The sequence below is a fragment of the Phyllobates terribilis genome, unplaced genomic scaffold (genome assembly GCF_046119375.1).
Source record: "Phyllobates terribilis strain yellow unplaced genomic scaffold, ASM4611937v1 Scaffold_1__5_contigs__length_1240528914, whole genome shotgun sequence".
NCBI lineage: Eukaryota > Metazoa > Chordata > Amphibia > Anura > Dendrobatidae > Phyllobates > Phyllobates terribilis.
This window is the reverse complement of record NW_027362761.1, coordinates 1,117,395,895-1,117,467,983: the sequence shown is the minus strand read 5'-3', so window position 1 is coordinate 1,117,467,983 and position 72,089 is coordinate 1,117,395,895.

The following is a 72,089-nucleotide window of genomic DNA, read 5'->3' as shown; positions in this document are numbered from 1 at the left end:
ATTGATCAAGACCATGCACAACTAGTCGGAATCTGGCCGGAAGTATGCCTATTGCATACTGGTAGGTACATGACCGACCACTCTCGCCATTGGCACATGCAAATCCTGACAGCGAGCAAGGCACACAATGTGAGGATTCAGAAGTCTTAAGTAACATAGAGTCACTGAAGACTGACACGACAAACCAAGCCAACCTCTTTAAGGGCTACTGTACAAATTGCATATGAGGTCGAATTATGTTATGAAGATTGCAGCCTGAAGCTTAGCGCAATTTTATTAACTAAAGGTAACTAAATATGTAAATATAATTTTTTTCTACATCAAAGTTGTCCATCCATAACCTTAAATGTACAGATGTAGCATTTCTCAAAATGACAAAAATATCACGATGCAGCAAAGTATCCCAATGCAGAAAAGTAGAACAACTGACTATATAAAATCAATGGCTTTTAATGTGTTAAGTGTTTACTTTCCGCATTGTGATAACTTTCTTGTGTATTGGCTTAAATGGGTTAACCAGAACAATTTTTTTTTACTCTGGGCTGTGGTCCTAACTACTAACAGGCAGGTAGTTACTACTTACCTGCCTGTTGTGCCCGGCACCGATCTCCACTGACATAGAGCGGTCACAGACTGCTCCTGCCAGAGGTTTAGCGGCTTCCACTGACCTCAGGTTGACAAATCAGTGGCTTCTTTTCCGCTCTGCTCTGTTGACATACTGTGACTGCCAACGTCGTGCTGATCGACAGCCGGCTCCCTGCTGCATAACTGCAGGGAGCCAGCTGTCTATCGGTATGACGTCATCAGTCACGCCCCATTGACAGAGCAGCCAGAAAGGAGAGCTGTGCTGTTAACTTGGAGCAGCCGAATCACCGGCAGGAGTGGTTAATGATCGCTCTGAGCCAACGTCAGGTAGTTTTTAGGACCATATTTAAAAAAAATAGTCCTGGTTAACACCTTTGAGAAATGCTACATCTGTAGCTGTAGTGTACACTATGGAGTCTCTTAGGCCACGTTCACATGTTCAGTATTTGGTCAGTATTTTACCTCAGTATTTGTATGCCAAAATCAGAAGTGGAACAATAGAAACACGTGCACCACTTCTGAATTTTCACCCACTCTTGGTTTTTGCTTACAAATACTGAACATGTGAACATGGCCTTAAGGTAAATATTGTAAATAAATCATCCAAAAGGTCCAATTGTTTAGGCTGCTGGAAGCTCTAATGCCGGCCACCCAGCATTTACATAAGGATAAGATTTGTTTGTTATAATTTAACACTCGCTCCTATCTTCAGAAATATAAATCATCATCCTTCATTTGCATTCATCAGCAGTTTTATTAATATATTGTGCCGTTAATATGTTATTGCAGTATTTTTCAAAAGCGAATGGTACATAATCATTAACTTTCTGTGTGAATTAATTGCTGATTGGACAAACATTCATTATAATGTCTGATCATTAATAGCGTTCAACAATTAAATAAATGTAAAATATGGCTACCAATTCTGCATACTAGTAGAGACAGAAAAAGAACTAACAGCATATAAAACATACCTGAAAGTATATATAGGTAACACTGAATACACAATCTATACATTACATACATATTAAACAAAAATATAAATAATATTTATATAAAAATCTACTCTTAGTTTAGATGATCAGCTACACTACTTATATATTTCTGTAGAAATAGTCTGTCACTGATTGTTTCTGCTGGATGTTCCTTCCTAGCTATCATTTGAAAAAGAAAAAACCTAACATAAAAATAAAATGAGCATATACCCTGTAGTAAGTTAATAGTAACAGTATAGGTAACTAACATAGAGTACATAGTTAACACTATTTTGATCAAAAAAGCATAAAAGGCATCCAACCACGACAAGGTGTACCAAATCAGGATCGTCCCAAGAATGAAATGAAATCTCCAAAAAGCTTGTCGGCAGAGGGAAGCATGAAGTGCTCCAAAATTTCCTGGTAGACGGCTGCGCTGACTTTGGTCTTGATAAAACACAGTGGACCTACACCAGCAGATGACATAGCTCCCTAAACCATCACTGATTGTGGAAACTTCACACTAGATCTCAAGCAGTTTGGATTGTGGCCTCTCCACTCTTCCTCCAGACTCTGGGACCTTGATTTCCAAATGAAAATTGGAGCTCTGGGACCTTGTGGAGTGTGTCAATGACTGCCTTCTGGACATCTGTCAAGTCAGCAGTCTTCCCCATGATTGTGCAGCCTACTGAAACAGACTAAGGGACCTTTTTAAATGCTTAGGAAGCCTTTGCAGGTGTTTTTTGTTAAGTATTTTAATTTACTGAGATAATGACTTTTGTGTCTTCATTGGCTGTAAGCCATAATCATCAACATTAACAGAAATAAACACTTGAAATAGATCATTATGTTTGTAATGACTTTATATAATATATGAGTTTCACTTTTTTGTATTGAAAAACTGAAATAAATTAACTTTTTGATGATATTCTAATTTTGTGAGATGCACCTGTACCTCAGCAAATGGGCAGGGGAGGAGGCAAAAAAGTATACAGACATTACAGCATGGGATCGTGGAGTACCAGCAGGGGTATGGCGGCCGTGCACAGGGATTGGGGCACTAGGGGAAAGCGGGAGCCTGTTACCACCTATGGCTCCCACATCCGTGCATACCTCAGCGAGTACAAAGAGGCTGGGAAAAAGCTGAGGAGTCTCCAGGAAGAGTTGCGGGTGGTGAGGGTCAGTGCCAACAGAGCCTCCACCAACAAGAGGCCAGCATTGTCTGCTTTGATCATCAGGCTGAGAAGAGACAACAGCATGTTGGAGGGGAGAAGGCTGGACATCATGGCCAACAGTGGGCTGTTCAGGGAGAAACTGGAGAAGGGTAATCTGTTCCAGCAAATGGCAGCTGCCCAGGAGCCGTTGGGGTTTCGGCATCCAACTCAGGTGGAGTAACAGGAGGAGGAGGAAGATGTGGAAGATGATCAGGAGCTGAATCCACCTGGGAACATGATTGTTAGAACCCTCCTGTTTGTTTTTTCCATCTTGTGTTTTGCGGTCACGTGACCATCTGCCTTTATATTTCAGCTCCGCCTTTTTGGCTGTGCTGGACTTCAGTGTTGTTTGACTGTTTTGCTAGCCAGGTGCTTCTGTGCCTATCTCTGTCAGTTCGCTTGGTCCATTTGGACCTCTAGTACCTTTTTGTCAGTTTTTCTTTTGAGTTCTGCAACAACTTTCTCGGTTCAGGAGGTGTCCCATTTTTGTTCCAGTCCTTAGTTCTTTTAGGGATCCCTTCCCTTTATTCTATAGGGCTTCGTTCACACTAGCCGAGGACTAAGGCAGGTCCGTTCGCTAGGAACAGGCAGCCCGCTACATCGTAGGGATTCAGCTTAGTCTTATTATAGGGAAAGCTTTCCCCTTCTTTCCTTAGTACTTGTTGCAGATCATAACAATGTTAAGTGATCTCCAAGCAATGCACAGCGGGATAGTTCCTAAACAGCTTGCACTCCCATCAGACTCCAGTTCATCAGAGAATGATGGGAGCTATGACAGTGAGTCAGACAGCAGTAGCTGTGAGGGGGGTTGACTCATCATGCAGCAGATACATCAGCTGGAGTCCCCAATAAGCTTTAACAAATTTGCTTTTGGGGATAAGACCTGCGGTATCCCAGAGTGGGAAGAAAATAGCGAGGAAAAAGCAAAGAAAAACATCAGAGAAGTTTGTATATGTCCCCCTCCAATCCCACTAGGTGGAACCCGCAGCCAACTCTGGCTCAGACCCTGCTGTTGGTTTGCAGTGAGTGGAGAGCACAGCCTGTGTAACCAAAAGTGCCGTCTCTGCTTGTGGTAGCAGAGACAGCAGTGAAAGGTATACAGCTGGAAAGCCGCACAGTGGCGGAGCGACAGGTGGCCCGGCGGTGGGCAGGAGCAGCACTGAGGGTGAAGGAGCTCAGGCACGGTCCCCAGTGAGAGGGAAGGCTGTCCTGAAATTGGCTGGTACTGTCACTCAGGCAGCGGCAGGCGGGATTGTGTCATGGAGGTCCCGAAAAAGATCCGGGACGATTTTGGTATCTGGTCTGGAGCCTGAACTTTCATGATGAAGACAAAGTGTCTGGGCGGCACTATCATCCACATACCTTCGACGGCCTTTCTGGGAAGGGATATGATCCAGATCTTCTACCAGGGGCAACTGAAGATCTGCTACAGGTGCGGTGACCCCAACCAGGCTGCAAGGTGCAGAATTGTGCATTGTGTGGTGGGGTGGGCCATCTAGCTACATCCTGTAGAGACATTGAGTGCCACCTGTGTGATGACCTCGGTCACCCCTACAGTCGATACCCTCGTTCTTTTGCTAATGCCATCACTGGCTTGGCAGGGGGGAGTCGTGGGGCTACTTCTACCGATGTAACCCCTGTCGGGGGATGGTGTAGAATTTGGAGAAAGCCAAATATTTGCTGTACTTAGACTAGGCAAAGGCTTTTGATAGAGTCAACCATGAGTACCTCTGGTCTGTCCTTTTGAGGTATGGTCTGCCTGGGGAGTTTGTCAATTGATTACGGGTTTTCAGAGACTTTCCCGCTAGTGGAAGGTTGGATTGGTCACTCTTTTGAGGTCGAGCCTGGAGTCTGCCAGGGTTGTCCGCTGAGCCCACTTTTATATGTGTTCATGAACAATCACCTTTTAAGGGGGATGGAGAGCAGACCATCGGTGGAAGTCAGGATGGACTCCGGATGCCACCTTGTGGACGGTAGTGTACGCCGATGACGTTTCTCTTTTTGTGTCCTTAGGAGTAGAGATGAGCGAACATCTCAATGTTTGGTTCGGAATTGTTTGCCGAATATTTAGAAATTTGCCAAATTTATTTGTCGATTAATTCGTTGGACATTACCGAATGCCATAGGCTTCAATGGGGGGGGACAAAAAAAAAGCATATACAACACATTCAAAAGGGTCCAAAAGCTGCCAAAACACATCAAATTAGGGGTAGACACCAGGAAAGTGCCATCAATTGACCCAGAGTACAAGTACTATAATTATTATTACTATTGCAGAGACATTTATTCTGTGGCACATTACATGTGAAAAGGGGTCACCGACAGATACAAGAGGAGAGAGGGCCCTGTCCGCGAGGACGCACAAGCAATGTACAAGGGATGGGTCAGGGTACAGCTAGTCGTGCAGCGGTATGCTGGAGAGGGTTACCGCAGATTGTACGCTTGTCACAAGAAGTGGGTCTTTAGCTTCATTTTCTAGGTTTCCACGGTAGGCGACAGTCTGATGTGTTGGGGTATAGTGTTACACAGTAGGTGAGATACACGGGACAAATCTTGCATGCGATTGTGACAAGAAGAGATAAGAGGGAAGTAAAGAAGGAGATCTTGGAAGTATGGGAGGTTGCGTGCAGGTAACTAGTACAGGGAGACTAGGTCACACATGTATGGAGGAGACAGGTTTCCGATGGCTTGGTATGCTAAAGTTAGGCTTTTCAACTGGAGTCTCTGGGCAACAGGGAGCCAGCGCAGAGATTGACATAGGGGAGAAGCCTGGGAATAGTGGGGTGACAGGTGGATTAATCAGCCAGCACAGTTTAGGATAGATTGGAGAGAGTGGTAGAAGGGAGGCCACAGAGAAGGTGCTTGTAGTAGTCGAGGCGGGAGATGATGAGGGTGTGCCCTGGTGTTTTTCTAGATTCATGGTTGAGGAATGCGCGGATCCCCGAGATACTTTGGAGTTGGAGTCAGCAGCCAGTGGAAAGGGCTTGGATATGAAGTTTGAAGGATAGATCAGAGTCAAGCTTGCGGTACTAGGTAGAGTGGGCAGCCATTCATTTTGATGGATAGGTCAGTTGGGGGGGATGAATGAGATGGTGGAAAGATGATGCATCCTGTTTTATCCATGTTCATTTTTACAAATCTAGCAGAGAAGAAAGATGAAATACAGGACACACATTGTGGGATTCTGCTTAGTAAGGAGTTGATATCAGGTCCAGAGAGGTAGATCTGGGTTTCATCAGCATAGAGGTGATAATGAAAGCTGTGAGACTATGAGCTGTCCCATGCCGAAGGTGTAGATGGAGAAGAGCCTTGGTCCTAGAACTGAACCTTGGGGGACACAGACACATAGGGGGTGAGATGAGAAGGTGGTGTATGAGTGGGAGACACTGAATGTCCTGTCGGTTAGGTATGAAGAGATCCAAGACAGGGCCAAGTCTGTGATTCCGAGAGATGAGAGTCTGTAGTAAGAGGGTATGGTCTACTGTGTTGAAGGCATATGGCAGGTCTAGGAGGAGGAGGACAGAGTAGTCTTGCTTGGACTTGGTAGTTATTAGGACGTTGGCGACTTTTGTCAGGGCAGTTTCAGTGGAATGGTGAGGTCAGATGTCAGATTGTAAGCGGTCAAAGAGGGAGCAGGAGGAGAGGTGAGAGGACAGTTCAAAATAGAAGTGTTGATCCAGTAGAGGCATAGGGGAGAAGTGAGGTGGGGCGATAGCTAAACATAAGATGGGTCAAGGGAGGGCTTTTGGAGGATGGGTGTGATCGAGGTATGTTTGAATCATGAGAGGAAGACACCAGTTGTTTGTGACAGGTTGAAGAGGAGGGTTAGGGTTGAGATGAAGACTGTGGTACGGTTTGAAACGAGGTGGGGTGGTACTGAGTCAAGTTCACAGGTGGTGAGATGTGATTTGGAGAGTAAATATGATCTTCCGTGATGGCGGAGAAGCTGGTTTTGGAGGAGGAGAGTTGAGTTGTTATGAGAAGGGGCTGTTGGGACTTTAAGCAAAAGCTTTGCCCTATGTTGTCAATATTCTGTATGAAGAATGAGCCTAAGTCTTCAGCTGCGATGAGAGTAGAGGAGAGGGAGGGGGAGCTGGTTGCCAGAGGAGGGACTTGAGAGTACTGAATAGCTGTTTAGGGTTGTGAGACACGTATGATATGAGAGATGAGAAGTAGGTTTATTTTGCTACAGTGAGCAATTGTGCAGCATTTTTAAAACTTCTGTTACTGGACTCCACTCCCTTTCTTTGGCAGTCAAACAGCAGTACACCGTGTAGATGAGGGGCAGGAAGAACATGTGCTCCAGTAGATGACAAGTGCTGCACCAAGTGGCCTCTGCTCCTCTTCCTCCATCTTAACATCACACACACACAGTACAGTACTCAGAGGTGGCATCCCAATTACCCTTATTTTCACCCACGTCACAAATCTCCAACTGGCCAACTGACTGTGGGGAAGCACAGATGGGTGAGTCTACAGAGCTGTTCACACATTCCATTCCTTGGCATCAGAGATCTGATCCAAAGCTTCACAGACTCGAGCGGGAAAGCATGTGTAGCAATGCACAATTTTTTTTTCAGTTGATCCAGGCCCGTACGAAGTAGGGTCCGAGAAGAATCCAAATCCTCGTCACCAGACGTTAACCCCTGGGGATGGGTTGGAGAAAGAAATAAATACACACCAGAACATGGAGAACTAAACTAATATACAACAGGGGTTGGAAAACTAAACTACTAAACAGCTAAGGTTGGAAAATGAAACAAATACACACCAGAACATGGAGAACTAAACTAATAGAAAACAGTAGTTGGAGAACTGAACTAATAAAACAACAGAGGTTGGAAAACTAACCTACTAAACAGCTAGGGTTGGAGAACTAAACCACTACACACCAGGGGATGGAGAACTAAACCACAAGACACCAAGATGTCACTAGACAGCAAGTGTTGGAATCCCCAAGGCTTGTGGGACAAACCTCTGTATCTAACACTTCCTCCAGTGTGTCTGCATCCTCCACCTCCTCTAGGGCCTCCACCTGCACCCTCAACCTCTGCCTTAATGAGACACATGTTGCAACAGTACAGAGAGAATCCCCCCCCACCTTCATACTGCTCAGCCAGGGCTCACTGCAATCAGGCAATGTTAAAATTAAGATGCCTCTACTGAACCTGGAGCAGGGGAAGGACGTGTGCGATAACTTTGCAAACCCGGTGGTGGCCCTACGCCAGGGTAACATCACACACGTGCCTTGCATGGCTCGTATCCTCAACCTCATGGTACAGCAATTTCTCTGGCACTATCCCAGCCTGGATGCGCTGCTGCAGAATCCATGGTCTTTGCGTGCTCACTTAAAACTATAAAAATGAGCAGGATCTTTAGTATAAAAACCAGACTACTAGACAACGAGCAAACTCCTTCATGATGATAGAGGCCGCCATCTCCTTATCTTGCTGGTACTTTTCTGTGGGAAAGAGCTTGTCTCCAATCAGCCAGAAATAACCAGTGAATGGCACACTACGGTTTGGTATTAGCACCCAGTACCAGAAGTGAAGCCATCCACAATTTCCGTACCTCAGGATTTGTGATGAGTGAGCACTAAAATGCTCGGGTGCTCGATGCTCGGGTCGAGCACATTGGAATACTCAGGTGCTCGACCCGAGCAACGAGTCCAATATAAGTCTATGGGAAACTCGAGCATTTTTCATGCGACTTCCCTCGGCGGTCTGCATGGGAACAGTGCTCAAATGACATGGGAACAGCATGGGGAAGACCCCTGGAAGCATTTCTGACTCTCAGGTCACTGCTGTCAGCAACATTGTCAGAGTATTACGCCACTTTTACGGACTCACAATAAAACATACCAAAACAAAACCAAAATGGATTTTCCTGGGAAATATGTTAAGAAACATCCTTTCCATGGTAATAACTTGTACATAAGGCAAAATAAATAACAAAAAACAAAAATACTCCTCCACACCTTGGGCTATGTTCACACGTAGCGTTTTTGATGCGTTTTTGCACTTTTGCATTGCTTTCAACCAAGACAAATGCATTCACTGGGAAAAGTCATTTTAACATTTTACAACCTTATCTGGCCATGTGGTGTGTGACACATCATCAGACACATGTATATGTGGCACCCCTGCGGATCCAGTCGCCACAGAGGTACTGCATCTCACCCAGAGGTGTGGTACCCCACTCTCAGGTAAGGAGGGAGTACTACCCAGGACCCACCAACCTACATCCAACACTACACCACTCCAGACCAGCAGGCGGGGCAAGATGCACTTGTCCACTGCTGAGCCCTGTCTCTGGCTGGAAGGGGGGAACCAAAGGAGGGGAAACCATGTAGTGGGTGTGGGTGGAGGAAGAAGTTCAGTGGAGCACAGAGGGTAGGAGTATAAAAGAGAGGGTGGAAGGTTCTGGAAGAGTCAAGTTGGGAGCAGGAGCTCAGGAGGAGCTCTGCTCAGTGGAGTGGAGAGAAAACTCGGGCCTAATGAGAGAGGCCCAGGAGGAGAGTGAAGAGAGGAGAGAGGAGCAGTGAGGAGGGCTCCAGGAAGACAGAGGGGATCCCAGTGGCACAGCGAGTGCAGAGGCCAACCATGCGCCCGAATTCACGCTGAGGTGAGATCGGGCCGCAAAAGGGGACCGGACCCAGACTAGTAGAGAACAACCAGGCTCAGCTAGCCAACCGGAGTCTTGCAGCATTTTCAAGGTGTTGCAGCCAAAATCCACAATTATATCGCTGAAAAGGTGGCCGCATAGGGTCCAGGGGACTGAGAGCATGTCGCCCGACAAGGCCTGAGGCCACTGGCTTGGGACACTGATTGTGAGGCGTAGGTCAGGGGGCGAGAGCCAGCGAAGTGAGACCACCGGGAAAGGTACATAGAACAGGGTCCAGTCTAAGTGCTTCTGAGGTACCTGGGAAATTGCTGGATCCCTACCCCGATGGACACAGGACGACGTGGGCAGTCATTACCGGCTGCAGCGGTGACCTGGAACTGCCTTGAACTGTGAGTAAAGCCTGAAGACTGCACCCCACTGTGTCCTTGACACATTACTGCGCCACCAGCCCTGCACTACACCACACTGACAACAGCTACCTCATAGCATCACTATATCCTGCCCTGGAGCTAAGCTCTACCTGTGAGAGCTTAACCAACTCTGCTGCATCACCATCAGCTCCAGTGGGGCTGCACCGCATTGGCGGCCTCATACAGCCGCATACCACAGGTGGCATCACGAACATTATCTCTAAAAACTTTATTCCCCTTTTACTTTTCCTTTAAATGACCGCCCTGTGTCACGGACCGGGTCACTGCCACCGTGACATCCCCCAGCATCGACCGGATCGGCTACCGAGTACCCCACGGCACAGGGGGCCCGTCACATACAGTACTGAAAAGACATGGGAACAGCATGGAGAAGACCTCTGGAAGCATCTCTAACTCCCAGGTCACTGCCTAAAAGTGTGCCCATCATAAGTGATTCTTGGCGCATGCGAAGATGCCTCCCGCCATGCACCTGTCATTGCAGACTTGTAACAATCACTGTGCATGTATTTGTCCCAGTGCAGCATTCAGTCGTCCCTACCCTATTCCTTGGAATGCAAGCGCAAGTATGCAGCCCGCCACCCACCCACCCACAGGCTACAGTACTATAATGCCAAATTTTTGACAGCTGCTTGCACTTGAAATGTGGCCTTTTAGGCTCGTGGAGGCCGAAGCTATCCACAATCTTATGGCGGCAGCGACCCGGTATCCATACTCGGTCCCCAGCCGCCACTATATTTCCCGGTGTCGTCTCCGCCTTCCACAAGCACGGGTCCCACAACATTACCCGTGCCTTCCCCAGTGCACTTACTGGGAAGGAGCACCTATCCACAAACACGTGGTCAAGTGACTGTGGCCAGGGACGGTACGGAGCCAGTCCACAGCTTTTTTTGCTGAGTTGTATTTCACCACAGCCATATTCTTTAGCTTGGTGAAAGGACTTGGGAAACAATATCTACCCAGCTGTAATTTCTCCCAGGAAGTCGTCTAAAGCTGCTTTCACTTGAAATGTGGCCTTTTAGGCTTGTGGAGGCGATAGTTTTTCGTAACCTCATGCCGGCGGTGGCCGGGTGTCCATACTCGATCCCCAGCCGCCACTATTTCTCCTGATATCGTCTCCGCCTTCCACAAGCACGGGTCCCACAACATTACCCGTACCCTCCCCAGTTTACTTATTGGGAAGGACCGCCTAACCACAAACACGTGGTCAACTGAATGTGGCCAGGGACGGTACGGAGCCAGTCCACAGCTTTTTTTGCTGAGAGTTGTATTTCACAACAGCCATATTCTTTAGCTCGGTGAAAGGACTGGCATAGAGGGAAACCGTATATACTCTGGGTTTCATTTCTCCCAGGAAGTCCTCTAATGCAGCTTGTTGCAGAAGCAATGGTAGCCCGTCCAACATCAACTCGCACTTGTCGGTGGTGCTTTGACACACAAACCTTTCTTTGCGCATTTAATTTCATGACTACAGAGTTGGGCAATGGCTTGATCTGCAATGCGGCTTGAGAAATCACATGCACAAGCACGTCCGATCCACATTAAAAAAGCAGCCATAGAGTGTCCGGGAACCATTCCTCACACCAGGGCTGCTTCTCGGCAGGGTTGGACGGACCCACCAGAAAACCGGAGACTCCTCCGGTGGGCCCTAGCTTCTCCTTCAGGAGAGTTCATAGTGCCGAGGTGAGGCCATGATGATGATAGAGGCCACCATCTGCTTAGTTTTCTGTTACTTGGAATGCAAGTGCAAGTATGCAGTCAGCCAGACACAGGCCCACCCACCCACAGGCCGCAATATTAAACTGCCAGATTTCTGGGCATCTTCTTGCACTTGAAATGTGGCCTTTTAGCCTTGTGGAGGTGGAAGCATTTCACAACCTCATGCCTCATGCCTTGTGTCCATGCTCGGTCCCCAGCCGTCACTATTTCTCCCGGTGTTGTCTCCGCCTTCTACAAGCGCGGGTCCTTGAATATTACTGCTGGTACTTTTCTGTGGGAATTTGCTTGCCTCCTACCAGCCTGGAATATTTCCAGTAAATTATGGTACTACGCCATGGTATTAGCACTGCCCCCAGTACCAGTAGTGGAGTCATCCCAAATTTCCTTCTCAGGAATTTTATTTGGTAGACTGAGTAGTTGCCCAAATACATTAGTTTCTCACAAAGGAGCTGAAGATAGAGGGGCAGTAGGTGCAAGTTTCTCCAGCCTGTTAGATATTAGAGGGTGAACGGCAGCACATTGGATCAGTGGTTAGCACTGAAGCCTTGCAGCGCTGGGATCCTGGGTTCAAATCCCAGCAAGGACAACATCTGCAAGGATTTTGTATGTTCTCCCCATGTTTGCGTGGGTTTCCACCTCAGTAAAAAAGCAGCCATAGAGTGTCCGGGAACCTTCCCACACACTTTTCTTAGCCAGGACTGCTTCTCGGCAGGGTTGGATGGTACCACCAGAGAATCGTCTGGTGTGCCCTGGCTTCTACATTAGGAGAGTGCATGATAGTGCTAACTTTGCAGCTGCTAAGGGGCTCTTGAGTGGGGGAGAAAGGTGAGCCTTCAAAATCAAATCCTCTGGTGGGCCCAATGTTTTTCAATCTGAAACAGCTTCTCAGTGGGAGTTGTATTTCACCGTATCTACTCCGGCTGTCATTTCTCCATCACCAGGTTCCGCCCATTGTCACACACAACCTTGCCTGGCTGTATGTTCAGTGGTGGGAGACACAGATCAGGCTGCTGTGTTACAGCTTTCAACAACTCTGCAGAGTTGGGCGGTTTGTCACCTAAGCATTAAGCATGTTATCTTCAGCACAGCCTGTTGCCGCTTGGCCAAGGCAGTGCTGCAGTGCTTTCAGCTTGTGACTGATGTGGTCATTTCGGAGATGGAGGAGGAGGTGCAGGAGCTGAACAATGTGATTACATTGAGGTTACATTGGCGACTCTGTTTTTTATACTAAAGAAAGATACTACTGTTTTGTTTTTACCTTATTTTTTAAGATAAACTCAGCCATGCGTGCCAGACTGCTAACAGGCAAGACTTCCGTGTCCTCACCAAGAGGATGACTTACCATGCTCTCATCCTCCTCTCTGTCCTCAGGCCATCCACACTGAACAGACGGTATGACAGTTGTGCAGGTAGTACCATCTATAGTGCATGAAACTAGCTCCCGTTCTTCCTCCTCCTCCTCTTCCTCATTGTCACCCAATCCACGTTGGGATGAGATGAGGCTGGGCTGTGTGTAATCACCTTGTATGGTTCCTTACTCCATCTCATCGTGCTCTGCCTGCAATGCATCCTCTTTGATCGTGAGCAGAGAGCATTTCAGAAGACAGAGAAGCGGGATGGTGACACTAATTATGGCGTCATTGCCGCTCACCATCTTGGTGGAGTCCTCAAAATTTTGGAGGATGGTACATATGTCCGACATCCATGTTCACTCCTGAGGTCTTATGTGTGGAGTCTGAACTGAATATCGATGGCCTTGTTGATGCTGGTACTCAACAACTGCCCTCTTCTGCTCACAAATCCTTCCCAACATCTGCAATGTAGAGTTCCAACGCGTGGGGACAGTCGGTGAGCCGGAAGCTGCAAACGCTGCTGAAATACGGCAAGGGCGGCGGAAGCTGTAGCTGACTTTCTAAAATGGGCACACAGGTGGCGTACTTTGATGAACAGATCCGGCAGCTTCGAGTAGGATTTGAGAAATCGCTGAACCATGAGGTTAAGCACATAGGTCAGGCATGGTACGTGTGTGAGCTTGCCTCGCCTCAGACCTGCCACCAGGTTCTGGCCATTGTCACACACGACCATGTCTGGCTGTAGGATCAGCGGTGTGAGCCACAGATCTGCCTGCTCTTTCAGAGCTGTCCACAACTCTTCAGCGTTGTGCGGTTTGTCACCTAAGCATATTAGCTTCAACACAGCCTGTTGCTGCTTGGCCAAGGCAGTGCTTCAGTGCTTCCAGCTTGTGACTGATGTGGTCATTTCGGAGATGGAGGCTGAAGAGGAGGAGGAGGCAGAGGAGGATGAGGTGCAGGAGCTGTAGACTGTGGGGTCAACCCTGATTGAACTAGGGACTGTGATCCTTGGCGTCGGGAGGACGTGTTCCATCCCAAGGTCCGACTGGGTCCCGGCTTCCACTATGTTAACCCAGTTTGCCGTCAGCGAGATGTACTGTCACTGCCCACAAGCACTTGTCCACGTGTCCGTGGTTAGGTGGACTTTCCCAGTAATTGCATTGTTGAGGGCACGGCTAATGTTTTGGGACATGTGCTTGTGTAATGCGGGGATGGCACACCAAGAGAAATAGTGGCGGCTGGGGAACGAGTACCGAGGAACGGTCGCCGCCATCAGGTTGTGGAATGCTTCCGTCTCCACAAGCCTAGAAGGCAACATTTGTAGCACAAGCAGTTGCGAAATGTGGGAATTTAGTAGTGTGGCCTGTGGGATATTGGCTGTGTATTTGCGCTTGCGTTCCAAGGACTCGGGTATGGACAACTGAACGCTGCGCTGGGACAAGGACGTGGATGTGCTTCCTTATGCTACTACTTGGGAGTGTGCAATGACAGGTGCAGGGCAAGAGGCATCTTCGCATGTACCCTGGACAGGGGATTGGCTTGCATGCACAACAGCGGAAGAAGCAGCGGTGCCACCCGCAAACACTGTTCCTGGATCCTGGGGTTAGGCCCACAAAGTCAGGTGCTTTGCTGCCATGTGCCTGATCATGCTGGTCGTGGTAAGGCTGTTCGTTTTGCCACCCCTGCTGACGCTGGCTTGGCAGGTGGTGCAAATGGCCTCTTTGGGGTTATCGGCAGAGTCTTTAAAAAACAACCAGACTCGGGAAGACCTAACAGTTGCACTGGCAACTTCCTTTGTGTTGGTGTTACGGGGAACGGTTGCCTGCCTTCTTTCTGTGGCCACCACACTGCTTATTCCTGCCTGGTGGGGTGCTCTACCCCCCTCCCCCTGTGTGCTGCTCTCCTCGCTCTGCGTGTCCTCCAGCCAGGTTGGGTCAGTTACTATATCATCCACCACCTCGTCTTCCACTTTCGCACTCTGGTCCTCCTCCTGACTTTCTGGCAATTGTGTCTCATCATCGTCCACCTCTTGTGACACTTTTCTACCGTCGCCTTCGTGTGACTGTGGCTGCTCAAATATTTGGGCATCGCTACATGTGATCTCTTCTTGCCCCGCTTCAAGTGGACCGGGCGAGAGGTCTGAATCTATAAATGAAAAAGTGAACAGCTCTTCGGAGTGTCCAAGTGTGGGATCAGTTGTCTCCGGGCACTCGGCATGGTGAGAGGAAGGAGGTTCAGGGTGAGGAATATGCGGTCCAGACTCACAGCTACTGAGACTTGACCGTGTGGAATACAAGGTTGTGGTGGTTACTAAGTGACTGGAAGCATTATCTGCTATCCAACCAATAACCTTTTCACACTGCTCTGTGTCCAATAGTGGTGTTCTGCGGTCCCCTATTAATTGGGACAGGAAGGTCGAGCGAGAAGATGTGGGTGTTTGTTGTGGCACAATTTCAGCTTGCCCACGGCCTCGGCCTCTGCATGCACCATCACCATCACGTCCAGTTAACCGTCCCTTGCCACGTGTCTTGCCCATTTTAAATTGAGGACAATATCTTCCACGCTCACTACAAATGACTGAATTTGGAGCAAACTTATATGTGATCTGTGTGACGGACAAACCACAGTTTTAAATAGCTGGCCTGTAGGTAACTATTTTGAACAGCAAACTGGTGTCAATTGCTTCACTGACACACTGAAACAAATTTTTAATGGATTCCAGAAATGACAGTATTTTCAGAACAATTATATGTGATTCATGTGGTGGACTTTTAGCGCTGTAATATGGAAAGTTCCTGGCTTTATTCTGCAGTGCCAACAAGCAAATGGTGCAGAACAACGCTGTTCTCTGGATTGCTTTTTAAGCAAATAATGAGGATTAAGATCCAAAAAAAATTATTCTTGGCCCCTGAAACCTGGGCCTATTTCTAGAAATATCTAACAGCAGCAGCAGACAAAACTGTAATGGAGCCTCTTGTGCTATGTGCACTGCAGTCTGCTATATACCCTGCCTGCCTATATACACTGCCTGCCTGATATCTCTGCAGATGGATTAGTCCTCAGAAGGACTGTTTGTTGAGATTGATATGTGTCTCTAATATAGTTTGGTACACCTACACTAACTAGAAACAAGCAAATCTCTCCCTAGCTCAGCAGCAGCTCTCCCTACACTGCCTGATTCCGGATTGACTGTGATGAGCATGGCTGGTCTGATATAGACCTGATGACGCTGTGCGGCCAGCCAATCACTGTAATGCCACAACCTACATGGCTATGGCATTATAGTGAGTGGCAGGCAATCCCTGAATGTTCATTGGCTCTGTAAAGAGTGCCAAACATGCAGGGAGGAGACCCAAGCTCCCGGCCGAGTAACCTGGAAATACTCGGTGTACGCCGAGCATCTTGAGCAGTGAGATGCTCGGGCGAGCACTGAGCAGTAGCAAGCATGCTCGCTCATCACTAGAAGAGACGTATGTGAGCAGAAGGAACACTCATTTCCGGCAGATGATATTTATATGAGACAGAAAAAAATGGCAAAAAGCAAGAACTTGACTACCAGGCTGTTACGGCACTATGCGCCAGGCTGTTAGGACCCACTACACACACAGAGGCTTTTTGACAGAGTATTCACACAGAGACGCGTGCTGAGTACACACAGAGGCTTTTTGGCACAGTACTCCCACAGACACAAGTGCAGAATAAAAAAAAATTTAAAAAAGTGTGTTTTAGGCACAGTAATCCCACAGACACAGGTACAGAGTAAAAAAAAAAGTGCTTTTTAGTCACAGTACTGCCACAGACATGGGTGCAGAGTAAAAAAAAGTGTCTTAAAGGCACAATACTCCCACAGACATGGGTGCAGAGTAAAAAAAGTTGCATAAAGGAACAATACTCCCACAGACACGGGTGCAGAGTAAAAAGAAAAGTGGCTTTTTGGCACAGTACTCCCACAAAGACGTGTGCAGAGTAAACATACAGAACCTAACATTGTCCCTCAGTAAAGCTACCTCCTTTCCCTTACGCTAATCAGAGCAGAATGACGGCCACACATGTGATATGGCATTTATACAGGCCGGGTCACGTGGTGCGCCGGCCAATCACAGCCATGCCAATACTTGGCATGGCTGTGATGGCTCCTAAAGTGCCCACAGCCTAAAAGTTTGTTCATTAGCTGCGCTGCAGCCTTTCAGCAAACTTTATTCCCTCAAGATGTCTGGAATACCCTAGTGGCTTCAATGCCCCGTCGGTGTGTAGACTGAGTACTGAGGGGGTCTCTCACAGAGCACAGCGGACCGAGGACAAAGGATACCAGAGTCAATTTGTTGGGTGTAACACCTTTTTACTAAAGACTGGAACTGGGTTGCCCCAGCAATGCAAATAACGAACAACAATAAATCTCACACACACCTAGCTCAATATAGCTAGGATCCCTGCGTTAAACAACTGGCAGGACCAGGATGTACTAACAACAGAACTATAATTTACCTACCCAGTGGTTCCGCCTAATGCAGTAACCGAGCGGTACCCAGAGAAATGATGTAAACGGATGGGTGCACAAGGCGGCCTGTACAGTGGTGTAGTGCAAGAGTTAACAAACTTAACCAATCACTATGTTTACAATATAGTTATACTAACTATACACCATCTCACCACAAGGGGCAGTCTCTAACTAAGGTTCGCCCAAGACCTGCCTACAATCAATGTCTTTGAGAACTGGTGTTTGGCGCCAAACTATTCCTGCTATTTGCATTTACCAACAGGATCCTGTGGTGATATCTGAGCTCAGATCTTACCGGCCAGTAACAGCTCTCTGATGAAGCTGGAGTCTGAGGAGAGGGTCCTGCACTTGTCACAGGAGCGAGGTTTCAGTCTGTAAGGCTAGCAGAGGGTCCGTCATGTCTCTCAGATGCCCGGGGGAGGAATCCAGCTCTGTATCCAATAACTGTTGTCCCTTCAAGGTAGCTCCTTCTCTTTGGCCAAAGTCACAGGAAAAGCTTCTCCTTCAGGCAAAGCTTTATCACGATCTCTGCATGCTGCACACACCAAGCTCTTGGAGTGCAGCTCCACCATCTCTCTCCTCTCTCCTCTCTAGCTCCTCTTTTTGCTGACTCACACCAACAAGTTCAACAAAAATTTCCTTTGTTTTAGAGGCAACAGGGACCTCTGGAGGCTGATAAAGCAGCAATGTCCTCACAGCTCACTCTTACAGGTGTGGTGCAATAATTAAAGAGGTTATGCTTCAAAATACTAAGTTATGGCATTGTAAACAATGAATTACTCTCTATGTTGTTGTGATCAATAAATATTATATGCAAAACTTTTGCCAGTCAGCTTTCTTTAATTAAATGACCATAGCTATATTCAAAAGCATTTTGGTTACAATTAAGCATGATGATAATTTCATGCATTTTCAGTTCATCACCAGGGAAATGGCATCACAACAACCAGACAGAAGTAATTACACTTTTAAAAAAGATGCAAAACTTTTGGTCGTCACTGTATGTACAAGCAGTAGCAGGAGCAATGCTTAAGCTTTTCATCTGTACAGTATAACAGAGGTTCACACTTCACGGTTGCGGACAGCAGCACATTACTTGTGTAGAATGTTGCAAATAAATAACAGGTTATGCTGAGGGCCTCCATCTTCCTGGCACAGGGCTACATGAGTCAATGTGTTAAACTGTGCCCACTGTACCCTAGTTGCACTCTGTAAACAGTGTAAGGGAGCTCTCTCAGCTACCACCTTACAAATGTGTCCGAGCCTGGCTAATCCCTTATTTATTCACAAAGACCTCCAGGTGTGGCTAACGCTGAGACTGGCTTAAGATCCACTACCAGTAGGTCCCCAACTTGCCTGCTACTTTCATTGTAGGTCTGTCCATCACACACACCCGATGATGATTAGAACTGACTGTGGGTGTCCTTTCTTCCGCTGTAGCTACATCAAGACTAACTATAAAAATAGTTATTAACCCTTAGAGCCCATTTACTCCTCCCCAACCATGGGCTGGCCCTATAGTTAACCCTGTCACCCCTGACTAACAGGAAACTGCAGCCTAGAAGAGGATAAACACACAATAATAAACAGGTCACATTAGATATAATGACAGGGGCCTTCAGAGAGGGTGTTCAGACATTTTCTCCACGTTTACACCACTGGCCCAAACTCTGTGCACTGCAATGATGCAATTGTTATGAATAGGATATCTAGCAATCCAGCCAGATTCAGAGCAGCACTTATAAGCTCTATAAAAAAGAGATTGTAAGGGCCAAGATTGCCTAGGAGATCAGTCACCACTGATAGACTACAGGGGGTAACCTAGACAGCAACCAATAAACAATAAAATTATAAATCTTTCTGCTCTTAAGAATGAAGAGGATTTTTGCCGATAAGTAAATTGCAAAGTTGCTTGATTTTACAAGCACTTTGCAATATTACTCATTTATGATGGTGAGCCCTTTAATTCTCACCATCTTAAAATATGTCAGTGTTTTGTAGATTACATTTATGTTCACTGTTTTAAAAATTTCTAAATATTAGAAAAGGTCTTTTGAGAATAAGCTGATCTCAAAGTGATTTGCGTTTGAGTTCTCCAGCTATAACCTGTTCTTTAGGGGAAAAGTATTATTTTGCCATGTAGCACCACCAGAGGGGAAATAAAGGCACTGCATGGCATTCATTCAAATCATTAAGCCATCTGTGAAATTCAACGGACCCTCGAAAAACTGTCCAGGTAATACATGATAGAACAGATCCCCCTTGTCGCCATTCTCCTCTCAGAATTAACTCAGTTTGCCCCAACATGTCATATGGAAAATGGGTTTCTAAGCTAGACAACACAAAGGGGTTCTATGGAAAATAAACTAAATAAAATTATTTAATACAACACTGTAAATAAATAATTTACTAAGTATATTTAATTAAATTAAAACATGGTTTGTCTAGGGATGTAATCATTGTATAACATTAAAATGACTGACGTCTTAATAGGATAACTGCATATGAGCATGTGCAGTAGGAAGCTCCTCTCCCTTCATGTGTAGGAAGATACTGTATTTTCCCAGTGGATACTCTGATCTTATACTGGAAATATCAGGAGTGCTGAGGTAAGAAGAAGCTGCTCACACTGCTGTCCACCCTGTCTATCTGATCTAATACTGGAAATACCAGGCATGCTGAGGTAAGAAGAGGCTGCTCACACTGCTGTCCACCCTGTTTTTCTGATCTAATACTGGATATACCAAGAGTGCTGGGGTAAAAATAGGCTGCTCACACTGCTGTCCTTCCTTCTCCTCTAATACTGGAGATGCCTAAGATGTAGAGGTTAGATAAGGCTGCTCACACTGCTGTCAGCTCTATCTTTTTGATCTAAAACTGGAGATACCTGCTGTACACCATGTTTTTCTGATTTATTACTGAGTTAAGAAGAGGTCAGTCACAACGTTGTCCACTCTGTCTCTATGAATGAAGAGCAGCTGTTGTGGAGATGACCTTATACCATGTACTGTGAAGCTTTCTTCAGGTCACAGCAGTGGAGCTTCATACTGCACATGCTTACAGGCTCCTGTCCTACTAACTTTCTAGGACAGGTTTCTGTCACTGTAATAAGACAGCAGCTATTTTAATGTACTATAGAAATTAAAGTAATTTGCTAAATAGGAATTTGTTTATAATAGCATTTTTTACTTATTTATTTTTTCCTAATCGTGGAGAACATCTTTAAGGCTATGTGCCCAAAATCCGGACGTAGAAGCACTTTGGACGCAGCATCCACTATGCTGTAACATCTGGACGCTAAGGGGTTTGACGCTGCATAAACATGCAGCGTCAAACCCACAGCATTTCCTGATCATGGGCACATACCCTTAGGAAACACTAAACTAATACTCTGTGTTATGCCTCATTCATTAACCTTTAATTTGGCTGCTCAACAGGAGTCACAAATATTGATAGCTTTGTAATAAGCTATTAATAATAAAGTATAAAAAAGCCCTTTAGTCTAGGGCACAGGTTTTGATATACTGTATAAAATGAGGAAGTGATAGTCTGGAGTCGTATTAATATATTCCTCCAAGATGATATATATGTGGGGAAAATGAGTATTTGATACACTGCCAACTTTGCATGTTTTCCCACCTACAAAGAATGGAGAGGTCTGTAATTTTTATCGTAGGTACACTTCACCTGTGAGAGGCAGAATCTACAAAAAATCCAGAAAATCACATTGTATGATTTTTACATAATTAAATTGCATTCTATTGCATGAAATAAGTATTTGATCACCTACCAACCAGCAAAATATCTGGCTCTCACAGACCTGTTAGTTTTTCTTTAAGAAGCCCTCCTACTCTGTACTCATTACCTGTATTAATTGCACCTGTTTGAACTCGTTACGTGCATAAAATATGCCTGTCTACATAATCAATCACACTCCAACCTCTCCACCATGGCTAAGTCCAAAGAGCTGTCTAAGGACACCAGAAACAAAATTGTAGACCTGCACAAGGCTGAGATGGGCTACCGGGAAATAGGCAATCAGCTTGGTGAGAAGGCAACAACCATTGCCACAATTATTAGAAAATGGATGAAACACAAGATGACTGTCAATCTTCCTCGGTCTGGGGCTCCATGCAAGATCACACCTCGTGGGGTAAGGATGATTCTGAGAAAGGTCAGGAATTAGCCCAGAACTACATGGGAGGACCTTGTCAATGACCTGAAGAGAGTTGGAACCACAGTATCAAACATTACCGTTAGTAACACACTATGCTGTCATGGATTAAAATCCTGCAGGGCACGCAAGGTCCCCTGCTCACGCCAACACATGTCCAGGCCCATTTAAAGGTCACCACTGACCATCTGAATGATCCAGTGGAGGCATGGGAAAAGTTCATACGGTCATATGAGACCAAAATAGAACTTTATGGTATCAACTCCACTCGCCATGTTTGAAGGAAGAAGAAGGATGAGTACAACCCCAAGAACACGGTCCCAACCATGAAGCATGGTATGGGAAACATCATACTTTGGAGGTGATTTTCTGCAAAGTGGACAGGATGGCTGCACCGTATTGAAGTTAGGATGGATGGGGTCATATATCTCGAGATTTTGGCCTACAACCTCCTTCACTCAGTCAGAGCATTGAAGATGGGTCAAGGCTGGGTTTTCCAGCATGACAATGACCCGAAACACACAGCCAGGACAACTAAGGAGTGGCTCCATAAGAAGCATTTTAAGGTCCTGGAATGGCCAACCAGTCTCCAGACCTTAACATAATAGAAAATCTTTGGAGGGAGCTGAAATTCAATGTTGCCCAGCAACAGCCTCAAAACCTGAAAGATCTGGAGAAGATCTATATGGAGGAATGGGCCAAAATCCCTGCTGCAGTGTTGGTCTAAACTACAGGAAAGGTCTTACCGCTGTAATTGCAAACAAAGGTTTCTGTACCAAATATTAAGTTCTGAATTTCTATTGTATCAAATACTTATTTCATGCAATAAAATGCAAATTAATTAAGTAAAAATCATACAATGTGATTTTCTGGATTTTTTTTAATATTCTGCCTCTCACAGGTGAAGTGTACCTACGATAAAAAAAAATACAGAACTCTCCATTCTTTGTAGGTGGGAAAACTTGCAAAATTGGCAATGTATCAAAATACTTATTTTCCCCACTGTAAGCTTCTATCCTTATTTACTGTTAAAGTACAATTAACCCCGGTCATCCTCCCCCAATTGGGTTGTGAATAGTACAACTAATATATACAAGTTTGATCCTACTCTTACAAAACTCCAACAATTCCAAATAATGCACTTTTTTTGCTTATTGAAAAACTGATTCTGTACTTCATTAAAATCCACAGACGATTTGCAAATAAAGTTAGGTCTTCATTTCATTTTCTTGCTGCAGACATTATATTTGATTAACATTCAAGCATTAGGCATCGGAAAATTCAGCTTATGCTAAAGAAGACAGCTGTCTTGTTGCATTGCTCCATACAGTCTGCTTCAGTCTGCCATTCATTATTTAATCTTCTTTTTAAAGACTCAACAGACTTTTCCCCTGACCATCTTATTTTGGACCAATCATCTCACACAGCATGTTTTAGCTTTAGACTGTTCCAGTCTTACCAAAGAAACAATTGATCAACAACAGTTAAATTGAAGTTTATCTAATTTGAGAAGTAAAGATGGATGACATGAAATAAAGGTCCTTGAAATGGACAAATTGCTACTTCCTACCTGCAGTTTATTAAAGCAAAGGCTGGGAAGTAAAAGTTGCTCATAAATACATTTTCAATGTGATAAAAAGTATAAAAACTTAAGGAATTAAAAATTAAATCTGAAGAATACGAAGTCAAAACATCCTCAATAATTAACGCATGACCTTACTCCATATAATGCAGACGTCGGCTCAGCCTGCACATGCCTCTGTGAGTAGTATTTAGGTAGTGAGTAGTGACCATTTAAGCCAAGGACCAGAATTACAGCTTTTGGTCACCTAGCTTCCCCAAAGAAATGGAGTAAATAGCAATCAAAAAGCCAGATGTACCCCAAAATGGTATCAATAAAAACTACAGCCTGCCCACAAAAGTCAAGCCCTCACGTACCGCCATTGACAAAAATACGAAATTATGCTTTTTAAAATCACTCCTGTGATAAAACAGACAGGGATGTTTATTACATCAGGCAGGGAAATGTGTTACCTCAGGCAGGGAAACATGTTATCTCAGAAAGCAGCATCTGTGAGCCCCTGTTGTTTCATTTGTATTCTCACTTATCGTAAGTCACTTATGCTATCTCCACTGGCCAGAAACTGTGGTATGTGCCGACCATGTACTGGAGCAGCACTGCATGGTCGAACACAGCAAATAACAATATATAGCAGGGACAAATTTATAAGATTATCTCAGCAGAGGAACATTTTTTTAACACATCTAATTGTGGAACTTGTTATTATTCCAACATTCATTGATTAAAATGTACTTTGCGCATGGGATAGCCCCTTTAAGCTAACCAATACACATTTGACTAGTTTTGTCTGAATCCGCCAATATTGACAGTCCAATGTGTATGGGGGCCTAGGACAAATGATTGTCGAGGTTATTAAGTATCCAGCATGTTCAGACTGCCAATCCTTTTGTTCTCCCTGAGATAAGCCACTGTCAGATATATCTGGCAGCAGCTCTTAGACAACACCACCAATTGATCTGATGATCCAACGTTCAACTAACATCTATCTAAGATGTGTGGGAGGCTTTATAGTCTGTTAGTGGCTCGATAGGCTTCTTGGTTCCCCAATTAAATACTGTTGTGACTCAGGAAAAACAAAAACAAGTCAATTTTATTTACAGCTTCTTCCAATATAGAGTTGTAATACTTGTAATGTTGAGATGGATTAAACAACTTCTGAACAGTCTCTTAGAGCCTGGTTGTTCCCGTGAGAATTGCATTGTACTGACTCATACCGCCGCCTGTACATCCCCTTTGTCACAGTCATTATACACATCATATCCAGTAGAGCCTCATCTACTCACATTCTGTATTTTACTGTAAATATGCAGGATGATACAGGACCACTTCATTTTGGCTCCTGACAGTCTTAATGGTTTTCTGCCCTTTTATATGATAGCTGTGGTCCTATTCTGCTTTCTGTCCTCAATTACTGGCATTATTGCTATCTCTGGTCACTCAGCTGCCAACATTAGTAAGGTATCCTTCCTCTAGTGTGCTAAATGACATCTCACTATTTTAATTACTTATTATTTAACCGCCTTCGGCTCAATCTTGAGCCATGGCGACTTGATGGGTGAACGATCTGTAGGAACATTGCACTTGTGCAAGCCTAGCTAGGTCCACAGGGTCTTCTCCACCATTATTTTGATTGTATCAACCCATCGGGTTGCTGGTCTTCCTCTTAGGCTTGTTGTCCTTCTCCAGGGATTATCTCTTTGTATGATGTGTCCAAAGTAGGCAAGTCATTATTATTATTATTATTATTATTAAATATTTATATAGCGCCATTAGGTTCCATGGCGCTTTACAAGTGTAGGGGCAGACAGGGACACGAACATGAAACATCGAACGAGGCGCACTGGTACAGTAGGGCAGGGGTCCTGTCCACGAGGGCTCACAGTCTATAGGGGGTGGGTGGGGAGACAGGAGGAAGGGGAGAGGAGAGGGTGAGATGGTGTAGCAGATGGGTCTCAGTGTGGGCTGTAGGCCTGAAGGAAGAGGTGGGTCTTTAGGTTTTTCTTGAAGGTTCCCAGGGTAGGGGAGTGTCGGATGTGATGGGGGAGAGAGTTCCAGAGTATGGCGGATGCACGAGAGAAGTCTTATAGGCGGTTGTGGGAGGAGAAAATGAGAGGGGAGAAGAGGAGAAGTTCTTGAGAGGAGCGAAGATCGCGCGGGGGGACATGTCTGGAAACAAGGTCGGAGATGTAGGGAGGGGACAGGTTATGTATGGCCTTGTATGTTAGGGTTAGGGTTTTGAACCGTGATCTCAGGGCAATGGGGAGCCAGTGAAGGGCTTGGCAGAGGGGGGAGGCGGGGGTGAAACGGGGAGATAGGTGGATGAGTCGGGCAGCGGAATTGAGGATGGTGCGGAGAGGTGCAAGGGAGGAAGCGGGGAGGCCAGTGAGCAGGGGGTTGCAGTAGTCGAGACGGGAGATGATGAGGGCGTGGATAAGCGTTTTTGCCGAGTCCTGGTCAAGGAATGAGCGGATTCGGGCAATGTTCCTCAGTTGGAGTCGGCAGGCGGTGGCGACGGCTTCGATGTGGGGCTTGAAGGAGAAGGAGGAGTAAAAGATTACCCCGAGGCACTTGGCGTGGGAGACGGGTGAGAGGGTGCAGTCGTTCATTGTGATGGATAAGTTGTGGAGCTGGGGAGAGCGGTTGGGGGGAAAGACAATTATCTCGGTCTGGTCCATGTTGAGTTTGAGGAATCGGGCGGAGAAGAAGGATGAGATGGCGGATAGGCATTGGGGAATTTTGGATAGTAGGGCAGAAATGTCGGGGCCAGACAGGTAGAGCTGGGTGTCGTCAGCGTAGAGGTGGTATTGGAGGCCGTGGGATTCGATGAGTTTCCCCAGGCCGAGGGTGTATGCGGAGAAGAGTAGTGGTCCCAGGACTGAGCCTTGGGGAACTCCAACAGAAAGGGGGTGGGGCGAGGATGAGGTGTGGGAGTGGGTGATGCTGAAAGTCCGGTCCGTTAGGTAGGAGGAGATCCATGAGAGGGCTAGGTCAGTGATGCCAAGGGATTCTAGGATGTGGAGTAGGAGGGGGTGGTCGACTGTGTCAAAGGCGGCGGAGAGGTCGAGAAGAAGGAGGACGGAGTAGTGTCGCTTGCTCTTGGCGGTCAGTAGGTCGTTGGTGACTTTAGTTAGGGCTGTTTCGGTGGAGTGGTGGGGTCGGAAACCAGATTGAAGGTGGTCAAAGAGGGAGGAGGAGGAGAGGTGGGAGGACAGCTCGGCATGAACGTGCTGTTCAAGTAATTTTGAGGCAAAAGGGAGGAGAGATATCGGGCAGTAGTTGGAGACTATTGCAGGGTCAAGGGAGGGTTTTTTGAGGATGGGTGTGATTGTGGCATGCTTGAAGGATGATGGGAAAGTGCCGGATTTAAGTGATAGGTTGAAAAGATGGGTTAGGGCGGGGATGAGGACAGTGGTGAGGTTAGGGATGAGGTGGGAGGGGAGGGGGTCGAGGGCACAGGTGGTGAGGTGTGAATGAGCTAGCAGAGAGGAGAGGAGGTCTTCTGTCATAGGGGAGAAACTACATTTGGGTGAGGGGGGTTGGGCGGTGGGGGGGGCGAGCGGCTTGTAGATCGAAGCTTTGTCTGACTTTGTCAATCTTGTCCTTGAAGAAGGTGGCAAAGTCGTCGGCTGAGATGAAGGGCGAGGGGGGGTGCAGGGGAACGGAGTAGAGAGTTGAAGGTACTGAAAAGTTGCTTGGGGTTGCGGGATAGGGCGGATATTAGGGAAGAGAAGTAGTCTTGTTTTGCATTCGTGAGAGCAGTCTTGAAGGCGGTGAGGGACTGTTTGAACAGGGTGAGGTGTTCAGCGGAGTGGGATTTCTTCCATTTCCGCTCAGCCACTCTAGATGTCTGCCAGAGTTTTTTCGTGAGGGGCGTTAGCCAGGGTTGTCTGTGTGCATGGGTTGTGACGTGTGAGAGCGGGACAGCTAGGTCGAGGGCTGTGGTGAGGGTGGTGTTGTAGAGGGTGGCGGCGGCGTCGGCGTCCTGAGAAGAAGCTAGGCCGGAAAGAGGGAGGAGGGACTCGGAGAGTGAGTGGAAGTCGATGAGTTTGAGGTTTCTACGGGGGTGGGGGAGTGTGCAGGGAGGGGCGATCAGAGAGGGGGGGAGGAGAAGGTCAGTAGGTTGTGGTCAGATAGGGGGAGAGGTGAGTTTTCGAGGTCAGCGAGGTAACAGAGGCGGGTGAAGACAAGGTCCAGTGTGTGACCGTCGGTGTGTGTGGCGGATGAGGTCCATTGGGAGAGACCGAGGGAGGAGGTTAGGGATAGGAGTCTAGAGGCGGCGGTGCAGGGGGTGTCAACGGGGATATTGAAGTCACCCATGATGATGGTGGGGATGTCAGAGGAGAGGAGGTGGAGGAGCCACCAGGTTGTGAAGTGGTCAAAGAAAGAGGAGGGGGATCCTGGTGGACGGTAGATAACTGCCAGTTGGAGGTTGCAAGGGGAGAAGATGAGCACGGACTGTGCCTCAAAGGAGGGGAGGGGGTAGGAGGGGGGCGGCGTAATCGGGATGAAGGAGCACGTGTTGGCCAGGAGTAGGCCGACGCCTCCACCGCGGGTGTTGTTGGGGCAGGGGTGTGGGAAAATATAAGTCCACCGTAGGAGAGGGCGGCCGGGGAGGTTGTGTCAGAGGGGGTGAGCCAGGTTTCCGTGATGCCGAGGAAGGAGAGTTTTTTGGAGATGAAGAGGTCGTGGATGTATGGAAGTTTATTGCAGACCGAGCGGGCGTTCCAGAGGGCACCCGGAAGGGAGACTGGGGAAGCAGGGGCGGGAGGGATGGGTCTGAGGTTGTTGAGGTTACGGGGGTTGGTTATATGTCGTGGGAGTGGGGGGGTGGTGTGATGGGGTGGGCCAGGATTTTATCGGAGATGTCACCCGCAATTAGGAGGAGCAGGGAGAGGGTGAGAAGGTGCGGGCAGGAGAGCTTGCGTGGTGGGCGTGTTTGTTTGGAGATGGAGGGTTGAAAGTGGAGGAACATTTCAGAGGAGAGGGTGAAGTGGGTAGGTAGGATGGAGGGAGAGATGAGCATTTCATTACTGGGAGGAGTTATGAGTGGGGGTAGTAGGAAGTGGAGAAGGATGGGAGTGAGGGTGAGAAGAAGCGGGAACATTGCGGGGGTGAGTAGTGGGCGAGAGGTGACAGGGGTAGGAGGCAGCCCGGGAGCGATGTAGGTGGGGTGAGTCCTAGTGGGGGACAGGTGGCCGCATGTGAGGTGCTGCTAGGGGATAGGATGCAATCAGGGATGGGGAGCAGTTCAGGGATGAGTTGCAGTCCGGGGGAGAGGTACAAACAGCCGGGGTAGAGATGAAGGTGAAGTAGCCGGGGGGAGATGAAGCAGCCGTGGACGAAGTGATGGAGCCTGGATGAGAGGGTGCGGCTGGGGATAGGATGATACGGCAGGGATGGGGTGATGCGGCAGGGATGAGATGAAGCAGCTGTAGAGGAGGTCATGCAGCAGGGATGAGATGAGGCAGCCGGAGATGAGGTGATGCAGTAGGGGTGAGATGATGCAGTCAGAGATGAGGTGATGTAGCCGGGGTGAGGCGATGCAGCCGAGATGAGAGGAGGCAGCCGAGGGTGAAGTGAAGCAGCCGATGATGGGAAGATGCAGCCGAGGATGGGAAGATGCGGCCGAGGATGGGAAGATGCAGCCGAGGATGGGATGATGCAGCCGAGGGAGGGATGAGGATGCGGCAGAGGATGAGATGAGGCGGCCGAGGATGGGATGAGGCAGCCGAGGATGGGATGATGCAGCCGAGGGAGGGATGAGGATGCAGCAGAGGATGAGATGAGGCGGCCAAGGTTGGGATGAGGCAGCCGAGGATGGGATGATGCAGCCGAGGATGGGATGGTGCAGCTGAGGATGGGATGATGCAGCCGAGGATGGGATGGTGCAGGTGATGCAGCCAAGGATAGGATGATGCAGCCGGGAGCAGGATGATGCAGCCAGGGGCTCAGAAGCGGCTGGCAGGGTCAGGGGCAGGCAGCAGGGTGGGAGGCAGGATGAGAGGCAGCCAGCAGGGTCAGAGGTGGCCAGCAGGGTCAGAGGCATAGCTTGGAGATGCTTGATCCAATTGACATGTCTGGCTTGATTTGTTCCAAGATTGATTTGTTTGATCTTCTTGCATCTCACTATATCAAGTTTTTGGTTTTATCACCATAGTCACTCACTTTCAGACATAGCCCACTAATTCGTCTGCCACTCAGCTCATTTTTGCATCATGTCAGTTTTACATGCCATACTCAACATCAGTTAAACCCTTAAAAATAGAGCAATAATATGACATTTTGAGGTACATAAATAGTGTTGAGCCACCCCCGTAGTGTTCGGGTTCGGTTTGGTTCGTCGAACACCGGGATGTTCGTGGAACTGTTCGTCGAACACCTTAGAACACCGTCGAACACCGTCGAACACAGTTGAACACCGTTAAAACCAATGGCAGGCAAACAAAAACACATAGAAACACATAGAAAACACCTTCAAAGGTGTCCAAAAGCTGACAAACTGCTCAGAAGACACTCTCTTTAAAAAAGCCGGCCGGCAATTCAGCAGCGGCATACACCGGTACCCGACAATTTAGACAAGAAGGAATAGAGCATCACACATAGATTAGATAGATAGAAACATGTCAGTCACATATATAAGAAGTACAGTGACAGTGTTGGTTACCGTACTTGTCATTTAGTGTTAAAGGATTTATTAAAAAAAATATTAGTGTTTTCATGCACCGTCTCTTTAAAAAAGCCGGCCGGCAATTCAGCATTGGTACCCTACAATTTATATCAGAAAGAATAGAGCATCACACATAGATTAGATAGATAGAAACATGTCAGTCACATATATAAGAAGTACAGTGATAGTGTTGATTACTGTACTTGTCATTTAGTGTTAAAATAAAGGATTTATTAAAAAAAAAATTGGCGTGGGGTTCCCCGTAATTTTCTAGCGGAGGTTAAGCAGACGGCTGGGGCAGATGTTTGAAGCCTGGGAAGGGGGTAATACCCACGGAGCTTCCCAGGCTACTAATATCAGCCCCCAGCTGAATACCTAGCCTTTTCTAGCTATTAAAATGGGGGACCCCCAAAAAAATGACGTGGAGTCCCCCCTATTTTAATAGCTAGCAAAGGCTAGGCAGACAGCTGGGGGCTGATATTAATAGCCCAGGAAGGGTGCCATGAATATTGGCCCCCTCCCAGGCTAGAAACACCAGCCGTCAGCTGCCCCAGAAATGGCGCATCCAGGAGAATTTTCCCACTCTGTCAGTGACGTGCATGAGGTGAGCTGAGTTCATTGGACATGACCTTGGCTCATCTTTATGCCGTCACAGCCAGACACTGAGGAGCGCAAGCATGCCTGCGCTTCTCAGTCTCTGCGGCATGGCAAGCTGGATGGCAGCGTTCTGCTGCAGTCCAGCCTGTCATGTGAATGTAGCAGTGCTGAAGCTGTCGTGGGAACCATGGAAAGGTAAGGATGATGTTGCTTTATTATTTTACTTTTATTGCAGGAGATCGTTGGCTTCAGCTGGAATGGGCGTGATGGTAAGTATAGTTTAATTTAGAACAATAAAGAATTGTGTCTTTATTTCAATTAAAGGACTTTATTCTGGGTGTTTGTGTTATTTTTTTAACTTTGACTATGGGGTTAGTAATGGGGGTGTCTTATAGATGCCTCTCCATTACTAACCTGGGCTTGATGTCAGCTGGCATCAAAAGCTGACATCAACCCCAGCCCTATTACCCCACTGCCACCGCTACAGGGCAGTGGGAAGAGCGAGGCTAAGTGCCAGAATTGGCGCATCCTATGGATGCGCCATTTCTGGGGCGGCTGACGGCTGGTGTTTCTAGCCTGGGAGGGGGCCAATACTCATGGCACCCTTCCTGGGCTATTAATATCAGCCCCCAGCTGTCTGCCTAGCCTTTGCTAGCTATTAAAATAGGGGGGACCCCATGCCATTTATTTTGGGGTCCCCCATTTTAATAGCTAGTAAAGGCTAGGTATTCAGCTGGGGGCTGATATTAGTAGCCTGGGAAGCTCCGTGGGTATTAACCCCTTTCCAGGCTTCAAACATCTGCCCCAGCCGTCTGCTTAACCTCCGCTAGAGACTAAAATTACGGGGAACCCCACGCCAATTTATTTTTAATAAATCCTTTATTTTAACACTAAATGACAAGTACAGTAATCAACACTATCACTGTACTTCTTATAAATGTGACTGACATGTTTCTATCTATCTAATCTATGTGTGATGCTCTATTCTTTCTGTTATAAATTGTCGGGTACCGATGCTGAATTGCCGGCCGGCTTTTTTAAAGAGACGGTGCATGAAAACACTAATATTTTTTTTAATAAATCCTTTAACACTAAATGACAAGTACAGTAACCAACACTGTCACTGTACTTCTTATATATGTGACTGACATGTTTCTATCTATCTAATCTACAGTCAAGGCCAAAAGTTTTGAGAATGACACCAAAATTATATTTTCACATGATCTGCTGGCCTCTGGTTTTTATTAGTGTTAGTCCGATGTTTATATCACATACAGAAATATAATTGCAATCATATTATGAGTACCAATAGGTTATATTGACAGTTAGAATGAGTTAATGCAGCAAGTCAATGTTTGCAGTGTTGCCCCTTCTTCTTCAAGACCTCTGTAATTCTCCCTGGCATGCTCTTAATCAACTTTTGGACCAAATCCTGACTGATAGCAGTCCATTCTTGCATAATCAATGCTTGCATTTTGCCAGAATTTGCTGGTTTTTGTTTGTCCACCCGTCTCTTGATGATTGACCACAAGTGGGATTAAGATCTGGGGAGTTTCCAGGCCATGGACCCAAAATCTCTATGTTTTGTTCCATGAGCCATTTAGTTATCACCTTTGCTTTATGGCAAGGTGCTCCATCATGCTGGAAAAGGCATTGTTGGGCGCCAAACTGCTCTTGGACGGTTGGGAGAAGTTGCTCTTGGAGGACATTCTGGTACCATTCTTTATTCATGGCTGTGTTTTTAGGCAAGACTGTGAGTGAGCCGATTCCCTTGGCTGAGAAGCAACCCCACACATGAATGGTTTCAGGATGCTTTACAGTTGGCATGAGACAAGACTGGTGGTAGCGCTCACCTCTTCTTCTCCGAATAAGCTGTTTTCCAGATGTCCCAAACAATCGAAAAGGGGATTCATCAGAGAAAATGACTTTGCCCCAGTCCTCAGCAGTCCACTCCCTGTACCTTTTGCAGAATATCAGTCGGTCCCTGATGTTTTTTCTGGAGAGAAGTGGCTTCTTTGCTGCCCTCCTTGAAACCAGCCCTTGCTCAAAGAGTCTCCGCCTCACAGTGCGTGCAGAAGCACTTACACCAGCCTGCTGCCATTCCTGAGCAAGCTCGGCACTGCTGGTAGTCTGATCCCGCAGCTGAAACAGTTTTAAGATACGGTCCTGGCGCTTGCTGGTCTTTCTTGGGCGCCCTGGAGCCTTTTTGACAACAATGGAAGCTCTCTCCTTGAAGTTCTTGATGATGCGATAGATTGTTGACTGAGGTGCAATCTTTGTAGTTGCGATACTCTTCCCTGTTAGGTCATTTTTGTGCAGTGCAATGATGGCTGCACGTGTTTCTTTAGAGATAACCATGGTTAACTGAAGAGAAACAATGATACCAAGAACCAGCCTCCTTTGAAAGTGTCCAGTGATGTCATTCTTAATCATGACTGATTGATCGCCAGCCCTGTCCTCATCAACACCCACACCTGTGTTAATGGATCAATCACTAAAACGATGTTAGCTGCTCCTTTTAAGGCAGGACTGCAATGATGTTGAAATGTGTTTTGGGGGTTAAAGTTAATTTTCTGGGCAAATATTGACTTTGCAAGTACAGTAATTGCTGTTAAGCTGATCACTCTTTGACATTCAGGAGTATATGCAAATTGCCATTACAAAAAATGAAGCAGTAAACTTTGGAAAAATTACTATTTGTCTCATTCTCAATACTTTTGGCCATGACTGTATGTGTGATACTCTATTCTTTCGGTTCTAAATTGTCGGGTACCGGTGTATGCCGCTGCTGAATTGCCGGCTTTTCATGTTTCACTATGAGCACTGTTCCCATCAATTTGGGCAACCACTGTAATGCCACAACCACCATGGCTGTGGCATTACAGTGAGTGGCAGACAATTCCTGCATGATTGGTGCTCTAAATAGCGCCAGACATGCAGGACACGCTTTTGGTGCACGAACAGTTATCGAACATAACCTCGAACAGCCGAATTTTTTGCAAATCGTTCGCGTTCGTCGAACGACTCGAACACCGCCCAAAACAGCTCGAATTTGAGATTGGCGAACAGTTCTAGTCGAACACCGCTCATCTCTATGCATAAACTTATTTACATAGATAACTCAGCAAAGAACAATGAGTACAAAATATTTCAACAATGAGAGATAAATCAACTGAAAGAACATCAGCATAAACACACCTAATAACTGCTGAATCGAAGTAGGGACCACTTTTCACGGTGGCACTTGAACACCAGGGCCAATTTCATAAGAAGTCATTGATCCTAGTATAAATCAACTCACACAAAGAGAAGTGATAAACTTCATGCAGTAGTTGTCCTTGGCCAGTTTTAAACCCAGGACTGTAATGGTACAAGAAAACAGTGCTAACCACAGAACCACCATGCTGCCCAATACCAGTTCAAGAGTTTGTGGCTCTATCAGCAAACACAGGCAAGCTTCTTTTTCAGAAACAGTACTTACTTCGTTCATGCGCCATTATGTGCCAATTTTAAAATATTATGATGAAGACCTCCTTGAGGCCATATAGAGGTTTTCTCAAAGCAACTTTTACTCATTTATACTTAAAGAGGTGGTCCACTACAATGTATATTCCGCCCATCGATTTAAACCTTTTAAATAAGTAAGTGTGAGTGGCGCTATCCCTGCTTGCACAGTTCGGATCACGTGACTACCGGCTAAAGCCGCCTTTGACATCCGCTGACGACAACTTCCGGACTCCTCTGCATTACCCAGGCTTGGCTCCCCCTGATTGACTTGACTGTGAGCAGTATTTCACTGCACATCACAGCCCAGAATTGAGCACTCACTGTAGAAGCTTTCCCTCTCCTCTGCTATCATTGGCAGAGCCCTGTAAGCCCCACAAGGTATTATGACCCATACAGTCCCCCACACAGTATCATGCCTCGATAACTCTGCCACGGGATGATGTCCCCATAGCACCCCATATAGTATGATGACCCACACAACCCTACAAATAGTATGACTCCTACACAGCATGATACCTCCACAGTTCCTTACACACATTATGAAGTCCCCAAAGTATGATGCCCCTGTGAGCCCCTCCTGCAACTCTCACAATTTGATGCTTCCACAGTTTCCCCTACAAGTACTGACTGACAAAATAAAATTAAAAACTACTCAACTAGCCCTGTTTCCCTAGGTGCACGGGTTTGGTCTGTGCAATGTGTGTTCTGAGGCTCAATGCAGCAGGTACAATCTGTTGAAATCATTGTGCCTGCTGTGCTGAGACTCAGGTGCACAGGGTGAATAAGGGAGCAGATAGCTTACCGGCCTCCTCAACTCACAGGTCCAATAATGGCCACATGGTCTGCCGCTATTAGCCACGATATCTGCCTCTGCCACATAGGAAGATATCCGTATCTTAAGTGGCACATGGTATGTGGTGGTGGCCTGGAATTCATTTTACAGTGTAGCCCAACGACTTTAAGATACATTTTCAGGTAAATCTCTCAGAAGTATAATGTTCATATTTCCATGCAAAAATGTCCACAGCCTGTTACTATAATATATTGTAAAATTTACCTGCACAAATCTACTGCTAAAATCCATTTGCCATTTGACACTTTAATTGGCAAAAGATTTGATGTGGAGAAACCCTTTAGGAACTTTAAACAAGCCCTTAAAGTACATATTTGGTCTATACCCAAGTGTATTCACATTTTATCTACATTATTTTTTTAAGGGTATGTTCACATGGGGCACAAGACTTTCTTTGTATGAAACTGCCTTTGATTTTATAGTTGTTTTTTTTTTTGTTTTTTTTTTACTTTCCAGCTGATCAGCATCCATTCTCTTTACCATGTCAGGTGATTGTAGTGAAATGAGTCCTAGCAGTCCTAATATAAAATACAGCCTGCGTTCATATTTAATGTATACTGAATAGATTAAAGCTAATAAAGCACTTTATATGCATCCTTAAGACAAATTTATTAGATTAATTCTGAACTATCATTCACAATTGTTTTACACATCCTACAGAGCCATTTGGAATCAAGATTGAATTTCAGACAAATTAGAATTTAGTGACGGCAGAATGCTAATTTATCTAACACCATTATTTCTACAAAGTCATGTTCAGATTTGTCATGTAAAACTTCAAGAAATGACTTTGCAGAGATCTATGGAAACTTCAAACGGGAGGGAAATGCAGATAAAATGAATGATATTCACACTTTTTTAGAAGCATTTAGATGTTGTGTGCTAAGACATTATGTATTTTTTCTTCTCCTGTGATTAAGGAACTAAGTTCTCCAATGCATTATTAATTGTCAAAATTGTACTTTACGTTAATAATATGGCTACAGGTCTCTGCTCCCGGCTGGTGCTGCCAACAGTAGAAAGACTAACAAGCCTTATTCCCACAGCCATATAACACATGAATGTCAATACCACATGTATACAGTACAGACCAAAAGTTTGGACACACTTTCTCATTTAAAGATTTTTCTGTATTTTCATAACTATGAAAATTGTACATTCACACTGAAGGCATCAAAACTATGAATTAACACATGTGGAATTATATACTTAACAAAAAAGTGTGAAACAACTGAAAATATGTCTTATATTCTAGGTTCTTCAAAGTAGCCACCTTTTGCTTTGATGACTGCTTTGCACACTCTTGGCATTCTCTTGATGTGCTTCAAGAGGTAGTCACCGGAAATGGTTTTCACTTCACAGGTGTGCCCTGTCAGGTTTCATAAGTGGGATTCCTTGCCCTATAAATGGGGTTGGGACCATCAGTTGTGTTGTGCAGAAGTCTGGTGGATACACAGCTGATAGTCCTACTGAATAGACTGTTAGAATTTGTATTATGGCAAGAAAAAAGCAGCTAAGTAAAGAAAAACGAGTGGCCATCATTACTTTAAGAAATGAAAGTCAGTCAGTCCGAAAAATTGGGAAAACTTTGAATGTGTCCCAAAATGCAGTTGCAAAAACCATTAAGCACTACAAAGAAACTGGCTCACATGAGGACCGCCCCAGGAAAGGAAGACCAAGAGTCACCTCTGCTTCTGAGGATAAGTTTATCCGAGTCACCAGCCTCAGAAATCGCAGGTTAACAGCAGCTCAGATTAGAGACCAGGTCAATGCCACACAGAGTTCTAGCAGCAGACACATCTCTTCAACAACTGTTAAGAGGAGACTTTGTGCAGCAGGCCTTTATGGTAAAATAGCTGCTAGGAAACCACTGCTAAGGACAGGCAACAAGCAGAAGAGACTTGTTTGGGCTAAAGAACACAAGGAATGGACATTAGACCAGTGGAAATCTGTGCTTTGGTCTGATGAGTCCAAATTTGAGATCTTTGGTTCCAACCACCGTGTCTTTGTGCGACGCAGAAAAGGTGAACGGATGGACTCTACATACCTGGTTCCCACCGTGAAGCATGGAGGAGGAGGTGTGATGGGGTGGGGGTGCTTTGCTGGTGACACTGTTGGAAATTTATTCAAAATTGAAGGCATGCTGAACCAGCATGGCTACCACAGCATCTTGCAGCGGCATGCTATTCCATCCGGTTTGCGTTTAGTTGGACCATCATTTATTTTTCAACAGGACAATGACCCCAAACACACCTCCAGGCTGTGTAAAGGCTATTTGACCAAGAAGGAGAGTGATGCGGTGCTACGCCAGATGACCTGGCCTCGTCAGTCACCAGACCTGAACCCAATCGAGATGGTTTGGGGTGAGCTGGACCGCAGAGTGAAGACAAAAGGGCCAAGAAGTGCTAAGCATCTCTGGGAACTCCTTCAAGACTGTTAGAAGACCATTTCCGGTGACTACCTCTTGAAGCTCATCAAGAGAATGCCAAGAGTGTGCAAAGCAGTCATCAAAGCAAAAGGTGGCTACTTTGAAGAACCTAGAATTAAAGACATATTTTCAGTTGTTTCACACTTTTTTGTTAAGTATATAATTCCACATGTGTTAATTCATAGTTTTGATGCCTTCAGTGTGAATGTACAATTTTCAAAGTCATGAAAATACAACAAAAATTTAAATGAGACGGTGTGTCCAAGACAGAACTATTGTTATGCACAGCACACGTGCAGTTTATCTTCTAAAACTTTTAATATTCTCATGTATATTTATACTCTATATTCCTTTTGTTTTATTTAATACTGTCATTTAATTTAATGGCATAAAATATTTGGAATCGTAATATTAAATGATTCGAAGTATTTCCACCCAATTTATTTACAATGACCATTCTCCTATATCAAAACCACTAGAGAACATTATCCTGAATTTAGTTTGAGAACCTCATCAATTATGAGAAGCCTATTGTAATGATAAAGTGGAGCAGGCTTGAGTTATGGCCTATGGGCCTCGATTATGGACAATTAGATCATGGAATTGGCATGAGCTTAGCACAGCGAAATCAATACGCTCTATTCAGCTTGAGAAAAATTGACACTGTTGTAGTCAGAAGTTTTTATCAATTTGTGGAAGTGACCTTATTATACACTATTTTATTTGCTAACAGGTTGTCACAGTGATATCTGTAATATTGATGTCGTCCATAGCGCAGGTTTCTAACGTGCGTCATGCTGCAAGGGTAAGGATACTCATTCTCTATTCGTTATATCTACAAATACTATTTTTAGGGTACTGTATATTCACCTGACTTTCTCAATCAGGATTTTGGTGTACGTTTCGCATCCCATGCATGGAATTGTTGGTTCCAAAAGTCCATTCACAAGCAACATACATGTTCTACATGGATTTTTAATTCTGTCATAGAAAAAAAATCCGACATTGGAATGGGTACCTTGCAACTTATTCTCAATGGGTACCACTCGGAAGATGCAATGTTAAATTCCTATTGAAGGACAATAGGCATGAATAGAGAGGGAGCGATCACGCGTGAGAGTGCCGCGCCATTGAATCTCAACCACAATAAAGGGGGAATGAGGATTGGCAAACACAAAAGGGCCTTACCCCCATGAAAAATACTGGTGACACCTAGCCCGAGGACGAGAGAGAATGCTTTTTCTCCTAGGGTTTGTGCGGGATTAGAAAAACATCCACTTTTTACCCTGAACACCAATACCCATACATGTGAGCTGTTTCTGGTCTGGATTGAGCTACAATGCCAGATACAGCCAATGCACATGGATGGTACTGCTTCTAGAAAAAAATGTAATTATTTATTACATCAACATTAGAGTCTTGATCAATTGCTTAGTAAGTAAGCAGGTCACCCTGTGATAAGTATATACAGGGTGGGCCATTTATATGGATACACCTAAATAAAATGGGAATGGTTGGTGATATCAAGTTCCTGTTTGTGGTACATTAGTATATGGGAGAGGGAAAACTTTTCCAGATGGGTGGTGACCATGGTGGCCATTTTGAAGTCGGCTATTTTGGATCCAACTTTATTTGTTTCAAGGGGAAGAGAGTCATGTGACACATCAAACTTATTGAGAATTTCATAAGAAAAACAATGGTGTGCTTGGTTTTAACGTAACTTTATTGTTTCATGAGTTATTTACAAGTATATCAAAATATACCTTTCCACCTAGTATTAATGGCCAGATATAAATAGTGACCTCCACATAAATTTAGTTAAAATGTAATTTTCATTCCAAAAAAAATTTAAAAACAAAAAACTAAAATACAATACAATGAATAGGTACCTAAAAACGGAGGCACATACACAAGACCTATATGTATATCATGCAATTGTTGGTAGATTTCAGATAAAGGCAAATAAGCTGGTATCTTGTCAACAATTCTGGCTATCAAAGATATGCTTTTAAGTGTAACAAGTAAAGCATTAACTTATGACTCCAACATAATTACCTGTGTTTAAGCACTAGAGATAAGTGCCAATCGGTCCCGTTTCGTCCCACTTCCTCAGGGGAAAAAATTTAAACTTTTTTTCAAACTTGAAGCAATGCTTTAAAGCAGAGAAGTCAAACTCAATTACACAAAGGGCAAAAATTAAAAACTTGGTTAGTCGCAGTTCCAGGCTTTCCCCGGGCAAAGTATGGTGACCCCATCACAGTATTATTCCATAACTGTGATCCACACACATCCCTCCACACAGTATAATGGGCCCTACATAGTCCTCCATACAGTATAATGTGCTCCACATAGTCCTCCATACAGAATAATGGGCCCCACATAGTCCTACATACAGAATAATGGGCCCCACATAGTCTTCCATACAGTATAATGGACCCCACATAGTCCTCCATACAGTATAATGGGCCCCACATAGTCCTCCGTACAGAATAATGGGCCCCACATAGTCCTCCATACAGTATAATGGGCCGTACAGTCCTCCATACAGTATAATGTGCTCCACATAGTCCGCCATACAGTATAATGTGCTCCACATATTCCTCCATACAGAATAATGGGCCCTACATTGCCTTCCATACCATATAAAGGCCCCACATAGTCCTCCATACAGTATAATGGCCCCACATAGTCTTCCATAAAGTATAATAGGCCCTGCATTGACTCCCATACAGTATAATGGCCCCACATAGTCTTTCATATAGTATAACGGGTTCCACATAATCCACATAGCCCTCCATACAGTATAATGTGCTCCACATAGTCCTCCATGCAGTATAATGGCCCCACATAGTTCTCCATGCAGTATAATGGGCCCTATATTGCCTTCCTTACCGTATAATGGCCCCATATAGTCTTCCACACAGTATTACTGTATTGTGGGCCCTGCATTGCCTTCTATATAATATATTGGCCCCACATAGTCCTACATACAGTATAATGGACCCCAATTGCCTTACATACAGTATAGTAGCCTCACATAGTCCTCCATACAATATAATAGGCTCCATATTGACTTCCATACAGAATAATGGCCCCCACATAGTCTTCCATACAGTATAATGGCCCCACATAGTCATCCATGAAGTAATGGGCCCTGCATTGCCTTCCATACAGTATAATGGCCCCACATAGTCCTCCATACAGTATAATTGGCCCCCTTTTCCTTCCCTACAGTATAATATCCCCACATAGTCCTCCATACAATATAATAGGCTCCACATTGCCTTCTATACAGAATAATGACCCCACATAATCCTCCATACAGTATAATGGCCCCACATAGTTCTCCATACAGAATAATAGCCCCACATAATCCTCCAAACAGAATAATGGCCCCACATAGTCTTCCATACAGAATAATGGGCCCCACATAGTCCTCCATACAGATTAATGGGTGTCACATAGTCCTCCATGCAGAATAATAGCCCCACATAGTCCTCCATACAGAATAATGGGCCCCACATAGTCCTCCATACAGAATAATGGGCCTCACATTGTCCTCCATATAGAATAATGGCCCCACATAGTCCTCTATACAGAATAATAGCCCCACATAGTCCTCTATACAGTATAATGGGCCCCACATACCACATAGTCTTCCATACAGAATAATGGCCCCACATAGTCCTCTATACAGTATAATGGGCCCTGCATTGCATTACATATAGTATAATGGGAGTATAATGGGCCTCACATAGTCCTCCATACAGAATAATGGGTGCCACATAGTCCTCCATACAGAATAATGGGCCCCACATAGTCCTCCATACAGAATAATGGGCCCCACATAGTCCTCCATACAGAATAATGGGCCCCACATAGTCCTCCATACAGAATAATGGGCCCCACATAGTCCTCCATACAGAATAATGGGCCCCACATAGTCCTCCATACAGAATAATGTCCCCACATAGTCCTCCATACAGAATAATGGGCCCCACAAAGTCCTCCATATAGAATAATGGGCCCCACATAGTCCTCCATACAGAATAATGGGCCCCACATAGTCCTCCATACAGTATAATGGCCCCACACAGTCCTCCGTACAGAATAATGGCCCCACATAGTCCTCCATACAGAATAATGTCCCCACATAGTCCTCCATACAGAATAATGGGCCCCACATAGTCCTCCATACAGTATAATGGCCCCACATAGTCCTCCATACAGAATATAATGGGCCCCACATAGTCCTCCATACAGAATAATGGGCCCCACATAGTCCTCCATACAGAATAATGTCCCCACATAGTCCTCCATACAGAATAATGGGCCCCACAAAGTCCTCCATATAGAATAATGGGCCCCACATAGTCCTCCATACAGAATAATGGGCCCCACATAGTCCTCCATACAGTATAATGGCCCCACATAGTCCTCCATACAGAATATAATGGGCCCCACATAGTCCTCCATACAGAATAATGGGCCCCACATAGTCCTCCATACAGAATAATGTCCCCACATAGTCCTCCATACAGAATAATGGGCCCCACAAAGTCCTCCATATAGAATAATGGGCCCCACATAGTCCTCCATACAGAATAATGGGCCCCACATAGTCCTCCATACAGTATAATGGCCCCACACAGTCCTCCGTACAGAATAATGGCCCCACATAGTCCTCCATACAGAATAATGTCCCCACATAGTCCTCCATACAGAATAATGGGCCCCACATAGTCCTCCATACAGTATAATGGCCCCACATAGTCCTCCATGCATTTCTCATGTATAGTAGAGTTGGTGAGTATCCATTCTCAGGACCTTGTCCATCGGCCAAGTCAGTAATCTGTGGCCAGACTGGATCCCAGTGAATCGCAGGTAGGATGACTATACAGTTGAAAAGTACAGTCTCTTTTCAGTCCCAGAGTGAATGGACGCTTTAGCCTTCAATACGCTGTAAAATATCTTCAGTAAAAACTTTGCTGAGCCTTCTTAATCAAAGATCAGACCTTTCATATGACAGGGTCATATCAGTCTACATATACAGTATACATATATATTTAGTGAACCTATTTATTGTGGATTTTGATGACTAGCTCTGAAACAAAGCATCACAGAGACATAATGAGACAAGGATTTTACTGCATAAAGTGGAGAAGCTGTTATTAACTCAGGACCTTCACCAGGGGTCGCCAACTAAAATGGGGTCCAGGGCCGCTTAGTAAAATCCTGTTAGGGCACGAGTTTCATTGTTAGATTTAGGCTGGGGCCTGAGGCTAATTATCAATTTTAGCCACCACTAATAAGACATAATCCCACCACACTGAACTGCTGAATACAAATATGAACCACATCATTAATCTATTAGTCATTGTATAACCAATCATTTAAAATATAAATTGATAAGCCAGCACTGTGCCCCATATTTTACCCACTTTTCCCCCAGTCAATAAAAATATAACTTAGTTAGCCACTGTGTATCTCCCCTCCAATTCATTACAAGTCCTTGTCCTGTGTCCTATCACCCCCAATTTAAGGCAATTCCATGTCCTCTCTACCACCCACACACCCAATTCATTACAATTACATGTTTTCTCTATGACACTCACCCATAATTAAGTACAAGTTCATGTCCTCTCTTCCACCCCCAAAACATTACAATTATATATATACACACGTGGTCAAAATTGTTGGTACCCCTCGTTTAATGAAAGAAAAACTGACAATGGTCACAGAAATAAATTGAATCTAACAAAAGTAATAATAAACTAAAAATCTATGAAAATGAACAAATGAAATTCAGACATTGCTTTTCAACCCTGCTTCCACAGAATTTAAAAAAAAATTAAACTCATGAAATAGGCCTGGACAGAAATGATGGTACCCCTGAAAATAATGTGACAAAAGGGACATGTTAAATCAAGTTGTGACCACTAATTAGCATCACAGGTGTCTACAATCTTGTAATCAGCCAGTGGACCTGTATATAGGGCTACAGATACTCACTGTGCTGTTTGGTGACATGGTGTGTACCACACTCAACATGGACCAGAAGAAGCAAAGGAAAGAGTTGTCTCAGGAGATTAGAATGAACGTTATAGACAAGCATGTTAAAGGTAAAGGTTAAAAGACTATCTCCAAGCAGCTTGATGTTCCTGTGACTACAGTTGCACATATTATTCAGAAATTTAAGATCCATGGGACTGTAGCCAATCTCTCTGGACGGGGCCGCAAGAGGAAAATTGATGACAAATCAAAGAGGCAGATAATATGAATGGCAACAAAAGAGCCCAGGATAACTTCTAAAGAGATTAAAGGTGAGCTTCAAGCTCAAGGAACATCAGTGTCAGATCGCACCATCCGTCGTTGTTTGATCCAAAGTGGACTTCATGGGAGACGACCAAGGAGAACACAGTTACAGGAATCGTTTGATTGCAGTGATTGCTTCAAAAGGTTGTTCAACAAAATATTAAGTTAAGAAGAACCATCATTTCTGTCCAGGCCTATTTCATGAGTTTAATTTTTTTAAAAATTCTGTGTAAGAAGGGTTGAAAAGCAATGTCTGACTTTCATCTGTTCATTTTCATAGATTTTTAATTTATTATTACTTTTGTCAGATTCAATTTATTTCTGTGACCATTTCATTAAACGAGGGGTACCAACAATTTTGACCACTTGTGTAGTTAATAGGGGGGAGTGAGGTAATAAAAGCGTTGGCGTTCTGCGTGCAAATCCCACCAAGGACATTTGAAAGGAGTTTGAATGTTCTTTCTATGTTTGCTTGGATTTTCCACACACGCAATGCAAGGTCGTACTGATAGGGAATTTAGATTGTGAGCCCCAATGGGGACAGCAATGATAATGTCTGTAAACTGCTGTTGAATTAATGGTGCTGTATAAGCGAGTAAAATAAATAAACCCGTTTAATCACAATGGAACTGATTGTCAAAATCTCTAACCCCAGTCTTTGGCTCTTGAAGGGCCCACATATTTGCACAATAAATTTTGATTTCTTCTGCCAGCAATAATCCCATATATACAGTAGAACTTTTTGATGGATAAATCTAACAGACATTTATTACAGCCTCAGCCTTCCTTGGCCATAAAACAGCATATAAGAGCTTACAGATTTATGAGAGGTAGAAGAGGTAAAGAAAAATGGTAATGCCGTGAATTTAATTGCCAACTGCAATCCTATTTACCTTTTACCCTGGTATCTAACTCTCAAGAGCAAATAAAATCCAATCTAGGAAATTTTATTCTAATATATTCTTAAAATAGTCATTTGAGAGTTAAAAGTAATATAGGTAAATAAAGAAAGTTAACATAAAATTACAAAAAAAACTGCTATACATAATACATTGTAATATTATTATTACAAAAGGGAATCTGTCACCAGATTTTTGCCAACTATTCTGAGAAAATCACGGTATAGGGGCAAAAACGCTGATTCTAGTGATGTGTCTCTTACTCAGCTGCTTAGTGTACTTTTGATAAAAATCACTGTTTTATCTGCTGCAGATCTAACAGTGCTCTGAATGCTGAGCTCTGTATAACTCCGCCCACACCACTGATTAGCTGCTTTCTGCCCATGCACAGTGTACAGAGAAATATGCCATTCAGTGATGTGGGCGGAGTTATATAGAGCTCAGTATTTAGAGAATTGCTAGATCTGTAGCAGATAAAATAGCGATTTTATCAAAACAGAAGCAATTGACACATTGCTATAAACAGGCTCTGTGCCCCTACATCATACTGCTCTCAAATGGGTTGGAAATAACCGATGACAGATTCTCTTTAAAAAATATTTTCCATTTGATTTTTGATTCTATAAGATTTTTCTACATTTTTCAGTTTTTCACAATTTTTACTACTGACTACCACCCTCTTTTGGTGGTAAGAAATAATCTTTACATTCATGGACATAGCTTTGGGTCATGTGAAGGGTGAGCCTTGTGTTAAATGATGTCCTGTGCAGTGTCCTGTGTTGGTACCCAAGCTCTATATGGTGCACAGTCATACCGTACCAAAATATTCAATGCCTAACTCAATACATGTGCATTTTGATGGTCAAAAAAAATTTCCAACTAGTTGTTAATTCTACGCAGTGTAAATATCACCGTACACTAGTGATGAGTGAGCGTGCTCGCCCTTGCTCGATACTTGATCAAGCTTCGGAGTACTCAGATACGCTGGTTACTCGATCGAGTATCACCAGTGTTCCAGTGCAATGCTCGAGTCCTTATTATTTATTTATTTAGTTCCCAGCAGCATCCTGGAAGTCAGAGATGGGTCCTGTTGTCTTCCCCATGCTGCTCCCATTCCATTTGAGCACTGTTTCCATCCATTTCAGCTATTTTCCTGCCTCCCCAGCCCTCCTGTTAGTGTCTCCCAGACAATGCTCGAGTTTCCCATTGACTTCTATTACACTCGTTTCTTGAGTCTAGCAGCAGTTGTGATTGAATCAGTTTTCTCTGCTGCAGCTCTAGGTGACCTCAGTTGTTGAGCTGTGTATAACCTCGCTCCCACCATTACTCTCTGTATAGATTGTATATTGACAAAAAGCTGCTAATAAGTGGTGGGGTTGGACTAGAATGCACTAGGCCAGTTGTCCTCTAGTGATAATCTCTGGCTGATAAAACAATGTTTGTATTGAAACAGCAAAACATAGCGTAGTAAGTGACACATCCCTAGAATGAGGTTTTTGCTCCTGTTTGTTGAACACGTAATACTGATGTGGCCACTGGGACATGGTCCTGAGAATTGATTCGCACATCTCTACTACTGACACTTTTGACATGGAAAAAAATCATTTTTACAAATTTTAAAGGTCATCTTTAGTTCATAAAATTGCACTAAATTTCAGCCTGCAATATTTATTCCTACATTAATTTTCATACCCCCTGATATAAAGTTTTCAGGCAGATCCAAGTTTTAGATTTTCTCTTGTGGGAGTCTCTCTATTGGTACTTCCGGCTATATGTGAGGACTGTGTATCCAGAATGCTGCTGTCCTCATTAACGCATTTATCTGCACAACTTATATCCTGCATTCATTTCCTCTTCATGTGCTTTCCTTGTTTTCTATAGCCAATTGTCTCTACCCTCCATAAGACTATACATGCTTTCTCCCTTTTCCACAGTGAGGTGATTGGCGTAAACCCCATCTTAGCTACTATCTCTAAATCTGAGGAAAAGGAGGAGGAGAGCAGAGATGGCTGTCAGAACTGACAGATTTGTAACATTTTTGCAAAGCACTCAGCTAGATCCTACACACACCCTACAGTAGCAAAATGGTATAAAAATTTTAATGAAGACTATTTAAAAATTTTGTTAATTTTGCATTTAGAAAGCAAACGAATGATTAAAAAAATTTAGCAAATGTGTACATGGCCTTTAAGGCATGTCATGGGTATTTGTCCTGGGTGCTGTGCTCTAAGAGTGGAGTAAACATACCAACTGTTATGGCCAGGTTGATTACTTACCATAGGTGAAAGAAAAGCTGACTATGACTAACTACTGTATGTCCAGGGCTATGGCCTATAAGCACGTGATCTGCAATCTCTTCTCCTCTCAATCAATTGCTCTAAAATATTTCCAAGTGCAGCTGGCAATTACCTAAATCCTGCATTTCCTCCAAGACATAAACAGGGTATTAACTATATTCTCACTAAAAATACCTTAAATCAATATAAACACTTCAACATAAATCACTCCCAAGCTGCATATTGAAGGGAAAAAATACATATTCAGATTGCACACCGGCAAGTCACATCTCAAGAAAATGTGCCATAAAAGTGGAAAACCTTATAAATATAAGCCAGGATTTACAGTTCGCAAACACAAAATCATACACTTATAATTCCCTGCACAAAGTACGCATTCCCATGCCTGCAAAATGGTCAATGAGTTGCTGAGCAAGGACAAAATAAACAGACTAAAATAGAAAAAAGTCACAAATAATTTCCATAAAAAGTGTGCTACAAAATTTGCGACAATCCCTAGCGTCAAAGTGGTGTGAGACTTTATATAATTTGACCCAAAGTGCCCCAAAGTTCTTACAGTGATGTGCTTCGGTGTGAGCTATTTTAGTCTTAGTTGCTATTATGTGAAGCCTTTTAGCCAAGAAGGTGCTTTAAAGAGGACCTTTCACCAATTTTTTTTATGTTGAACTAGACACCCAATGTAATAGTGGCTGCAGAGCTGGTTAAAACGTTTTTGGATGGTGAGGGAAGGTGGCCTCTCCATTATGGAGATATTAGCAATCAAAGTAATATAATAATGAGTTCATATATAATGAGTTAACTTTTGTAAAGTCAAAGTGGGTGTTATCAGATAGTTTTCACTGGGGGTGTGTACTTCTTCTCCCTGTATGATGCTGACCAATCATAAGCAGGCAGCAACACACTGGAGAAAAATGAACACTCCCCACAATAGCTTAGAGCCAGTTCTCTTGGTGTTCTGGTCTAACATCTTACATCATTCTAAAGCACTGGGAGTAGAGCACAGATAATATCTATCTATCTATCTATCTATCTATCTATCTATCTATCTATCTATCTATCTAAGGCCTATACGTAAGCAACTATTTTCTACCTATACAGTGAGACTAGAAATAGGCAAATAGGACTAAATTCAATTAGCCAAATTTGCTCAAAATCAACCAGAAATTTAGACTTGCATCAAACAATCAAATTGCTAGTGAAAGCTCTTTATTACTCGCTGAGGTTCCTCCATACACCAGAGCAAAATAAACCAATATGGTCAAAATAAGAAAAATATTAACCTCACCTTGCCTTAATATGTCCTGCTCCCTTCTCTGTCCACTTCTGGCTCACTGCCACAGTTTGACTCTAGTCATCTCTTACATCTTCAGTCCTCTTCACTTTTCAGCATGTCTGTTGTTCACTAGGCATAACGCGACTTCATGACGAGTGTTAACCCAGAGATGCCAAAGAGTAATGACAGAAAAAGACCGGAGCCAGAGGGAGGAAGTGAGCCGATGGAGGACCAAGCAGGGAGCTTTGGTGCCTGGACATGTAAGGGTCAGGGTAATTTTAATGTTTTGATTTAAAGAGGTTGTCCACTACTTTTACATTGATGACTTATCATTAGGATAAGCCATCAATATCTGATTGGCTGGGGTCTGACACCCGGCACTCACGCCGATCAGCTGTTATTGGTGTGTTGGCAGCGGCTGCCACCAGCCGGAAGCTCTCGCTTGCCAAGCTGATCCGTCTTCTGGTAGTGGCTGAGGCTTGGTACTGCACATCCACCTCCTATTCAAATCAATAGAAGATGGATGTGTAGTACTATCAGAAGACTGCCAGCTCCGCAAGTGAGTACTTGACTCGCCCAGGGGAATATGGGGGACTCGATACCCAGGCCTTTACCTTCTTGGGATGTCACGGCGGTTGGCTCCCGGGCCCGTACCCTGGGGTCACTCTTAAAAGGGGTTGTTGCTTGAAGGGATGATAAACGGTTTTGTCTCGTGACGCCACCTGTGGTTCCTGGTAATGGGTACCAGCGCTGCTGCAGACCTCCAGGGGTGATGGGATGGCAGCTTAGATGTCTCTGCTCCCCACAGGTGGAGCGGGCCCCCGGGGCAGGATTGATGGAAGGGATGCAGGTGAGAGGTGGCCCATCTGGATCAGGGGAGAATAACAGGCACGCACACAGGAGATTCGCTTCAGTACCTTTACTGGTGTAAATGGTAGGTATGGTCCAGGGTACTTAGTAGGAAGGGTGCACTTCTGGACTCTCCCCAGAGAGTGGGTAGCAGGCCTCCTGATCCGTTCTTTGGTAATAAGAACTTTTCTCTGGCTATCACTATCCCTGGACGCTGGGGCCTTCGTGGTTTCTAGTTCTGTAGATAATTGTAGCTTCGGGTTGACCAGGGGTCTGGAATCCTCCTGGTATACCGGTTATTCCTACTGGGCATAGAGGACCCTGTAGGCGCGGACCCGGTGTCCAGCTTGTGTTCTGGGATGAGCTTAAGATGCTCCTCTGCCCCCTTAACTCCCCTCTCCTCTCCTTGCCTCCGGCCACGCTCTAGGCCCTAAGGCTTCAGCACGTGCTTTAGGCCTTGGCTTGACTTCAGCACAACAGCTCAACAGGTGCTGCCTCTTCACTGATCTCAAGTGCCAGCACACTCTGCCTACCTAACTCCACCCTCCAGTATATATATCCCTAACAGGGCTCCCTCTGGTGGTATGAGGTGGAAGGGTGGAGGTGTCTGTTATGTAATGAGGGCCTTTTGTGGAGAAGTCCATCCATGCACCTTTTTGGGTCCTGTGGTACCTGTAATAGCAGGGTGGCACATACTCCCGTCTAGCCGCCGACACTAATTACAACTGATCGGCGGGGGTGCCGGATGTTGGACCCTGGCTGATCAGACATTGCTGACCTATCCTGGGATAGGTCATCAATGTAACAGTAGTGGACAACCTCTATAATTTAATTCTTAACCCCTTCCCAACTCTTGATTGCAGCTTACCGAATCACAAAAAAAAATTGGTTTTGGAAAATCTGAATTTTTGGAGAAATTCAAAGCAAATTTAATTTGAATTGAGTCAATTCACTCATCTCTAAGTAAAACCTCAGATGACCATGCCTAAAATTGCATTAAAATTGGTTTTCTGGAGGGGCAGTCCTCTGAAGATGACCAGTAAACATTTTGTAAAATGAACGAAAGGTTGAGCTATGCTTCAACATGTTGCAATGCGACCCTGTACCCTTGCATTATGCTAGCAGCAGATTGCACAATGTTTAGCCGTGTGATGTGAGTCACGGTCATGCAGCCCCAACCTTGGTGTTCTACTATTGTTACTTATTGAGATAACTACTAAATACTCAGGTGTTTGATATTCAGTCTCTTTGAGTCTGTGACATCTGTGATCCCCACTGGAAGGTGTATATTATCTGTAGTTATTTTCCGGATCCTGAGATAATTAGATATGCCCTTTTCTTCCCTGGCATATTATTGTTTTCTGTTTGTTGTCATGTTGCTACACATTGTACTGCTCAGAAGTCTTGTTGATGAATTCGTCCTCGATCAGCTTTATGGTCTTGATATCCTTTTCTTTAATTAATTTTAAGCCTTTTTTTCTCAGTTTGATCTTTAGAAGCCCTTTTAAGCCCTTTTAAGATGAATCCCCGGTGAGCATGGACATTTGACTTTGCACATTCCCTTTTCTCTAACCTTAGAGAAAATTACATTGATAATCAGCACTCGGCATTGATAATGAACCTCTACAATTCTTTACCTTTAACTCCTGCTTTCTTCACCAGAATAGAACCTGCTTCATAGAATTTACAATAAAATATAGTATATAAAATATACAATGGAAATGGAGCAACTATGCCATAAAGCTTATATCTATTATATATAAGATAAGATAAGATAAGATATACTTTATTTATCCCGGAGGAAATTGCGGTATCACAAATGTATATTATACATATATATACAGTATATGTATATATATATCTTCCTCAAAAGGTGATTGCCAAGTCTAAAATGACCAATAGCATAGCTAGAGGGGGAAAGGTGCGGAGGTAAATGTATCGGCACTCCCGGCATGCCAATACAGATAAACCCTGCAATAGACATGGTCTCCCTACCCTACTGCTCTACTACTTTCTGGTTAATTTAAGCCTGCAGCCTACCATATGGCAGGAGCATGAAAACAAAGGACACCAGCGTCCTGGCACAGGATGATGTTACCATATCGCTTGGCCCGCGACAGGACGCTGTCTGCATTGATGGACTTCCTGAATCCAGTAGACTGGACAAATTCCATCATGCAATCCAGTGATTCTTCAAAATGGTAACTTCTTTATTTCGTAAGGATATATCCCCATAGACAGATAAGAGCCAGAGTTGAAAACCTACTTGCTCTTATAAACTCATTCTTAAACTTGTTCTTAAACTCATTCTTAGTGAAGACAGGATCCATGGATAGATCAGTCTACAGTGTATTTGGTTATTATTTTTTTTGGGGGTGCGAGTCAGTGCTTGTTGGTGGTGGGGACATTTTGAAGGGCTGTGTAGTGCCATTATGTTGTAGGGGCATCATACTGTGTGTGGGGAGATTTACTGTGGGGACATTATACCGTGTGTGGGGGAATGTAATTTTCGGGTATAATGCTATGTGGGAGGAGATACTATGGGGTCATCATACTGTGTATTGGGGAATGGACTGTGTGGGCATTCTACTGTGTGCGGTGGATGTACTGTGGGGGCATCATACTGTGTGGTTGTAATGTGCTGTGGGGGATACCATACTCTGTAAAGGGGAATGTAACGTGGGGACTTCATACTTTCTGTGGGGATAATATAATGTGTGTGGTGATGTGGAGGCATCATACTGTGTATGGAGGAGTATAATGTGTGTAGGGTTGTGAAGATGAACATGTATTTTTGTGGGTGGATCCTGGGGCCATTATTAATGTGTATGATGGGACACAGGGAACACTATTACTGTATGTGAGGTGACTCAGGGGACAGTATTATTATAGTTGAGAAGACTCAGGGGCCATTATTACTGTATGTGGGGGGACTCATGTATCGCTATAACTATGTTTGCAGAAACTTGAAACATTATTACATTATATAGGGGGATTCAGGGGGCATTATTATTTCTGTTGAAGTACTTGTAGCATTATTAATTGGTATGGAGACATTCAGGGGACAATATTAAATATTAAGTGGGCACTTAAGATGAATTATTACATTGTAAGGACATTCAGGATATTGTAACCATCAAAGGTGTACACATTAGAGAAATATTACGTTGTAGGATGCAAAATGTGGGTACTATTACTCTCTATGGTACTCATAGGCCATAAATATTTTCTAGAGGATAATTTTTCCATTTAAGGTTCACAAAGGGGGCGTTTAATTGTTTAATTAAGTAAGGGGCACAGTGGTGGGCACTACTATTTGGCGCTCTAAAAGGAGTACTGTTACCTTGCCATATAACAGGTCCAGAAATAGAGGCAAACACATCAGCTGCATGCTCAGCATTGGGGCATCAACAGGATGGGAAGTTTGAGCAGGAATAGATGTAAATGTAAGAAGTCAAATGTGTCTTTGAAGTACACAATGCACACAAGTCATGGCTAGAAGAAGTTGTTATGTCGGTATGGACCAGATGGAAAAGACGGGAAAAGTGAATGACTCCATCAGAAAGAACGTCACCTATAACTCACTATCTATAACTGTACTGTAATCATTGTAAAGTCTGCAGAACTGGCATCTAACACTATATGGTCACTGTATGGCGGTAATATCCATTTTAGGCCACGGCCCCACTATCAGTATTTGGTCAGTATTCAGTCAGTATTTTTTCTCAGGAGTGGGAGCCAAAACCAGATGAGGAACAATCAGAGAAAAGGTATAATAGAAACAAGTCACCAATTCTGTATTTATCACCCACTCCTGGTGTTCGCTCCCACTCCTGAGAAACAATACTGACCAAATACTATAGTATATTGGGCCTGTGGCCTTAGTTTCAGTATAATGACTTAATTTCAGTAATAGCATGGTCATCTCCTGGGGTTTCCATTTATCCACTATAATCAGGGTCCGCAACCATAGTTTTAAACATGGTTACCTGGTTAGGGGCCCATTCAGATGTGTTTTGCCTCTCCCACTTTACTAGCTATGCTGCTGGGTCTGCCTGATTGTTTCATACATTTAATAGTGATGACTTACAATACTTTTTATAGGCAAGAATGGTGCTATTTATTGGTAAAAATGGACAAATCAAAGAAGACTTAAAAATATTGTCTGGACTTTAGCTACAACTCAGCAGTCACTCTATGTGAATGTAGACTTGTGAATCATCACATTGCAGGTTCAGCCTCTGTGAGGATTCTCAGGTGACAGCACTGGGAGTGGCGAGCGTGTCACTGCAAATACAGCAGATGAAATAAAAGTATTGAACAGAATGTGAAGAAAGAGAGGTGTAAAAAGCCATGCAAAGTCATGACACCAGCTGAAATGTATCTGTAATTAGAAATGAATCCTGCCACTTAGTGAAAAATAATATCAGCTGCTTCAGCTGATGGCCTATAAAAAGGTGTCACACAAGAAATATCTCATGATGGGTAAAACCAGTGAGCCATCTCAAGACCTTCACAACCTTATTGTTGCAAAACATGTTAATGGCATTGGTTACAAAAGAATGTCTAAACTACTGAAGGATCCAGTGAGTACTGTTGGAGCCATAATCCAGAATTGGAAAGAACATAATTTCACAATAAACTGGCCACTACCAGGTGCTCACCACAAGATTTCAAACAAACAGAGGAGTAAAAAGAATTATTAGAAGAGTTGTCCAAGAGCCAAGGACCACCTGTGGAGAGCTGCAGAATGACCTGGAATCTGTAGGTACAATTGTTTCAAAGAAAATAATAAGTAATGCACTCAATCTCCATGACATGTATGCTTGCTCAACACGCGAGACTCCATTGCTGAAGAAAAAGCATATTCAAGCTCATTTAAAGTTTGCTCAACAACATTTATACAAGTCTGTGAATTACTGGGAAAATATAGTTTGGTCAGATGAGACCAAAATTTAACTCTTTGGATGCCATAATACACACCATGTTTGGAGACAACAGGCACTGCATATCACCCCAAAAATACCATACCAACAGTGAAGTATGGAGGTGGGAACATCATTGAGTGGGGCTGTTTTTCAGAATATGGCACTGGCAAACTTTACATTGTTGAAGGAAGGATGAATGGACAAATGTACCAGCAGCGAGTACCTCCGGGTCTGACACACACCCTCCTCTGATAGGCATTGTATATACAAAGCCTGATGTGGGCGGGGTTAGCTTCCTCAACTCTGCTATATTGTTAAATCTAAAAGCTCTGATTGTGTGATAACGGCTGCACCCAGTAATCTAAGTGATACATCGTTGGATTCAGCTTTTCTTTGCCTACATCAGGCTACTCTCAGATGAGGTAGCAAAAACCTGCTCACAAATTTCCTCTTTTACAATGACCATTAACCCTTTCCCAACATGTGACTGTAGAGGTGTGTTGGTGTCAGTGCATGCTCTTCATCCCTTCCTGGTAAAACAGCAAATATGTTATGTGGGTAATGTCTTTAAGAATTGTTTTATGCATAGTAATGTGACTAATATAATGTGCACGGTTTTGGTTGAAGATGACTAATGTTGAATAATAAAAATGTGTTTAGTATGCTCTAATAAAATAACATAGGGGAAGGAGAGAAAATTAGGATATAAATGTAGAAATGAGATAAAGTAATAAGGGTAGTTAAGAATAGGAAGCACAGTAGGGGGCACTGTGGTTTAAGGAATAGGTAGCTAGTTATAGATCATAAGAGGAAAAGTTATAGTTATGATGTTTAGGAAATTTCCCAGATGGGAGGGGAAGAAAAGATATAAATAGAGGGAGTATTTCCTGTTTGAGTCAGATAGGGGAATATAGATAAGAGAGAACGTTGAAGTATGTGCAGGAGGAACAACTGAGAAAAAGTGCAAGAGAAGTTCAGGGCCAGTGGGCCGAAGGTCAATGTTGATGCAGAAAGAGGAAGAGAAAGAGAGAAGCAGCATTATGGAAATGGGAGCGGCCAACTTCAGGGAATCTTCCCTAAATGTCCGAAGCCTAAGGTCTAGAAAAGGCATGGAGGTACCAGCCTTACTTTTGTCCCAAGTGGGGACAACAGACGCAGATGCCCGTATAGGAAGCGGGACAATGTTTTTGAAAGCTGCGGAGCCGCGTGGAACGTACCTGAGGGAGAAAGAGTAAGGAAAGAGAGGGATAATGTAGGTGGCTGAAACTGAGACTGCTGTTTCACATTGTACTGTAACTGTGACCAACAGTGAACTGAAGGAGTCAAGTAAAATTGTTCTGTTGAAAAGGAGCAAGAGTCTGTGCTTGACTGTGTGCCTGCAGCTGAGATCGGGACCCTGGAGCAGAAGGGGCCCTCAAAGGAAAACGTGAGTGTTACTTATTATACATAAACCACACGAAGAACAGGACACTATCTTTTATTTGTGGGGAGCCAGGGTGTGGGAGAAGAACAGCCCCTCACCACTACATCCACCCTGTGTCCCTCACATGACAAAGAGGCACGTCACACGTAGGTTGACAGTGAATGGAGCAAGTGAAGGAGCTTAGCCAGTTGCTCGCTGTCTTATGCAGCTGGCATCCACCTCTACCACCAGTGACTTGAGATAGCTCTTATCGCTGCTGTTTAGCCTCTTAAATGCCACTGTCAATCTTTGAGAGATGCATTTATTCATGCTACATGGACTATAATTAGAAGACCATGCTGTTTCAGAAGAAAGCCAAGCCAACCAAGAAACAAAGTCCCCACCTTATTGGACATATATGTAATTTCTTAGAAATATGCCACCAACAACAACAAGTTCCAAAATTGTTGCAGAATTCGGGCAATATAGGCATGTTTGTACTGCCTTCTACTTGTTTTTCCTTTTTAATAGCCATGTAATGAACCATAGTTTTATGAACAGCCTTCCTTTATAGTATATTATTAAAGTAAAGAGTATTCCCTAATATAGAAAACACTAGAAAGGCAAAGGACTGACAGAATGACAATTAAGGGACAGTAGGTTTATGGAACTGTGGGATTGATATAAAGCCAATTTCTATATGCTATTGAATCAGAGACTGGTAATTTATGGTGACAGGAGTACTTTGCTTAAATAATTGATGGCATCTTTGTGAAGCACATAAAATGAACATAGAGGGAGATGACTGACTATTATTTTAGCTCCGTATTGTTATAGTGATCTTGGGAATCAGTGCTCTTTTTAAACTGAGAGTGAACTGTAAAACAATTCTTGTATTCTCTGGTGAATTAATTAGCAGGTTTGGAATCAGCATGTTTTATGAAAATGTATTTTGTTAAATGTTTTTCCTTTGATACAATAATGTACCTCCAGTTAAAGGGTTTGATGAGACGAGTAAAAAGAATCTGTATCTTCAGCGGATGTGGCTGAACTGCAAATACCAGAAATAGCCCACGGACAAGGGGTCCAAGAGAGGCAAGTCCTACCGCAGGCCATCACATGAGGAAGTTAGCAGTGGCAGGACAGGGGTGAATAAGGAAAAGTTAGGGACGTTTTGTTTTGAGGGTTGGCATTTGGTTCATGTGGGTGGTAACAGGAGCAAAAGGGGTACATTTATAAGATGCAGCACAGGGTGGAGACGACTTCCGGCTCAAACAGGTCCGGGGAACAGTGGAAAAGTCACATCTTCTGCTCATGCTATGGACAAAAAAGTATTTGCTGCTGTGCTTAAAGATGCGGCCACTCAGCTCTGCAAGGATGCAAGATGGCTGCATGTTCTATGTTAGTATCATCTTTCTTGCCATCACATGTAGTGTCAGGGGGTCTGGTGTGTGTCCACCTGTGTCTCAAGTTGTGCCAGTGGCTATTGGGTTATTGGGGTAGTGCAAGGTGTGGGAGCAGCTATTGACTTGGGTCAGAGTTTTCCTTGTGCAATGTTCTCTAACTAGGACTAAGTCTGCAGGGATGTGATATGATGAGCATGCCATTTGGATGTGTTTGATGGTTGCCACTAAGACTGCTCCTCTTCAGCCAGGGGTTCAATATCTAGTTCTCGGGCCTTGGCTACCTTGCAACCTGGTTGCTGTTGGCAATTCAATGATGGGCAGTGCCATTTTGGTACCAACTCTCATTTCAAGCATGAGTCCGTGACATGAGAGAGTACTAGGGTTTAAGCAAAATGAAGGTTTGATCAAAAAAGGGATGACCGCAGTGACTCTAAAGGCAATGCTTTTGTATCTAAATGAACATCTGGATAGAAAGGCGGCAGAAACAAGGGTTTGAATTTGGCTTCCACATTTTGCATGCATTATAGACCTGACAATCTTAAATTGGCCAGACTTCATTCAGGAGTCGTGGCAGACAAATTGCTTAAAGAGGAAACCTTGGGGCCCTACCTGCTGGTTTTGTCTTTAGAGATGGTGCCTAATAAAGAACCTAATAAATTTCGCCTAATCCACATTTTATATTTTCCAGATGGCCAGTCAGTAAATTATGTCATTTCACAGGATTCAAGTTCAGTTATCTAAGTTTGTTTGATAAAGCAGTGGACTGGTAGCTCAATGTGGGGTCAGGAACCTCATGGTCAAGATGGATATTGAGGCCTCCTTCTGCCTTCTTGCTGGTGTATCACAATAGTTTTCATCTGTTGGGGTGTATGTAGAAAGAGGACAACTACATTCACTGCGGTTTGTCCATGGGATATTCTGAAATATACCGTGCTTATTTTGAGCATTTCGTCCAGACTTGTGGAATGGGTGGATCAGATGGAATATACTGTAGGTTGCTGTCAGATCTACATGACCTAGATGAATTCCTTTTTATTCAAACTGCCAGTCAAAAGCATGCGCCCTGATTTTGTATGTAATGGATCTGGTGGCATCCAAGTTTAGTAACCCCTGACAAATCGCAAGGACCAGCCACGGTGATGCAATTCTTGGGGATCAAAATCGATTTGATTACTATGGAATACAGATTGCCAGAAGATAAAATAAGGGATCTCCGTTTTTTGATTCAGAAGGCTCTGGGGGCTCGCAAGATGTGGTAAAATGCAGTCACTTTTGGGCTAGCAAAATTTTGCTTGCTGCATTATGCCAATGAGTTGCATTTTTTGTGGCCAGGGCAGAGTTGTACAGCCCTTTGGATTTACTTGCTGTGGAGTGCAGAACATAAGGTTGATCTGTGAATTTGGGCCAATTTCTTAGAATCCTTGGTTGATCAGATCGGTTGCAGGAGTGTGTGAAGAATTTGGACATGGAGTTGTTTATGGATTCCCTGGTGGCTCATGGTTTTGGTGCTTAGGCGAAAGGGCAGCAGTTTGCTTCGTAGTGGCCAGAAGAAAGTAGGGAAGCTGTTTTTATTACAGAACTTAACACTTTTGGAATTCTTCCTCCATAGTGGCTGCACTTATTTCAAGTGAAAGAAACTTAGTTTTTAATACGACAACATGTCAGTGGTTCAAACTTTGGGCAGTGTGTGTCCGCATCATGAGAATTTTAGTTTTAGTAATATTATATATCCTATAAGCCTACAAATGTAAATACAAATACATTTTAATACTACTATACAATAAAATATAAAATATAAAATACAAAATACGTGAAAAAAATTCTATATTAAATAAAACCTAAAAAGTAAAAAAATGATGAGGTTCACAGTGAGGACTCAAAAGCAAGGAGAAAAATAGAAGCAGGTAACAATGGGCAGCAATTCATGCTCAGCTGCAAATCATGGTAGGCAAGCAGAGAATATACAGGTAAATGCTACCATACAGGGATACAACACATGGTAATGGTATTGGTAAATACATAAAATAGACATATAAAGTGGCCACAGTGCAGATTGAATCCTATTCATGAAAATGTAAACTCTACCTCAGTCTGTATGTATGCCCAGGATAGATGCCTAAGTATGACATATATTACCACAGTACGACAAAAAAGTACTGGTAGAAATATAGTGTTCTTTGAATTGCCTGTTTCGCTTGTCTAGCCGGTGAAGTTTCTTGAGGACTTTTTATCATTCCGGGAAGTGGAGAGAAGGGATCCTAGAGATATAGGGTTTGATATTTTATACCTTTGGTCATTATTATTAAATGAGGCTATGATAAAATGACATATTGCTAGGTCAGTGGCTCAATTGAATTTTTTAGCTCCAATTGTTGAGATAGTGTTCCAACACCTGAATCTTGTTTACAGGAACAGGCACATTTACAGACCAATGGTGGCCATTTGAATTATGTGGTATATGAAATTTAGGTTTACAGGAAGGCAAAGAAAATGCTAAGAAAGTGCGATGTGACTCTCAAGCAAAAGCACAAGGTGCCATGCTTCCTAATCTTGACAGTAAGGAAGACTCAGTAATAAGGCTAGGGCCCAATGGAGGTATAAGACCCATGTTATGGATGGAGGTTTGAGAGTCCCGCTGGATACAATCCTACCTAAAAGGTTATGAAAAAAGCAATAGAATCTCATGATAAGAACATAGTTTTGTCTCTATACAAGTCACTAGTATGGCCACACTTACAATACTGCGTACAATGTTGGGTTCCAGTATAAAATAAGGACATAGCAGAACTAGAGCGGGTGCAGAAAAGAGTGACAAAAATTAGGGAATGAGTGACTTGCAGTACCAAGACAGGTTATGAAACTTGGGGTTATTCAGTTTGCAAAAACAAAGTATTAGGGGCAATCTTATTACAATGAACAAATATATGAGAAAAACACAGGCCAAGTATAACATATTGAACAGAACATGGTGCCAAGACCAAATGACAGGCGCCACGTCCAAAATGCCTACTCAAATAAATACATACAAAAACAGGAGGACACTTGAGTATAGTGGCAAGCAATTAGTACAATTTTATTTAAATACATCATTCAAGATTTATATCGAAAAAATGTTTAAAATAGCAGAAGGGGGTAAGGTGCAAGGTGCTCAAAGCTCATGCAACGAGACCAAATCCTAATACAAAAAAGTATCCTAGTACTAACTCAAGGAGTGTGAGTCAGGTAAGTGGTCCCTATAATATGGATGAATATAGACTCACCACAGGCCAAAGATATGGAAGAAGCCCAGAGCCCCGCAAGAGAGTCCCCAGCAGTGCAACGGGTAAAGACGCGCCCTGACGCGCGTTTCGGCGTTCTTTTTCAAGAGGCAGCGCTAACCTGCATGCGTCCAGGACCTGTAGAAATACCTCCCATTCAGGTCATGTGACTGAGGGGAGGGAGAAAGCTGATTGGGCTATCGCGGCGCGTGTGTCCGGAGCCACGCCCCCCATCACGCGCGCCAAGGCCGTCAAGTCACAGGCCCACGTCCGGGAGCGCGCTGCAGACACGCCCCCTGGAGGCAAGCCAGGGACATATAGACAGCCCAGCGCGAGCGCAGGGAGGGCATGTATCAAAACACACGAGAACTGCCCCAGCAGCATAAAGGCTCCCATAGGAGGAGAAAAGTAAGATGAAGATGGGAATGCCATCCAATTTCCCAAAAGTGTGAGAGGGTACCCGGGGGGGCCTATAATATATATCCAGTCTTAAAAAGACAGAAAAAGGGAAAAAGATGAGAAACCCCCCCCCTTTTTCCCCCCTCACAGATACAAGCAAAACTCTCATGTGACAGCAATTATGATAGCATATATGATTTAAATATGAACAATTTTAGAAATATAGATAGAGTACACATAATTTTCATCACATGCAGGGAGATGGCGACAATATGTTTCAGGGATTCTTCACTCCAATTGAAGGGAGTCCTTGTGGTGACACTGGTCCATAAGGATGATGCAGAGCTTGACAAAGAAATAGGATAGGGTCTGGAAGTGTAGGGAAAAGATAGTTAAATTAAAACCAAAAACTAAATAAAATCAAGCTAAAACCCGGAAGCACAGACTAAAGGATCAAAAAAGCCGAGGTAGAGCGCCAGAGAAAAGAGGGCATCCGATCACAGGAAAGATGAGAAAGTCAGGCTTTCATTGAGGCCACGCGGGGCCAGGGTGTCAAGGACCGTAATCCACCTGGCCTCTTTCTGTGCAAGACAGAGTTTGGAATTGCCCCCCCGAGAGCCCAGGCGCACCACATCTATACCACGCACCATAGGGGTGCGCGGATCGCAGCCATGAGCTCTGGGCTTCTTCCATATCTTTGGCCTGTGGTGAGTCTATATTCATCCATATTATAGGGACCACTTACCTGACTCACACTCCTTGAGTTAGTACTAGGATACTTTTTTGTATTAGGATTTGGTCTCGTTGCATGAGGCTTTGGCCTCTTTGTACATTTCATTGTATCAACTTTGATTGCCACTGTACATGATTTTGCTCTATGTTATATGTACTCACCGCTGACTCTCTAACTATATGGACTAATTGACCATTCTATACCGCCCATCCCCCCAGGGTACCCCCCAGCTTTGAGCACCTTGCACCTTACCCCCTTCTGCTATTTTAAACATTTTTTCGATATAAATCTTGAATGATGTATTTAAATAAAATTGTACTAATTGCTTGCCACTATACTCAAGTGTCCTCCTGTTTTTGAATGAACAAATATATGAAGGGACATTAAGAAAGAACAATAGTGAATATTAAGGCTAGTGTTGAGCCACCCCCGTAGTGTTCGAGTTCGGTTCGGTTCGTCGAACACCCGTATGTTCGCCGAACTGTTCATCGAACTGTTCGTCGAACACCTTCGAACACCGTTAAAACCAATGGCAGGCAAACTAAAACAAATAGAAATACATAGAAAACACCTTCAAAGGTGTCCAAAAGCTGACAAACTGCTCAGAAGACACAACTAACACATGGAAAAGTGACAAGTACATATAGTCATGCGAAAAGAAAAGAGGTGGAGGAGTAAAAGGAGGGGGAGACACAGATATAGGCATGTCATGCCCTTTTAAAACCAAAAAAGTGCGAAGCCAACACGGCCAGTCCGTTCCTGCCCGTGCGACCTCCGTGTCGCCGGGTTTGTGCCAGAGCTGCGGTGGACCCTGACGGCCAGCCCCCCTCTCCCAATACTGGTGCCTGTCCGCTGGTGGGTCGAGCGAGCCCCCCTGTGGTGGAGGCAGGTCTAAGCTTTTTAATTTAAATTGTCTCTCTAATTTGAATGAATACACTTTAAATCCTTTTACAAGGATCTATTGGAGGGCAAGTCTCATGCCAGCAGCCGCGTAATTCAAGCTCCAGTAGCGTCCACTAAAGCTGCTGCAGTTAAAAAGCTTTTATAAGGATCGAGCTCGGCGGTCCACCGCAAGGCGTTCTACCACCAGTCCCAGCCCCTATGCCTTGGGGTGTCTCCCCGATGCTCTTCACTGAGTGTCCCGGGGGCCCGAACCATTTCCTTTGAAAAAATTAAGTGTCCAAACTACAGGTGGTGTAGCTTGCTTAACAGCTGGGATAATCCGCTGACTAGCAAACACTGCTACTAGGCACAAAGTATTTCCTGGGCTAGATGCAGTTAAAAATTTGTAATTAGATACTCTCGTTGGATGCTGAGAAAGCACTCCATGGAGTCTCCTGGCACGCCATATATTATTCCCTTAAAAAGCTTGGGGTAGGGGTCTAGGGGACCCTTTTATAGGCAAAATCACGGCCCTGTATCGCAATACGTCACCTAGGCTGAAGATAAATGGAACATTTTCATCACCATTCATAATCACCAATGGGACAAGGCAGGGATGTCCTCTGTCCCCTCTCTTATACATCCTAGTGACGGAGCACCTGCTCTCATCAATTCGCCATAACCCCAATATTAGGTGGATTGAGGTGGGAGGCACCGAGTACAAGTGCTCTGCATTTGCTGATGATGTCCTAGTATATATCACTCAATCACATATATCCATCCCTGCTGTTATGGCTGAAATAGATCACTTTGTTACATGGTCAAATTTTAAAATCAATGCAGCGAAGTCTGAGGCCCTCGATGTCTCCTTCCCCAAATTCATACAGGATTCCATCCAGTCCAACTTTCCCTTTGCCTGGCCCTCACAGGGAATCAAATACTTAGGAATTCCTATTCATAGAGACCTCTCCTGTCTATGTTATCTTAATTTTGGGCCCTTTATTGAACAACTCCATACAGACCACGGTTGGCAAGTTAGAACTGTAAGATTCACTACGAGAACCACTGGTGTTTTGTGGAAAAGCACATGTACACGGTGTTCCAAATTATTATTCAAAAAGTGTTTAGGAGTGATAAGGGAAGAATTTGTTTGTTTGTCAGTTAAACTCATTGATGGTGATGTGTGTCAGGGCTCTTTATATCACTGTAAGCAATTGCAGACACCTGTGCTAATTAGTTTGGCAGGTGTGTCCAATGAAAGGCAAGACTACTTAAGAAGGCTGTCCCACATTATTAAGCAGCCTACATTTTCTGACAAAATGGGAAAGAAAAAGGATGTGTCGGCTGCTGAGAAGCAACAAATTGTGGAGTGTTTAGGTCAAGGCATGACTACAATTAACATTGCCAAGACACTTCATCCTGATCATCGCACAATCAAGAAGTATGTAGCTGATTCACAGTACACACGTGTGCGTGCTGATAAGGGAAAATTGAGGACTCTTTCCTACAGGCAATTACGTCAGGTTAAAAGAGCAGCGGCAAAAAAGCCTTGTCATAGCAGCAGGCAAGTTTTTGAAGCTGCTGGTGCCTCCAACGTCCCCCAAACAACAAGATGCAGAGTCGTTCAGAGGTTTGCAGCTGTGCATAAGCCATCCTGTCGACCTCCTCCATCCACTGCACACAAGCAGAAACGGCTCCAGTGGGCCAAACAATACATGAAGACTGACTTCAAAACTATTTTGTTCACCTATGAGTGCCATGCAACGCTCGATGGTCCAGATGGATGGAGTGGAGGATGGCTGGTTGATGGACACCCCACGCAAACACGGCTACAGCGCCAACAAGGAGGAGGTGGAGTAATGTTTTGGGCTGGAATCATGGGGAGAGAGATTGTCGGCCCCTTTAGGATCCCTGAAGGGGTAAAGATGAACTCCATAATGTATGTGGAGTTTCTCAAACAGCACTTCTTGCCATGGTTCAAGAAGAAGAACCGTGTATTCCGCAGCAAGATAATTTTCATGCATGATAATGCACCGTCTCATGCTGCACATAACACATCTGCATCTCTGGCTGATATGGGCATACCAGCCCACTTATGGTGTGACCCCCATGCTCCCCTGACCTCAACCCCATTCAGAACCTCTGGAGCATCATCAAAAGGAGTGTCTATGATGGCGGGAGGCAGTTCACATCTAAGCAACAGCTCTGGGAGGGTATTCTGTCCTCATGCAAAACAATTGAAGCAGAAACCATCCAAAACCTGACAAATTCAATGGACGAGAGAGTTCAGAAGCTCCTTTCGAACAAGGGGTCCTATGTGCAAATGTAACATCACCTAGAATAAAGTTTTGAGTTGAAAACTGTTTAATTTCAGTTTCTAATAACCTGCTAATGCTTATAATTTCAAAAATGACCATTTTTTTGATCTTTATTAAAATGAAAAGGTTGATCGAAGAGTGTGGGGGATCTAAGAGTGTGGCAACCCAGTAGTCAGGATTACTTCGAATTCTGACAATCTGAGGGTCATGTTGCCAGTAGTGCAGCAAGAAGGAACTCATGTGTCTTGCGCATCTAGGAGACCCAAAATTATTTTCCAGGCTAGATGCAGCTAAAAATTATTATTAATTTGAAAGCTGGTGGAGATTAGTATAGATGGCCTAATAGAATCAGTACTGCAAACTGCTACAAAGCCCAAATTATTTTCCAGCCAAGATACAGATAAACATGATTAGTAATTTTAAATCTGGTCGAGCTTAGTATAGATGGCCTAATAGAATCAGTACTGCACACTGCTACAAAGCCCAAATTATTTTCCAGCCAAGATACAGATAAACATGATTAGTAATTTTAAAGCTTAAAACGGTTGGTGAGGTGATTTTAACAAATCATCAAGCTTTTACTCTCCCCAGGATGACACATGGGTAGAAAAGTCGTTTCGGATCCATGATTTGTTCATCTTTATGAACGTGAGTCTGTCTACATTATCAGTGGAGAGCTGCGTGCGCTTATCTGTCAGCACACCACCAGCAGCGCTGAACACACGTTCAGACAAAACGCTGGCTGCAGGGCATGACAAGATCTCCAAGGTGTAAGTGGCGAGCTACGGCCATTTATCCAGATTGGAAGCCCAAAAATAGCAAGGGTCCAGTGACACAGTCATGGCTTCAATGTTTACTTGGAGATACTCCTGTACCATCGTCTCTAGGCGTTGACTATGTGTCAGACTTCTTGTTTCCTGTGGCCTTGCAAAGGATGGGCTAAAAAAGTGGTGAAATGATTCCACAAAATTGATGTTACCATCAGATACTGTGTTTCTGTTACGGTTTGAGTGCTGAACACTCGACGGTCTCACGGTTGGCAAGTTGGAACTGTGAGATTCACTACGTGCACCACTGGTGTTTTGTGGAAAAGCACATGTAAGATTCTGCAACAGTCTCTGCTGATACTCCTGCATGTGTGCATCCATTTCTATGGCAGGAATAATTTCTTCAAATTTACTTTTGTACCGGGGATCTAACAGTGTGGCAACCAGGATTATTTCTAATTCTCACAAATCGAGGGTCATGTTGCAGGTAGTGCAGCAAGAAGGCACTCATGTGTCTTGCGCATCCAGGAGCACCAAGTCCCTGTTGTGTTGGTGGCGAGGTAACAATCATGCTTCCTTCCTCTGTCCTCTCCCCCCAACCTCGCACAACAGAAATGTGATCAAGGTCTCCCTCATCTGATGAGTCTTCCATCAGTTCGTCCTCCACTTCTTCCTGGGCTCCTGCACCTTCCTCACTAGTTTGGCTGCTACCATGCGCCCTGGTAAAACCATCTCCCCCACCCTCACATGCCTGCCGCCTTGGTGCTGCCGACCGTCTGGACCTTGCAGATGTTAGCCCTTCCGCATACAACTCCTCCTCCTCTACATCCTCCACCTCCTCTTGTGCCACCACCTGACTCTGAATTCTGTTTAACATGTGCTCCAGCATGTAAATCACCGGAATAGTCATGCTGATAATGGCATCGTCAGCACTAAACATCTTCGTCGCCATTTCAAAACTGTGCAGAAGGGTGCATAGGTCCCTGATCTGAGACCACTCCTCCAGTGTGATTTGCCCCACCTCTGGATCTCGTTGGCCCAGGCTATACGTCAGAACGTATTGCACCAGGGCTTGTCGGTGCTGCCACAGTCGCTGCAACATGTGCAGAGTTTAATTCCACCGGTTAGGCACATCGCATTTTAGCCGGTGAAGTGGCAGGCCCAACGACTTCTATAGAGATGTAAGTCGCTGAGCTGCGGGATGCGAACGGCGGAAGTGAGCACATAGCGACCGTGCCCTCTGCAGAAGGCCATCTAGTCCGGGATAGTGGGCTAAAAATTGCTGGACAACCAGGTTCAACACGTGAGCCATACAAGGCACGAGTGTGACATTGCCCCGGCGAAGGGCCGCACCCAGGTTTGCAGCATTGTCGCACACGGCCTTCCCTGGTTTCAGGTCCAGTGGAGACAACCATTCATGAAACTGGTTCTCCAGAGCTGACCACAACCCCTCACCTGTGTGACTCACATTTCCCAGACATTTCAAAGTAAAAACCGCCTGATGACGTTTAGCCCTGCTGCCAGCATAGTAAGGAGGTGTGCAGAATCCCTTCTGCGCAGTTAGAAAGCTTGTGGCATGACCAGACAGGCTTTCGGTGCAGGTGAAGGACCGAGAGGAGGTTGAGGAGGCAGAAGCAGTGGAGGAACTTTCAGATAAAGAGGATTGACGCACAACTCGTGGGGACGGCAAGACTTGGACAGCAGCCTCTTGTCCTGCTGTCACCATAGTTACCCAGTGCCCAGTCAGCGACATGTAACGCACCTGTCCATGCCTACTCGTCCAAGTGTCTGTGGTGAAATGCACCCTGTCACACACAGAGTTTCTCAAAGAAGCGGTGATGTTGTGTGTGACATGCTGGTGGAGCGCAGGCACACCTTTCTTTGAGAAGTAGTGCCGACTGGGCATCTGGTACTGGGGCACTGCGACGGACATAATGTCTCGAAAATCCTCTGTGTCCACCAGGCGGAATGGCAGCATTTCTGTAGCCAAGAGCTTGCAGATGGTGAAATTCAACCTCTTAGCTTTCTCATGGCTAGGAGGAAATGGTCTTTTACTTGTCCAGATCTGAGGGACCGAGGGCTGGCTGTTGTGCTTAGACGGGGTTGAGAAGGGTGTGCCCGGCAAACTGCCGGTCTGTGAGGAAGATGCAGGCGGACATGTTAGGTTGCCTTGATCCAAAGGTGGTGCTATCGATGTCGGACAGCGCTCAACACCAGCTGGTGTTTCCACCTCCAAAGAAAATGATGACCTGCCAATCACGCTGGCTGTTGGGGGTAAAGAGGTGGCAGGTCTGCGTCCCAAAACAGGTGTGACGGCTGTCCCCCCAGTCACAGAGGATGAAGGAGCCACGGATGCACAAGATGTGGCAGACGGTGGTTGGCCCGGCCGGCTAGGCCGCATTGTAGCACAGTGAGCTTCCCACTGCAACTTATGCTTCATATCCATGTGCCGGTTCATGCATGAAGTACTCAAACTATGTATTTTTTGGCATCTACTTAGTTTTTGCTGACAAATGTTACAGATAACACGAGTTGGGTCATCTGTATCGATCTGAAAAAATGCCCAGGCTATGCAAGGCTTAGCACCCATGAGACCTGAAGAGCCACCACGACTTGTGGTCAGAGGCAGAGTTGTGTTTGAGGATGCAGTTGTTGACATGCTTTCAGTACTACGTCTCTGTCCAGGAAGGCGCAACCTGACCTCGTCGTCACTAGCATCCTCCTCCACCTCCTCTGCTGACCTCATCTCTTGGCTGACTGTGGGTTGACAGTAAGTGGGATCTCCAACCTCATCATCATCACCCTGTGTGTTATCACACCCGTCGTCCTCAGAGCCAACCTGTTCCTGCCCTGACAAAAAACTAAAGTTGACGCTCCAATCAGGTATTTGAGTCTCATCATCGTCTTCCTCATTGTCTCCACCAACAGGAGTTACAGTTTGGGAACGAGGGTCTACATTATGGTCAGAACCTTCTGCGTCTGGTCCTGGATCCGACATATAAAGATTCTGGGCATCAGTGCAAATCATTTCCTCGTCTGGATTCACAGAAGCTCTGGAGCCGACCTCTGATTCCCAGGCTATAGTATGAGTAAACAGCTCTGCAGACTCAACCATCTGTTCTACCCCATACTCAGACGGGCAACTGGAGACTTGGGAGCTGTGAGGAAGCAAGTGCGATTGGGGTGACACCTCTGAGGACTGGAGTATTTGTGATGTTGAACTTGAGGTGGAGGAGAGCCCACTTAAAGGAGCACTTGATACCCGTTGAAGCACCTGCTGTTTTTGTGCCTCATCTGGAATTTGTAGTGATTGGCGTGGCCGTAAGAAAGGGATCTTATCACATTGTCCGCTAAAAGAAGTAGACATCTTAGTTTGGCTGGAAGATGGTCTTTCTTCTGCAGATGTTACTGTTGCTTTAACACCTACCCCACGGACACAACCTTTTTTTCCCTTCCCAACACGCCTATTCTCCTTTTCACCAGCAGCAAGCCTTTTTCCTCTCATTTTGGTGGTTAACTAATTCACAACTCTGGAGTTGTTTGCACGAAAAACAATGGATGGGAACCGAGCAGAGCTGAGTGGCCAAACTGTGGTATTAGCCCAAAAGTATTGGCTGGGTTAGATGCAGATAAAAATTATATTGAATTTGCAACCTGGTGGAGGTTAGTATAGATGGACTAATAGAACAAGTCCCACACACTGCTAGAAGCCAAAATATTTTTTCAGAGCTAGATGCAGAAAAAATTATATTGAATTTGCAACCTGATGGAGGTCAGTATAGATGGACTAATAGAGAAAGCCCCACACACAGCTAGAAGCCGAAATATTTTTTCAGAGCTAGATGCAGAAAAAAATTATATTGAATTTGCAACCTGATGGAGGTCAGTATAGATGGACTAATAGAACAAGTCCCACACACTGCTACAAGCTGAAATATTTTTTCAGAGCTAGAGGCAGAAAAAAATTATATTGAATTTGCAACCTGGTGGAGGTTAGTATAGATGGACTAATAGAAGAAGTCCCACAAACTGCTACAAGCTGAAATATTTTTTCAGAGCTAGATGCAGAAAAAAATTATATTGAATTTGCAACCTGATGTAGGTCAGTATAGATGGACTAATAGAACAAGTCCCACACACTGCTAGAAGCCGAAATATTTTTTCAGAGCTAGATGCAGAAAAAAATTATATTGAATTTGCAACCTGGTGGAGGTTAGTATAGATGGACTAATAGAACAAGTCCCACACACTGCTAGAAGCCAAAATATTTTTTCAGAGTTAGATGCAGAAAAAAATTATATTGAATTTGCAACCTGGTGGAGGTTAGTATAGATGGACTAATAGAACAAGTCTCACACACTGCTCAAGCTGAAATATTTTTTCAGAGCTAGATGCAGAAAAAAATTATATTGAATTTGCAACCTGATGGAGGTCAGTATAGATGGACTAATAGAACAAGTCCCACACACTGCTAGAAGCCGAAATATTTTTTCAGAGCTAGATGCAGAAAAAAATTATATTCAATTTGCAACCTGATGGAGGTCAGTATAGATGGACTAATAGAACAAGTCCCACACACTGCTACAAGCCGAAATATTTTTTCAGAGCTAGATGCAGAAAAAAATTATATTGAATTTGCAACCTGATGGAGGTCAGTATAGATGGACTAATAGATCAAGTTCCACACACTGCTAGAAGCTGAAATATTTTTTCAGAGATAGATGCAGAAAACAATTATATTGAACTTGCAACCTGGTGGAGGTTAGTATAGATGGACTAATAGAACAAGTCCCACACACTGCTAGAAGCCTAAATATTTTTTCAGAGCTAGATGCAGAAATAAATTATATTGAATTTGCAACCTGGTGGAGGTCAGTATAGATGGACTAATAGAACAAGTCCCACACACTGCTAGAAGCCGAAATATTTTTTCAGAGCTAGATGCAGAAAAAAATTATATTGAATTTGCAACCTGATGGAGGTTAGTATAGATGGACTAATAGAATGATGCTATGCCCAAAAGGTTTTACTTCACTAGGTGCAGTAAAAAAATTTGTATTCTATACACAGGTGGTGTAGCTTGCAACACAGATAGGCTACTCCACTAACTAACACACTCTGCAGTAGGCCAAAAAGGATTTGCTTTGCTAGATTTAGCCAAATGCTGTGAAAAAAACTTGCACAGCACTGGCACAGACCTGCCTGGCAAAAAGTGATAGGAACTGATGTAACCTAGCCCTGAAAAGGACTGCAATTACAATTAGTCTTTACTCCCAACCTATCTATTTAAGAGCACAGACCTGCCTGATAAAAGTCGTAGGAAATGATGTAACCTAGTCCTTAAAAGGACTGCAATCACAACTCTTCCCTACTCCCAAGCTATCTGTAGATTTGTGCGAAAATTGGCTTGAAATTAACAAAGTATAGCGCACACAGCAACAGCGGTGCCGTCTAACACGCAGCTGCAGCAGTGAGAAAATGGTGGCGACGGGGAAAATGGCTGGGTCTTATAGGGCAAGGACATGTGACATACACTGCCAATGACACATGCCCTTGCTTGTGTGAAAAAAAGCAGTTCGCTCCGTGTGTGCGCTGCTGATAGGCTGACAGATTGCACCTCCCCACTGCAAATGCGGGAAAGAGAAAAAAAAATGGAGATCTTCATTATTTCTGCAGAGATCCATCCCCTGCCCCTCACCCCGCCCCGCTGTACACTCAAACTGCGTATTAACATTAATTTTCATCATTACTGAGAAAAAATCCAGTTATGATTTTGGTGCACGAGCAGTTATCGAACATAACCTCGAACAGCCGAATTTTTTTCAAATCGTTCGTGTTCGCCGAACGGCTCGAACACCGCCCAAAACAGCTCGAATTTGAGATTGGCGAACAGTTCGAGTCGAACACCGCTCATCTCTAATTAAGGCCATGTGGCAATGTAGCGTTTTTGTAGTGTTTTTGCGCCGTTTTTACGGCTGAGAAAACGCCATGAAAACGCTTGTAAAACCGTCTGCCATGCAAAGCAATGTGAATTCGGATGTCCTGTGCACATGATGCGCTAATTTGCGCGCCGAATTCGCATTGCGTTGCAAAACGCAGCATAACAATTTCTACCGCAATTACGCTTCAAATTCGTGGCCATTGCGGAACATTGAAATGCAGCTAACCCGCAGGTATATGTGGATTTGCTGCGTTTCAATTAAATTCAATGGCCGCGAATTTGCAGCGTAATCGTGGTGCGTGTGGTACCCGGGATGAAGAGGAGACTACAACTCCTCTTCATCCCGGCTACCACGCGGTGAAAAAAAGAAGTAAAAAAGTTAAAAATAAACAAAACCTGTATATTCACCTCTCCGGCGGCCCCCGGTCTGCTCCCGGCCACGTCCTCTCTCCTTGGCATCCCGCAGTGTACTGTCAGGACCTGCGGTGACGTCATTTAGTCACCTGATGGTCACGCGACGACTGACGTCGGCGGTCAGGTGATGGTCGCGTGACCATCAGCTGACTAAATGACGTCACTGCAGGTCCTGACAGTACACTGCGGGACGCTGAAGAGTGAGGACGCGGCCGGGAGCAGACTGGAGGAGACCGGAGAGGTGAGTATACAGGTTTTTGTTTTTTTTTTAACATTTTAATTCTCTTTTTTTTACTATAGATGCTGCATTTAAAGCATCAGTTGTTCACAAATTATAAATCCATGCCGGTTGCAAGGATTTATATTGTGTGACCAACTTGTCAAGCACTTTTCCAAGTGATGCTCAAAATCGCTTTGAAAACTGCTTGAAAAAACGCATGCGAAAACACATGTAAAAACACTGAAAAAACACTTCTCTCTGGCAGAAAAAACGCATGTAAATCTGCAGGCGTTTTTTTCTGCCAGAGAGAGGCAAAAATGCTCTGCATCAAATCTGCTACGTGGGCACATATTCTAAAAGTCTACACACCCCTAATAAAATGCTAGGTTTTTGTCAAGCAAAAAAATCGTACCAAGAAGAATCATTTCAGAACTTTTTCCATATTTGTTGTTACCCTTAATCTGTAATCAATTAATTATTGCAGAAGACATTGGCTTCAGCTGGAATGGGCAATACGGTAAGTTGAGTTTAATTTAGAATATTAAAGGAATATGTGTTTATTTTAATTAAAGGATTTTATTCTGGGT